Consider the following 70437-nt stretch of genomic DNA (forward strand, 5'->3'; position numbering starts at 1 on the left):
ACACGTTGGCCAACACCCAACAATGAGTGCCTGGGACCCAATGCATGGCCAACACCCAACACTGAGTGTCCAGATCCTGACACATGTCGGCCAACACCCAACAAAGGGTGTCTGCGACCCAAAACACCTTGACCAACACCCAGCAGAGAGTGCCTGGTGCCAACACAACTTGGCCAACACCCATCGGAGAGTGCCTGGGACCCAATGCATGGCCAACACCCATCAGAGAGTGTCCAGATCCTGACACACGTCGGCCAACACCCAACAAAGGGTGTCTGGGACCCAATGCATGGCCAACACCCAGCAGAGAGTGCCCAGATCCTGACACACGTTGGCCAACACCAAAATGGAGTGGCTGGTACCCAATAGACCTTGACAAACACCCAGTGGAGTGTCTGGTGTCAACACACATCGTCCAACACCCAACATTGAGTGCCTGGGACCAACACACCTTGACCAACACCCAGCAAAGGGTGTCTGGTGCCAAAAAACCTTGGCTAACACCCATCAGTGAGTGTCTGGGACCCAATGCATGGCCAACACCCAGCAGAGAGCGTTTGGTACCAACACACGTTGGCCAACACCCAGTGGAGAGTGTCCAGTTCCCAACACACCTCGTCCAACACCCAACAAAGGATGTCTGCGACCCAATACACTTTGGCCAACACCCAGTAGAGAGTGTTTTGTGCCAACAAACCTTGACCAACACCCAATGGAGAGGATCTGGTACCCAGCACACGGCCAACACCCAATGGAAAGTGTTTGGTACCAACACGCGTTGGCCAACAACCATCGGAGAGTGCCTGGGACCCAATGCATGGCCAACACCCAACAGTGAGTGTCCAGATCCTGACACACGTTGCCCAACACCCAACAAAGGGTGTCTGGGACCTAATACACCTTGACCAACACCCAGTAGAGAGTGTTTTGTGTCAACACACGTTGGCCAACACCCAATGGAGAGGATCTGGTACCCAGCACATGGCCAACACCCAACGGAGAGAGCTTGGTACCAACGCACGTTGGCCAACACCCATTAGAGAGTGCCTGGGATCCAAGGCATGGCCAACACCCAATGGAGAGTGCCTGGTGCCAACACACATTGTCCAACACCCAACAAAGGCTGTCTGGGACACAATACACTTTGGCCAACACCCAGTAGAGAGTGTCTGGTGCCAACAAACCTTGGCCAACACCCAATGGAGAGGATCTGGTACCCAGCACACGGCCAACACCCAATGGAAAGTGTTTGGTACCAACACGCGTTGGCCAACAACCATCGGAGAGTGCCTGGGACCCAATGCATGGCCAACACCCAACAGTGAGTGTCCAGATCCTGACACACGTTGCCCAACACCCAACAAAGGGTGTCTGGGACCCAATACACCTTGACCAACACCCAATGGAGAGTGCCTGGTGCCAACACACCTCGTCCAACACCCAACAAAGGGTGTCTGCGACCCAACACACTTTGGCCAACACCCAGTAGAGAGTGTTTTGTGTCAACACACGTTGGCCAACACCCAATGGAGAGGATCTGGTACCCAGCACATGGCCAACACCCAACGGAGAGAGCTTGGTACCAACGCACGTTGGCCAACACCCATCAGAGAGTGCCTGGGACCCAAGGCATGGCCAACACCCAATGGAGAGTGCCTGGTGCCAACACACATTGTCCAACACCCAACAAAGGGTGTCTGGGACACAATACACTTTCGCCAATACCCAGTAGAGAGTGTCTGGGGCCAACAAACCTTGGCCAACACCCAATGGAGAGGATCTGGTACCCAGCACACAGCCAACACCCAATGGAAAGTGTTTGGTACCAACACATGTTGGCCAACACCCATCAGAGAGTGTCCAGATCCTGACACATGTTGGCCAACACCCAGCAAAGGGTGTCTGGGACCCAATGCATGGCCAACATCCAATGGAGAGTGTCCAGTTCCCAACACACGTCGTCCAACACCCAACAATGAGTGCGTGGGACCCAATATATAGCCAACACCCAACAGAGAGTGTTTGGTACCAACACACGTTAGCCAACACCCAGCAAAGGGTGCCTGGTGCCAACACACACCATCCGACGCTCAGAACGAGCCCGGAACGCAACGGAGCGCCCAGCACCCAACCCGAGTTGGCTGAAACTCCCACGAGGTGCCCGATACCCGCAGCCAAGCGCCCTCGGAGGCGACGCCGAGCCACCCCTGCGTCACCAAAGGGTGCAGGGTCTGCGGCCTCGGCTCCTGCTCACCGGTCGAGTAGGGATCGGGCTTATGGTGCCGTGGTGAGGGGTGATGCTGGATGACTTGCTGAGGTTTCGCCGGCTGCGGAGGCTGCGGCGGCGGCGGCTGCGGGGGCTGATGCTGCTGCGGAGGTGGCTGCGGTTGGGGGATGTGGGAAGGGAAGGGCATGGGTTGCATGTGCATGGGCCTCTGCTGGGGTTGGTGCTGCAGCTGCTGCACCGCGGGGTGCGTCGGAGGCTGCAGGGGAGGCTGGGGCTGCGACTGGACCTTCACTGAAGGGAGAAGAGGAGTCTGCGGCTGCACTTTCTGCAGCTGTTGAAGGTAGAGCTGCATCTGGCTGGTGCTCAGAGGCAGGCTGTGGTGAGGCGGGGGAGGCTCCTCGTCCTCCAGCAGGACTTGGGGAGGCTGGGGCAGAGGCGGCTGAGGGAGCATGGGCTGCTGGCTGATGGCTGGCGAGACGGCCGGCGGGCGCGGAGGCTTCGGGGGCAGAGCGGCGGCGCGGTTGCTGGGTCTCGAGGGCTGCTGAGGCAGAGCGTTGTGCAAAGCTGGGGAGAGACGGACAGGGAAGCTCGTGAGAAAGGTGGAGGGCGACTTTCGGCGCGGTCGGATGAGGGGGATCAGTTTTGAAGTCCAATTTTTCCCTCAGAGGGCAATAAGGTCCCGGCGCTGCTGCCCAGAGCTGCGGTGCCCCATCCCTGCAGGCGCCCGTGGGGTCCTGAGCTGGAGGGGGGCACCCAGCCTTGGCAGGGGTCAGCCTGGGGGGGGGGGGGGCTTTGGGACCCTTCCAACCCAACCGTGCTGTGATCCCATCATTCTACCGTCTGCGAGGACCCTTCCAAAGGAAGTCATGCTACGATTCGATGGTTCTGTGACCTTCGAGGACTCTTTGCAACCCCAACCCAAGTCATTCTGCGGTTATCTGACCTTCAAGGACCCTTTGAACCCAACCCGATCCATTCCACGGCTCCGCGCTCACTGAAGACCCTTTTAACCCCGTTATTGTATGGTTTTAGGATCTTTAAGTTCCCCTCCAACCCAGACCGGTTTGGGATCTGCCATCCAAGATTCTACCTAACGCCTCTAGCAGGACTCCAACCCCACATCTGCCTCCGGCCTCCTCCTCCCACCCTGGATTCGTGGCTGTGGACGCCCCAGCACCCATCACAAGGTGCCAGCACACAGTGCAGGGCGCCCAGCACCAAATGCAGAGGGTCCAACATACAACCAAGCACCCAGCACCCAACACAGAGCACCCAGAAACAAGGCAGAGCACCCAGAACCATGGCAGAGCACCCAGAACCCAACGCAGAGCACCCAGAACCCAATGCAGAGCACCCAGAACCAACGCAGAGCACCCAGAACCCAACACAGAGCACCCAGAACCCAACACAGAGCACCCAGAACCCAACGCACAGCACCCAGAACCAACGCAGAGCACCCAGAACCATGGCAGAGCACCCAGAACCCAACGCAGAGCACCCAGAACCCAATGCAGAGCACCCAGAACCCAACACAGAGCACCCAGAACCCAACACAGAGCACCCAGAACCCAATGCAGAGCACCCAGAACCCAACACAGAGCACCCAGAACCAAGGCAGAGCACCCAGAACCCAACGCAGAGCACCCAGAACCCAACGCAGAGCACCCAGAACCAACGCAGAGCACCCAGCATCCAACAAAGCACTCGACATCGAGCATCCAGGACCCAACGTTGTATGTTCAGCTTCCAACACGGAGCGTGTAGCACCCAACAAGGCGTCCAACACCCAGTTAGAACACCCAGCACCCAGTGCAGAAGGTCCAGCACTCAACACAGAGTGTCCAGGACCCAAAATAGGTATCCAGAGCTCAACATGGCACCTCCAGCACCCAAAGTAGACCCCCAGAACCCTATGCAGGGTATCCAGCACCCAAGGCAGCGCCCCCAGCACCCAAAGCAGACCCCAGAACCCAATGTAGGGTATCTAGAACTCAACATGGCACCTCCAGCACCCAAGGCAGCACCCCCAGCACCCAAGGCAGACCCCCAGAACCCAATGTAGGGCATCCAAAACTCAATGTAGGGTATCTAGAACTCAATGTGGCACCTCCAGCACCCAAGGCAGCGCCCCCTGCACCCAAAGCAGAGCCCCAGAGCCCAATGTAGGGCATCCAGAACTCAATGTAGGGTACCCAGAACTCAACGTGGCACCTCCAGCACCCAAAGCAGAGCCCCAGAACCCAAAGCAGACCCCCAGGACCCAATGTAGGGTATCCAGAACTCAATGTAAGGTACCCAAAACTCTACATGACACCTCTGGCACCCAAAGTAGACCCTCAGAACCCAATGTAGGGTATCTAGAACTCAATGTGGCTCCTCCAGCACCCAAAGTAGACCCTCAGAACCCAATGCAGGGTATCCAAAACTCAACATGGCACCTCCAGCACCCAAGGCAGCGCCCCCAGCACCCAAGGCAGACCCCCAGAACCCAATGTAGGGTATCCAGAACTCAATGTAGGGTATCCAGAACTCAATGTAGGGTATCTAGAACTCAACGTGACACCTCCAGCACCCAAAGCAGAGCCCCAGAACCCAATGTAGGGCATCCAGAACTCAATGTAGGGTACCCAGAACTCAACGTGGCACCTCCAGCACCCAAGGCAGCACCCCCAGCACCCAAAGCAGCGCCCCCAGCCCCCCCTGCTGCGCTCACCTGGAGGCGAGACCACCGCGTGTTGGTTCAGGTGGGGAGGAGTGCTGTGCTCGGGCGGCTGGGGAAGATGAGGCGGCATCTCGGGCTGAGGGAGATGCATGATGGGCTGAGTGAAATGCGGCATAGTGTCGAACATGTTCCCCGGGAGAGGGTGCTCCATGACGGGGACCTGCGCAGGTACGAAGGGAGGCGGGGAGGACTTCATCGGCGGCGGGGCCTGTGGGGGGACGGGCGGCGGAGGTGGCGGCTGAGGCTGCAGCTGCTGCGGCTGCAGTTGCTGCGGCGGAGGCGGCGGGGGCTGCTGAGGGGGCTGAGGAGGAGGAGGCGGCTGTTGCTGCTGCTGCTGCACCGCTTGGTGGTGGTGGTGGTGATGCTGAAAGGGAGAAAGGCGGGGAGATTGTGTGGCTTGGGTTCGGTTGGAAGCAGGACGGCTTCCGAGCGGAGCAAGGGGCTCTGCTGGTGGAGCGGTGGAGGGAGGGAGAGTGGGACCCCCCCCCCCCGGGGCTTGGAGCACAGCCCTGCAGGCAGGGGGGCTGCTCCGTGTCCTACCTTCTTTTGCTCTCGCCCAGAGTGCCCTTTCTTCTTCAGTTTTGGTGCCATTTCTGCAAAGAGAAGGACGGCACAAGTTAACACCCGGATGCTGCTGCTCTCTGCACCCCTTCCCCCCCCCCAAAAAATAAAAGACAGCAGTGCTTTGCTATGACAGTTTAACGCTTGGAACAGATTATCTCAGGTCTTTTCCAACCTTAACGATTCCACGAGGAAGGCAAAGTCCAGCTAATGCCCTGCTTTTGCCCAGCTCCACACCGGAGGCCGGGGCCCCGCATGCTGGCACAGAGCCGCAGCCTCCTTCCAGCCGCATCCCTGCTGCTGCAGGGCTGGGAAAAAGCAGCAGAGCTGTGCCTGACCAAACGCAGCTATTCCAGGAATGCGGCCTCGCTGGGAGGCAGAGATAAGGGGGAGAAAGGCAGGAAGCACAGGAGAAAAAAAGGAGCTCAGCGGTGGAGCTCAGCACAGGCAGCGCTGCCTCCAGCTGTGCGAGCGGACGAAGGCTGACCTCTCACTCCTCCTCCTTTGCTCGGGGGTATTTTTAAAGCACAACGACTGTACCAAGTCTGCCTTCGCAGCTCGGCCTTTCCCAGGATTTTCTCTCCGCCAACCGGCGCCAAGAAAAGAGAGAAACTCAGAAATGCATTTCTCTGATGCTGGGTTATCGGGCCAAAAATTCCTCGGCAGCGAATTCCACGCCGACTGCGCTCGGCTCCTCGGCCTTATGCGGTGTTATTTCATCCATCCTTGGCACGGAGCGGGATTTCATCCCAAGCTCTGGCAAAAGTCAGCTTTTCCCATCTGCGAGCGGATGACGACAAGCTGGGAATGAGAGTTTTTTGGGCAAAAGTGAAGAGCTGGAGCTCAATGCTCGCCGGCCAAGCCGAGGTGCCGTCCTGCAGCATCCCCCAAACAGCAGTTTGGAACACAAGAACGCTTTGGTTGAGGTGCATTGGCGTGGCAAAGCCCCATGGTGTGAGATGAGCCTCGCAATGTGAGATGGGTTCAGCTCCTCCAGCTCGGCGCTGGGAGATTTCATCCTCCCAAAGCAAAACCACCGGGAAGAATTCGCACGTTGATGGCTGGGGAGGCAGAGAAAAGGAAGATGGGCCAAGAAACGGGATGCTCCTGGGGGTGCTCCACTTACCTACAGCTGCAAGGATGTGGATTGAAGACCTGGCGGGTTGTAATTCGAGGGGAGGGTTACAGGGAGCCCTCTTTCAGTCTCACTAGGGGTAAAAACCATCGCAGGAAGGGAAAGGAATCAAAACTGCAGACTGTGAGGATTGGGGAAGAGATGAGAAAAGCTTTGGGCTGAGTGGAATTAAGATGTGAGCTCGAATGAGATGGGGTAGGATTGGGAAAGGACGAGCGTCAGCGCCAGCGATGAGGCTGAAAAAGCCACGAGGGCGTTGTAACAGAGCAGTCTTCTCTGTGATTTGGGTTGGAGATGCCAACATGGGGTCGGTGATGCCAATGCTGGGTTGAAGATCCCCAGTGTTGGGTTGGAGATGCCCAAAGTTGGGTTGAAGATCCTCAATGTTGGGCCGGCAATGGCCAAAGCTGGGATGGAGACGCCAATGTTGGGTTGGAGATGCCCAAAGTTGGGTTGAAGATCCTCAATGTTGGGCCGGCAATAGCCAAAGCTGGGATGGAGATGCCAATGTTGGGTTGGAGATGCCAATGCTGGGTTGGAGATGCTCAAGGTTGGGTTGGAGATCCTCAATGTTGGGCTGGCAATGGTCAAAGTTGGGTTGAAGATCCTCAATGTTGGGTTGGAGATACCAATGTTGGGTTGGAGACACCCAAGGTTGGGATGGAGATCCTCAATGTTGGGCTGGCAATGGTTAAAGTTGGTCTGGAGATGCCAATGTTGGGTTGGAGACGCCAATGTTGGGTTGGAGACACCCAAATCTGGGTTGAAGATCCTCAATGTTGGGCTGGCAGTGGTCAAAGTTGGTTTGGAGATGCCAATGTTGGGTTGGAGATGCCAACGTTGGGTTGGAGACACCCAATGTTGGGTTGGAGACGCCCAAGGTTGGGTTGGAGACCCTCAATGTTGCGCTGGCAGTGGTCAAAGCTGGGAAGGAGATGACAACGTTGGGTTGGACGCCAATGCTGGGTTGGAGATGCCAATGTTGGGTTGGAGATGCCAATGCTGGGTTGGAGACGCCAATGTTGGGTTGGAGATGCCAATGTTGGGTTGGAGATGCCCGAAGTTGGGTTGGAGACGCCAATGTTGGGTTGGAGATGCCCGAAGTTGGGTTGGAGACGCCAATGTTGGGTTGGAGATGCCCGAAGTTGGGTTGGAGACGCCAATGTTGGGTTGGAGATGCCCGAAGTTGGGTTGGAGACGCCAATGTTGGGTTGGAGATGCCCGAAGTTGGGTTGGAGACGCCAATGTTGGGTTGGAGACGCCAATGTTGGGTTGGAGACGCCAATGTTGGGTTGGAGATGCCCGAAGTTGGGTTGGAGATGCCAATGTTGGGTTGGAGACGCCAATGTTGGGTTGGAGACGCCAATGTTGGGTTGGAGATGCCCGAAGTTGGGTTGGAGATGCCAATGTTGGGTTGGAGACGCCAATGTTGGGTTGGAGACGCCAATGTTGGGTTGGAGATGCCCGAAGTTGGGTTGGAGATGCCAATGTTGGGTTGGAGACGCCAATGTTGGGTTGGAGACGCCAATGTTGGGTTGGAGATGCCCGAAGTTGGGTTGGAGATGCCAATGTTGGGTTGGAGACGCCAACCAAGGAGCTTCAAGGCCCAAAGATGAGGAAGAGGAACCACGACAGCCACCCGTGGCTCAGAGCAAACAACTGCGCCAAGAAGGGGGTGGGATCAAGCGCTGCGAACCCGACGTCTTTCCTCACTGCCTCTTTGTCAGATGCCTGCATTCCTCCTTTGCCCACGGACATCTTGGAGGGGAGCTTTGGTTTCTGCTGCAGCCAAGCACTCCCTACCAGCCGGGTGCGATGTGTTGGAGGACGAAGAAATCGGGTTTTGGACCCCCAAAAAAACTCTATTGGAGCAGCTGGGAACCAGCAAACCAGAAATGAACGAACAAAGTAAGAAACGAAGCTTCTGTGGTGGCATCTCAACACATTGAGCCAAGAAGGACCAGGCTGGGGCACCAACGCCGTCCCCAGATGCTCTCCTCCCTAAATCCCCTTCTGCTCCCACCCACAGCACAGCTTCAAGCGGGGGTTAAAACTACGATGCCAGCATGATACAAAAGGTGCATTTTCCATAGCAAGCCAAACGCTTTATTGAGTTTATTATTTAAAAACAGAAAGAAAGATTGAGAAAACTACACGTATCCCCCCCCCCCCTCCCTGCTTGCTGTTGAAAGGAGCCTGCGGTTACACGACTGTTAAGAAGCATGCAGAGCAAATATTGGTCCAAAAAGGTTTGGACCGACCGCTGACTGGGAGAAATCTGAGTAAAAATGGATGGAAAAAAAGAAAAGAGTCCATTCTTGGTCAGATTTGTTCACACTGGTGCTGCTGGAGGAAGCTAGAAGGACAAGGCTGCCAGAGAAGCACGGAGCGACGCATCCTGCGCTCGCAGACCGGGGGAAGTCGTTAACAAACGGCTCCAGGAGAGCAGAACTGGGAGAAGAGCAGCAAAACAAGCAGCTTTCCTCCATGTCCTATCGCTAATGAAGATCATTTCTCCCTGGGTATGAAAGCAACGGGGTGGGAAGGGGGGGCTTTGGGTGGTGGGAGCACCCAAAGTGATGCGCATTGTTCACCTGTACCCCCATTTTTTGCCCCCAAAATGGGGCTCAGTTGGCGCTCAGCCCAACCCGCAGTGCTCCCCATGGCTGCTTGAATCCATTTCAACCCTTCAGAGCCTTCAGAGAAGCGTCTGCAACGGGCAGAACAGCCGTGGGGAGAAGCTGGAGGGATTTGGGGGCTTTTCTGAGGCGGGGGAAAAGCGGGATGTAAGCACTGAGAAACGGGGCTGAAACGTGCCAAAGCTTCAGCACAACAAACACAGCATGGAAACGGCTCAGGGTACAAAAAGGAGCGACCGGGGGGAGAAACTTCACCCATAAATGGGGGAAAGAAAAGCACCAATTCCTTCCTGACACAAAAAGGAAAGCTGAGCTGCGAGCGGAACGACCTGCCGACACCGAGCAGCACCAACAGCAAGCAGGGAGCACAGAGCAGCCCAGCATCGATGCAGGGCACCCAGCTGCTCCGAGCAGCACCAACAGCAAGCAGGGAGCACAGAGCAGCCCAGCATCGATGCAGGGCGCCCAGCTGCCCCTCCTATGGACACGGAGCCCAGCTCTGCCTTTACGACCCCGGTGCTGCAGCTCTGATCCAGCACAGCAGTTTTGTGTTGGGTTCCTCCCCAATGAAACCCAATGCAAACTCTCCAAGCTGAGCCGAGCAAAGCGCCTCTTCCCTCTGCTTTGGCTGGCATTCAGCGCACACAAACTTGTGGGGGATTCCAAAAGAAAAAAAAAACAAACCAAAGCCAGATTTGAAATGCTGGGCGTTCGCCAGCAGCTCGGGGCCGTTTGCATGCAGCCAGGTGTTAATTACAACCAGTTGGGGCCGTTTGCATGCAGCCAGGTGTTAATTACAACCAGTTGGACCGGAATAACCCTGCAGCGCTGGTTTGGTTTCGCAGAGCTGAAAGCAAAGCTGGGATTTGGGGTTGGGTTGTTTTGGGGTTTTTCTTTTTTGGGGGGGGGATTGCAGGGAAAGAAGGCAGCGCCAGAATCGACAGCGACGCTCCCGACTGCCAACGGGTTCTTTGCAAAGAAAGAAAAACGCGTGAGAAACGACCGGGGCTGCAAAATGCAACAGGAGAGCGCTGCCATCAGCAGCTCCCAAAGCACCGCAATGGCAATTAATTGCAATTAATTATAGTTTATGGTGTTTACGGATCCAGTGTTGCTTGCATGCTCTGGCATCTGCTCTGCTGCTTTTTAGCACAGCCGACGACGACGTCGCCGCGCAGAGCTGATGGCACAGCTGTGCAGCAATTAATCAGCGGGCAATTAATGAGCGAGCGGCTCTGTGAAAGGGGTTTTACTCCTAAATCCAAAGGTTGGGGCTTTTTATCTGCGAGTGAACGCTCCCTCTTTCTGTGCTGCTCTGTATTTAGGGCACCGTTTGGGTCAAGAAAGCGCATTTTTGGTACAATCTGCACCGGTTTGGTTACAGGGAAGAGGTGGGGCGGTGGGGTTCTATCTCAATTAGCCCGCTAATTAGGCTGAAGGGAGCAGCACAGCCACGGAACATAGGGATGAAGCCCCAGTTCCCACCAGGACGTTTTTGGGGCTCCGTGGGGCCCCACAGGCTGAAGGAATCAGAGCACGGGGCTCAGCAGGGTCAGCCCCACAACCTGAGCCCCGTTCACCCTGTGACCTGAAGCTTCTTGGAGCACAGAGCTGCGCTTTTCTGCTCCGTTTGGGTCAACTTTTATTCCCCATTTCGGACGGAAAGGGGACAAAAACACCTCGGGTCAGGCGGGGCCCCATTCAGGCCTGAACCTCTGCTGGAATTTCATGGAATTTCAACCAAATCAAAGAGTTTTTTGGTCGGTTTTTTGTCCTCTCTGTGACCTACGGTGGTTGTTCCACCGATGCATTTTAGCAAAACAAAGCCATTTTTTCACTTCTGTCCTCTCTGCCCCACGACGCCCCGACCGTCGCTGCCGCTCTGATCAGCGCTACGCGTCGCAAAGCCTTCACAGCTCCTTAAGAAAAAAAGCCAGATCCTATTAAAAATGCCTGAGAGCAAGGAAAAAGCAAGCAATCCACGCCACGTAAAGACAGCAGACGGCAGCGTCACCCCAGACACAAAGACCCCTAAAAATCGGAGCGCTGAAGGGAAGCGCTGCCAACTCGGGTTGGAGGCAAAGCAGAGGAGAGGAGCCCTGAGGCAGCCAAGTCATGGGGTTCCTATGAACAGAACTCAAGGGGAGAGGATTTCTGTTGGGTTTTGGGGCTCTTTAGAGGTTGCCTGTAGAGCTGAGCTGAGCCCAAGTTCACCTGCAGACCCACGGGGACCCATGGATCCAAGGAGCCCCACGCAAACTCAAGCAGACCTGCAAACATCCAACCAGCCTACAGAGGTCCAAGTAGACCCAAGCAGACCTACACAGATCCAAGTAGATCCAAGTAGACCAACGCAGATCCAAGTAGATCCAAGTAAACCTACACAGATCCAAGTAGACCTACACAGATCCAAGTAGATCCAGGTAGACCTACACAGATCCAAGTAGATCCAAGTAAACCTACGCAGATCCAAGTAGACCTACACAGATCCAAGTAGACCCAAGTAGACCTACACAGATCCAAGTAGATCCAAGTAAACCTACACAGATCCAAGTAGATCCAAGCAGACCTACACAGATCCAAGTAGATCCAAGTAGACCTACACAGATCCAAGTAGATCCAAGCAGACCTACACAGATCCAAGTAGACCCAAGTAGACCTACACAGATCCAAGTAGATCAAAGTAGACCTACACAGATCCAAGTAGACCTACACAGATCCAAGTAGATCCAAGCAGACCTACACAGATCCAAGTAAACCCAAGCAGACCTACACAGATCCAAGTAGATCCAAGTAGACCTACACAGATCCAAGTAAACCCAAGCAGACCTACAAAGATCCAAGTAGATCCAAGCAGACCTACACAGATCCAAGTAGACCCAAGAAGACCAATGCAGATCCAAGTAGATCCAAGAAGACCAACGCAGATCCAAGCAGACCTATGCGGGCCCAAGGAGACCTACATGGATCCAAGGAGATCTACGTAGATCCAAAAAGATCCAAGTGGACCTAAGCAGACCCAAACAGATCCAAGCAGATCTAAGCAGGACAAAGAGACCTACTAGATCCAAGGAAGTCAACCTAAGCAGACCCAAGGAGACCTACGTAGATCCAAACAGATCCAAGGAGACCTAAGCAGACCCAAGGAGATCCAAGTTGACCTAAGCAGACCTAAGGAGACCTACATCGACCCAAGGAGATCTACATAGACCCAAATAGATCCAAGCAGATCTAAGCAGGACAAGGAGACCTCTGCAGATCCAAGGAGACCTAAGCAGACCCAAACAGATCCAAGTAGATTTAAACAGGACAAGGAGATCTACGTAGACCCAAATAGATTCAAGCAGACCCTAAGGAGACCTAAGGAGACCTACATCGATCCAAGGAGACCTAAGCAGACCCAAACAGATCCAAGCAGACCTAAGCAAGCCCAAGCAGACCTACGCAGACCCAAGCACACGCAAGCAGCTCCAGGCTCGTCTCCTGCCCTGCACACCGACCCTGTTCCTCCTATTTCTGTGCTGGGAAGAGCCCGATACCACTTCCAAGCTGAGTTAGTTGCCACAGAAAACAGCTTTAGTCGACCACATGGAGCTTTGGCGATGCAAAACCCAGGAGGGAACGGCAGCAAGCAGTGCTACAGAGAAAGCACAGCGCTCCAGAAGGAGGTGAGCAGCCCGAGCTCAGCCCAGGAGGGCAGAAGGGAGGAGAGCAAAGCAGCGCTGCCCTGGAAGCAACCCCTCTGCTTTATAGAAAGGGCTCTGCTACACAAACACGAGGTTCCTCCTCCTGGCAAGAACAGATCGAGCCTCCAGCCAGGACAACACAGCAGCTCCCTAAAAACACACAGCTACGTCCTCAGACGGACAAACAGCCATCCTGGCACGCACTGCAGCTCAGCTCCTGCACCCACAGCCAACCTCAGCAAAGTCAACGCTCCTGACAATACCTTGCAATGCTTGAGAAGTGCCAGAGACAACATTGCTACTGCCAAGCTGGACACGGAGGGCAGCATGCAGCTCCTACGCTGTGTATAATATTGGTTTTAATTACAAAGACAAAAAATTAAAGACCAAGCCGGTAATGAAAACATATTTATTTATACAGAAAACAGGTATAGGACTGAGTCTTTAAATAAGCTGCATCTAACCTGTTTCTGAATCTTCACTGTCGGAGGAGCTGGACTCGCTGGTGCTCTCAGACTCTGAGGAGGAGAACCCCTTCATTTTAGAGGAACCAGCAATTACATCCACCTTCTCTGCTGCAAGAAGACAACAGTACAAAATGAATGGTCAAAGGGATGGGAAGGAACCCAGAGCCTCCAAACCGTGCTCCTCTCTGCCACCCCGAGCCCAGCTGGGGGCTCTCAATGCTGAAAATGTAATATTACTGCTGCTCTGGCTTCCTGGCCCAGGGAAGAAGGACAAGGGTGCCTTTTTTAAGAGCTTAAACTCCAATTAAAACTCCAATTAAAGGCCAGGAGGCGCTCAGGGCTCTGCTGTACCCCTAAGGATGCGCTGAGCTGCGGCCAAACAACCTCAGTGCTTTAAACAAGCCTCAAATCTGGGCAGCTTTCCTTTCTGCTCGGGTTTACACCATGATGGCCACAGGGAGAAAGAACCCCTCCGAATCCCACAGGGTTTCAGGGAGGATCAAGATGTGCTCCACCACACCGTGGCTGGAACAGAGCTCCTCCAGCCCCGCGGCTCGGCAGGGAGGAGGAGGAGCAGCAGTGGCTCTGCAGGACGCGGCGCCGAGCGAAACACTGCTCTTAACCTCTCCTCTTCACACAGACATCTTTTGGGAGAAAATATTTACGTTAGAGGGAGGCTGAGAAGCGAAGGCCTTGAGTCAGAGCCACCGGATCTACCGGACGGCCGCTGGGGCTTCATTCGTTTTGCTGGAGGAGCGGCAGCTGCTCTCCTTACCCCATCACACAGGAAAGGCCCTAAAGGTGGCAACGCAGCACTGGGCTGTGAGGGGAACTGCTGTGAGGATGAAAGGTACCTTGAGGTTTCCTCTTCTTCCTCAAACACGACGTTACGTATCTCTCCAGCTCCCGTAACGTGGAAGGTTTTAACGTCTCAAAGTCAATTTCAATCTCGTCGGGATTGGAGTTTTTAAGCGAGGGTTCTCTCGACTGGATGATGTGAACAACTCGGCCCAGCTTTTCACCGGGCAGTTTGTTAATGTCCAGGCTCAGCTGCCTCTTCTCCTCATAGGACATCGGCTTACACTTCTCCTCCTCCTCAGACTCGTAGGCTGGAGGGGGCTTGCTGTTCTTCACCGTCACCGGCTCCTTCTTACTACTTAGGAACAATTGTAACACGTCATTATGGCACACAACAAAACGAGGAGACGTTGCAAGAAGCAGCAGCTCGGTTCTGCTGCGTTACAGCAGCGCGGCTGCGCCTCCTGCTATCGCAAGGAACAGCAGCAGGGAGCTCTGCACGCACCAGCAGCTGCTTTCATCCTCTTATCTCACAGCGACGCCCGGGTGCGGGCTGCCACGAGCTCTCAGAAACGAGCGGCTGCAGGTAGAGCTCTGTACGTCTGCACTGGGATGGATGAAAGCCCAGAGCAGAGCAACGCTGCCCACCTCCCTGCAGGGGGTTGTGCTGCTTTGAGGCCTCGGGGCAGCACGGCCTCCCCTTAGGCAGAGCAAAACCCGACGCTTATAGGGAAACGTGCTGCCAAGCAGCAGGAGCAGAGGATGCTCTGTGATGTCTGCTGGGCCGGAGAGAAACAAGGAGGCAGATCTGCAGCCGTGCTTGCAGGTATTTACCCTGCAGCCTAAGCAGGAGCTCCTCTCAGCTCCTGACCCCTCGCTTCAGAACCCACAGCTCCAACTGAAGCAGGAGGGAGAGAACGGAGGGGATCAGGGTTCAACGGCCCGACTCCCAGAGCTCTTCTCTCCCATCCTTAATTAAAGCAGCCCCGGGTGAGGGGTGGCTGTGAGCCCTGCTGAAGCTGCGGGTGCTGCTCTGCAAGACCCCCATGCAAAGTTATCAGAGGGAGAAGCACAAACGGCACGCGCTGCAGCGCAGCAAAACACGACGACTGCAGCGCAAACAGGGCTGACCTGGAGGTGCTGCTGTTGCTGTTACTTTTCTTGGCCTTCTTGGACGGCGGTTCCTTGGCTTTACTCTTCTTGCTGTCTTCCAGCTCTTCCTTCTTTTTGTGCTTCTCCTTCTTCTTCTCCTTCTTGTCCTTCTCTTTTTTCTTTGGTTTGTTCTGCTGGGGCTGGGACAGGGCTGCAAGCTGTTCATGCACTGCTTTCAGCTGAGAGGCAGACACACAGAGATCAAGACACTTTGGCCCAGCACCTCCTTCTCTTCCGCGTTAATTACCCCTCTGATGCTTTCCTCCCTCTTTCCATCCCACCCATCCCAAACAGAATGGCTCCTCTGTACCTTTCAGCCTTTCTCTACTACGGGTTGGAGAGCACTTACAGCTGAGCCTCCTTTTAGACCACGAGGTGGCCTGCAGCTGTGAGCTGAATGACAGAACCAAGGGTCTGGGTTGGAAGGGTCCTAAAAGATCACAGAAGCACGGAATGGGGAAGGTTGGCCGGGTCCTTAAAGATCACAGAGCCACGGAGTCACAGCAAAGCTTGGGCTGGAAAAGACCTTGAAGATCACAGAAGCACGGAATGGTTTGGGCTGGATGCGACCTTCCAGATCACCAAAGTGTGGATTCACAGAATGATTTCTGTTTGTAGGACCCTTAAATGTCACGGAACCAAAAATGGGTTGAGTTGAAAAGGACCTTAAAGGTCAGCGAACTACAGAATTCTAGCATGGGTTGAATGGGTCCTTGAAGGTCAAAGAACCCCAGAATGTGTTGGACTGAATGGGTCCTTGAAGGCTAAAGAAACCCAGAATGTGTTGGGTTGAATGGGTCCTTGAATGGGTCCTTGAAGGTCACAGAACCACAGAATGTGTTGGGTTGAATGGGTCCTTGAAGGTCAAAGAACCCCAGAATGTGTTGGACTGAATGGGTCCTTGAAGGTCAAAGAACCCCAGAATGTGTTGGACTGAATGGGTCCTTGAAGGTCAAAGAACCCCAGAATGTGTTGGACTGAATGGGTCCTTGAAGGTAACATAACCATACAATTTGTAGGACTGAATGGGTCCTTGCAGGTCATAGAACCACAGAATGTATTTGGTTGAATGGGTCCTTAAAGGTCACAGAACCATAGAATATGTTGGACTGAATGGGTCCTTAAAGGTCACAGAACCATACAATTTGTAGGACTGAATGGGTCCTTAAAGGTCACAGAACCACAGAATGTATTTGGTTGAATGGCTCCTTAAAGGTCATGGAAGTCCACAACCACAGACAGTTTGGGTTAGATGGGTCCTTAAAGATCACAGAAGCACGGAATGGGTGAGGTTGGAAGGGTCCTTAAAGGCTACGGAACCCCCAAACCCCAGAAAGTTTGGGTCAGATGGCTCCTTCAAGATCATAAAACCAGGGGGTCACAGCACGGCTGGGTTGGAAGGACCCCAAAGCCCCCCAGGCCGACCCCTGCCATGTCTGGGTGCCCCCCACCCTGTGGGCACCTCCAGGATGGGGCACCACAGCTCTGAGCAGCAGCGCCAGGGCCTTATTGCCCTCTGAGGGAAGAATTTCCCCTTCACACCTGACCTCAATTTCCCCTCTGGGAGTTTTAAACCATTCCCTTCACTGGGGGCCTTCTGCCTCCACCTTCCAAAGCTCCCAGCGCGGGGTGCAGTGCACACGTCCTGCTCCAGCTGCTCTTTCTGCTCGCTGGGTTGAGCACAGCTTGGCTGCTTCTGCTCTTCCAGATGGGGCGAAGCTTTGCTGGGCAGCCTGGGTGCTCTGGGGCGAGGGCTGCAGCGTGGAGCGCGTGGGAGCTGGAGCACAAAAAGCTCCAGCTGTGGGTGTTTGCGCTCCGGTGCCACCTTTGGCCTTCAGGACTTATGGCAAGCTGAGCCTAGGAAGGAACGTCCTGCAGTTTCTTTAGGAGCAGCGGCACAGACTTGAGAAAAGGTGTTCTGTCTGTTTAACAACGAGGGGCAGCCCTCATCGCATGCAGCAGCAGAAGAAATGAAACTCTTCCAGCATTGCACCCTGCTCTGTTTAGTGCCGAATGATGGGGTCATAGCACGGCTGGATTGGAAGGACCCCAAAACCCCCCAGGCCGACCCCTGCTATGTCTGGGTGCCCCCCACCCTGTGGGCACCTCCAGGATGGGGCACCACAGCTCTAGGCAGCAGTGCCAGGGCCTTATTGCCCTCTGAGGGAAGAATTTCCCCTTCACACCTGACCTCAATTTCCCCTCTGGGAGTTTTAAACCGTTCCCCTCATCCTATCACTGTGGCCAAAGCGATTAGAAGCGTTTATGAGATCTCCTGAGGTCCTGGAAGGATGCAGTGAGGTCTCCCTGCAGTCTTCTCCTCTCCAGGCTGCACGCCCTGAGCTCAGCCTGTCGGCACAGCGCAGGAGCTCCAACCTGGGAGCATCCTCAGTCAGCTGTGCGTGGACCCACTGCTCCATCACAGCCACGTCCCTCCGCATCCCATCCCTTCCTACTGCCACAACTGGGGGCAGCAGCGCCGGGCCCTGACTGCCCTCCGAGCAAAGAAATCCCTCCTGCCATCCCACAGAAATGCAGCAGACGACGCGCCGTGCCCGAGGCAACGCAGGGCGGCCTACCTGCTCCTGGAGCTCCGCTAAGCGCTGAGCTCTCTCCTCTTCCGAGTCATCGGAGGAGCTGTCGCTGTCGGAGGAGCTGTCGCTGCTGCTGTCGCTGGACGAAGGGGGAACCACTTTGGTCGGAGGTGGAACCACCACGGGAGAGGAGGCCGGGATCACCGGTTCCTCCGGTTCATCCGGCATCTTGGCGAAGCGCATCTCAAACACGTCCTGCAAAAAAAGAGATGGAAACGGGGTCGGCGGGGCTCCAAGGAGCGCCCGACGCCTGCCTGCACGACGCTGCCAGCTGCAGAGTGCCTCCTTTCACGCCTTGAATCCATCCGGGACTTGGGTTTGATCAAGGGGGGGGAAATTTAGAGGTAAGGAAGGCCAAGAGCCATTGGAAAGCTGCAGTGCTGGCGGGGAGGCGAGGGCAGCGCTTGGCAGGCTGCGCTTTTCCTTCCCTGCGCAACAAAAGCTCTTCCCAGCAGCCAGGGGCACCAAACCACCTCCTGCTCACCCCTCTGCACGGAAGTTGCTGCTCTGCTGATCAACCCCTGTTTCTGTTCAAACCTCGGGGGAATAAGCAGCAAAAGGACGACTGCGGCCTTTATCAGCATGGTGGGGATGAAGGCTGCGCTGAACTCACAGCTTGTGCTGTTTCGGGTGAAGCAACGCTCTCAGGTCCAGCACTCTGGGTCCCACACATTTTGGGGCACCCCCACATTTTGCTTTCCTCTCATTCCTCAGGACAGAACAAAGCAGCACCCCCACATTTTGCTTTCCTTCTGTTCCTCAGGACAGAACAAGCGCTGCTTGCAGGAAAAAACACCACTTTGGGCAGCTCCAAGAGACCTGAAGGCGTTCTCAACGCCATGGTTCAAAGCTGTGCACTGTCACCAAGCTCCTTCAGGGGCTTTGGAGGTCACAGAACCATAGAATGTGTTGGGTTGAATGGGTCCTTGAAGGTCACGGAACCATAGAATGTGTTGGACTGAATGGGTCCTTGAAGGTCACAGAACCCCAGAATGTGTTGGGTTGAATGGGTCCTTAAAGGTCACGGAACCATAGAATGTGTTGGGTTGAATGGGTCCTTGAAGGTCACGGAACCATAGAATGTGTTGGGTTGAATGGGTCCTTGAAGGCCAAAGAACCCCAGAATGTGTTGGGTTGAATGGGTCCTTGAAGGTCACAGAACCATAGAATGTGTTGGGTTGAATGGGTCCTTGAAGGTCACAGAACCATAGAATGTGTTGGGTTGAATGGGTCCTTGAAGGTCACAGAACCATAGAATGTGTTGGGTTGAATGGGTCCTTGAAGGTCACACAACCATACAATTTGTAGGCCTGAATGGGTCCTTGCAGGTCATAGAACCACAGAGATCCGGAGGGGATGCAGCTGAACTCTGCTGCTCAGCAGAGGGTGACCTTCAGGCCATGGTCACCATCCACTCGTTTGTGCAGCTCTGGTGCAGAACCCAGAGCACGACGCGTGTGCCTTGCTGCTGCCAGCCTACTGTGAACCTCAGCTCCAAAGTCCCTGCACAACAACCCAGAGAGAGAAATTCTTCCACCAGGCGCCGAGCAGCGCCCCCCTCCACGCATATCCGACCTTCAGCACCCCAAAAGCCCCCGAAATGATGGGGTCAGGCCCGTCCTCGAGGTCACCGTGGGGTCCTGTGGGGCTCCAGCACTTTGCTGAGCCACCTCTGAGCTTCTTCCATGCCCGAGCCGGGCTGCATTTCTCCACCTCTGCTCCGGAGCTGCAATGCTGCTTCGCTGCTTCCATCTGCTGGCAGCAAGGCCGCTTTCTCTTCCAGGCTCCTGGCACGGGGACTGAAGGCTGGGAAGGGAAGGAGCCTGGATTGCTGGCTTTGCTCCTTCTGCCATGCGCTGACTCACCGCCCTTAATGAGTGTTGAGGAGCTAATTACTGTTTCCCACGAACCAGAAAATCCAGTGCTTGATTACCGCCAGCAGCCAACGCTGCGCAGGCACCACCTTTACATCCCCTGGGTCAGAAATCAAACCTCCCCACATTTCTGGACCCGTGCAGCTTTTAGGTCAGCCCTTACGAAAGCAGAGCGGGATCCGTTTGAGCCAAGTCCACCGCAACCAATTCAGCAGTTAAAACAAAACCCCAACACTGCAAAAACCCTCAGCTCTGCAAGTGCCTTCACAGGGAACAGATGAAAGAGAAACCCTAACGAAGAAGCAGATAATGAGCTAATTAAGGGATTCTTCCTGCCCCTGCTTGCACCAACACCAACCAGGTTCAGGCTGTGAGCTGCTGAGAGCACACCAAAACTCCTTCCAAATTCACCTTCCAACAGCAAAGCAGCACCAGGTGGCACCTGGGTGTTCTTTTGGGGGCTGATGCTCAGCCACTTTTTGGGACAGGTGAAAAACGGGGCTGTGCGTAAAGCAATGCGTGGTGATGGAACTCAGCCACGTCCAGAGCTGAGATCCCAGCCTGGCTGCAAACCTCAGCAGCGGCCCTCTGTAAAGCCGCTCACCTCCGTATCTCACTTCAGATCAGAGTTTTTACACTTGGTTTCAGCAGGAATCAGTTTTACGCACAGCCTCACGTTGCCAAGCGCTGCTGGAGCAGCTTCACAAACGAGCAAAGTTTTTCCCCTGCGGATGGGGGCGAGAGAAAAGACATCAGAACGCCCCACAGGAGCCCTGGAAGCGGCTGTGAAGTTCTGCTCTGGACCAAGAGCACCCAGAGGGTGAGCAGCGTGGTTTTTTGGATGTCCACCTGCCTACAGTGCAGCAGAGCAACAGGTAAGGCGCAGAACGCTGCCAGTTCCACACCAAAAAGCTCTGGGATCACACGCAGCGAGCGTTGATCTCCAATGAAACTGGCTCAAACCTGAGCGCAGCTTTACAGAAGCATCAAAGTGATTTCAGGGCCCTGAACTCGGGGGCTCAGAGGCAGGAGAGGCACGGAGCTCAGCGCTGCTTCCCAGAAGAGCCCTGCTAAGAGCTGCGCTCAACACCTGCAGTTTCTTTGCAGCTGCACCGTGAATAACAGACAGCTTTCGTGCTGCAGAAACCAGGAGAGAGCAGAAACGGGGCTCAGAATTAACAGGAATGGCAGCGCTGAGAGGCTGGCACGGCCCCTGCGCTCTCCCCAGGTGCTGTGGGGAGGAAGGGGACCCTTCAGAGCGCTGCGTTTCCTCCCACTCCTTCACAACCAACACGAATCAGTGAGAAAAATGCAAAAAGATGCTATGAAACCAAACCCGGCCGTTGTTTTCTTACCCCTCTCCCCCAATTTTGTGTCGTTTCCAGACAACCTTCATTACAGCAGGGGGAAGATAATGGAGCTCCCTACCTGCAGCTTCCGTGCCATGGCCACCACCTCGTGGTCAGCAGGGTTGTATTTGTAGCAGTTGGAAAACATCAGTCGCACGTCGGCGGCGAATTCCTGAGCATCTCTGTACTCCCGGTTCTCCAGTTTGGACTGGAAAGGAGAGGAGGGAAAAAAAAAGCTTTGTGCCATGAAGAGCGTGAGGGTAAGGATGCATTCAGCACATAAATGCAGGAGTGCAATGAAGGGCTGGGACCAACGCGGCGTGGTACTGCGTACGAGTGCTGTGTCCAGTTTTGGGCCCCTCACTGCAAGAAAGATATTGAGGCCCTGGAACGTGTTCAAAGGAGGGCAATGAAATGGTGAGGGGTCTGGAGCACAGGGCTGAGGAGGAGAGGCTGAAGGAGCTGGGAATGTTCAGCCTGGAGAAGAGGAGGCTCAGGGAAGACCTCACTGCTCTCTATGACTGCATGAAGGGAGGCTGCAGTGAGCTGGGGGCCGGCCTCTGCTCTCGTGTCATCAGGGATAGGAGCAGAGGGAATGGCTTCAAGCTACGACAGGGGAGATTCAGGCTGGACATGAGGAAGAATTGCTTCTCAGAAAGGGTGGTCAGGCACTGCAATGGATGCACAGGGAGGTGGTGGAGGCACCGAGCCTGGGGGTGTTGAAGGAAAGGCTGGATGTTGTGTTGAGGGACGTGGTTCAGTGGGAGCTGTTGGGAACAGGTGAACGGTTGGACTGGATGAGCTTTGAGATCTGTTCCAACCTTGGGGATTCTATGATTCTATGTGGTGGCACCTGATGGGGATTGGGAAGCCTGTAAGCACCACTGAGTTTCCGCCTGGAAGGAATTGCAGCAGGTTTGCAATAAATGGAGCAGACTGAGGGCATCTCTGCTGGTGATTTGGGGTGTGGAGGACAGGGCGACTCTCAGGGCACTTCTGGGACGAGCTGGGATTGCTCACTGAAGCCCTGGTGGGACTCGAGCCCTGCAGACCCCATGTAGTTCTCAGCAAAACCCATCGGGGTCAGCTCAGTGCAGCACGTTCCCTTTGAGGAAGACTTCTTTGTGCCCACGGGCCATTAAAAGAAAGAGTTTTAAGATGGGGGAACGGCCCTTCGCTTTGCAAAGAAGCCTTTTCTGCCTCTGCAGCCCCACCAACAAAACAAAGGGGGCAGAGAAATGGGTGGTGGGAGGGAGGATTGGCTCCTCTCCTTATAAACCCAACCCCAAACTGCACCAAAGGGGGCTCAGCCTCCAGCCAAACTGCTCACAGAGCGCAGAGCTGAGAAGGGAGAGACTTCCAGACAGCTTTGGGATGGGGGGAAATGTGGATTGATTTGCAGGTGTGGGTTTAGAATTGGTGGCTGCAGGCCTTGGGCAGAGCAAAGCACCTCTGCTTAACAGCAGATGGACGGGGACAGGGAACAGCAGAAGCACAGGGGCTCGTTTTAAGGGAAGGGGGAATGTTTTAAGGGGGGGGGAATGTTTTAAAGGGGGGGGGAATGTTTTTAGGGGGGGGAATGTTTTAAGGGGAGGGGGAATGTTTTAAGGGGGGGGGAATGTTTTAAAGGGGGGGGGAATGTCTTAAGGGGGGTGAATGTTTTAAAGGGGGGGGAATGTTTTTAGGGGGGGGAATGTTTTAAGGGGAGGGGGAATGTTTCCTAAGGGCCCTTCTGGATGGATGAGGAGTTGTGGGTTTGTTTCGTCTCTTCTCTTTTGCTTCCCAGTGTCAGCACAGCAACAACTGGCAACTGGCTGTATGGGAAGCCTGAGGCCAAACCCTCCTGGCAGGCAGCAAAACTGCTGGGAAAACGTCTCATTTTCTGTGCAATCCACACCTCTGCCCCCCAAACCCTAACCCAAACCCTAACCCAAACCCTAACAATAACCCTAACCCTACCCTAACACCCTAACCCTACCCTCTAACCCTAACCCTAACCTTAATCCTAACCCTAACCTTAACCCTAATCCCCTAACCCTACCCTAACCTTCTAACCCTAACCCTACCCTAACCCTCTAACCCTAACCCTAACCCTCTAACCCTAACCCTAACCTTAATCCTAACCCTAACCCTCACCCTCACCCTAACCCTACCCTAACCCTCTAATACCCTAACCCTAACCCTCTAACCCTACCCTAACCCTAACCCTTACCCTTACCCTAACCCTCTAACCCTAACCTTAACCTTACCCTAACCCTCTAACCCTAACCTAACCCTCTAACCCTAACCCTAACCCTACCCTAACCCTCACCCTCACCCTAACCCTACCCTAACCCTCTAACCCTACCCTAACCCTAACCCTTACCCTTACCCTCTAACCCTAACCCTTACCCTTACCCTAACCCTCTACCCCTACCCCTAACCATACCACCCAGCTTACTTTGATCGTGCTCAGATCCATGGGATGCTTAATGATATCGCAGTAATCGTGCAGCCCCAGTGCTTCTACATCCACGGGTTTGTAGAAGGGCCAGGCGTAGGCCGCGTGTTTCTTGGCAAACATCTCCTTGATGATGCCACTGCAGTATTTCAGCTGCTCCGACACTTTGCTGCTCTTTTCTACCGTGTGCTGTTGGGAATCTGGGACGTCCTTCTTTGGGGGCTTCACCGGGCGGCTGCTTTCCCTCCGCGGGCCCAGTTTGGTGGATTTGGGTTCGGTGGGCAGCGAGGACGATTCGTGGATCGGGTCGATGGTGGTCGGCGTGGTGGTGTCTGCTTTCCTCTTCACTCCTTTTTTCGTCTGCAATAGAGGGAAGAAATTCACCGTTAGCGAAACCTGCAGGGCTCCCCGTGGCGCGACTTCGCTTTGCCACCGCGGGTAACTCAAACTAAGGGCTGGGAGCTGCAGATTTCCACGTTTACTTCAGGAGCTCTGCAGAAAACCACGTGGATTCGCTCTGTTGTACGAGGAAGGTCAGCAGCGCGGCTCGCTTTGGCAAGGTTTGCTCCTGAGTTACAGAGGACTGAAAAATCAGGTTTCGAGGGGATGAGCTCCATGCAAAGCTGGGCAGAATCCATCATGTCTGAGTGAACTGTGCCTGAGAGGGGTCACCAGGATCCCCCTCTACTCAACTGAGAGGAGGGAGCGATTTCCAATTTGGAACTGTAGAGTGGCTTGGGTTGGAAGGGATCTTAAAGACCACAGAAGCGTGGAAAAACCACGTTGAGTGGGACCTCAAAGGTCAATGGAACCATGGCATGGGTTGGGATGGGTTGGAAGGGTCTTTGAAGATCACAGAATGGTTGGGTTGGAAGGGAGCTTAACGACCATAGGACCATAAAATTGTTGGGTTGGAAAGGTAAAGATCATAGAAGCATGGAATGAGTTGGTTGTGACCTTAAAGATCATATAATCCTAGAATTGTTGGCTTGGAAGGGACCTTAAACACCACACAACCACGGAGAGACAGGGCTGGAAGGGACCTTAAGGACCATGGAACCATGGGATGGGCTGGGTTGGGTCCTTGAAGATCACAGAAGGATGGAATGGGTTGGGTTGGATGGGTCCTTGAAGATCATAGAAGGATGGAATGGTTGGGTTGGATGGGACCTTAGGGATCATGGAACCATGGGATGGGGTGGATGGGTCCTTGAAGATCACAGAATGATGGAATGGGTTGGGTTGGGAGGGACCTCAGGGATCATGGAACCATGGGATAGGTTGGGTTGGGTCCCTGAAGATCACAGAATGATGGAATGGTTGGGTTGGAAGGGACCTTAGGGATCATGGAACCATGGAATGGAATGGGTTGGGTCCTTGAAGATCACAGAAGGATGGAATGGGTTGGGTTGGGAGGGACCTCAGGGATCATGGAACCATGGGATGGGTTGGATGGGTCCTTGAAGATCACAGAAGGATGGAATGGGTTGGGTTGGATGGGTCCTTGAAGATCATAGAAGGACGGAATGGTTGGGTTGGAAGGGACCTTAGGGATCATAGAACCATGGGATGGGTTGGATGGGTCCTTGAAGATCATAGAATGATGGAATGGTTGGATGGGACCTTAGGGATCACAGAACCGTGGGATCACAGTATGGTTTTGCTGGAAGGGTCCCTCAGCCTTTCCTCGCAGCAGAGCTGCTCCAGCCCTCTGAGTAGGAAGGAAAATAGGAATCTTTTGAGCAAACTGAGGCCGTCTGCCCTAAACCAAAAACGGATGGCACTGCAGATGTCTCCACCCCAAGCACTCACCTTGACGGGCTGAGCAGGCGTGGGGATGACAGGGGGGTGAGGCTGGATGGGCTGGGGGGTCGGGGCCGGCGGGGCGGGGGTCTGGGGGGCCGGCGGAGGCGGCACCGGGGGCTGCGGAGGCACCATCGTCATCACGGGCGTCGGGACGATGAGGTCAGGGGTGACAGCAGGGAAGGAATGGGTGGTCTGTGCGGCCTGGAGGTTCTGCTGTGGGGCCTGAGTCTGGGCTGGGGACGAGGCCTGGGTTGTGTTCTGTACCGTGGATGATCCTGGCTTGGATGTCACTGCGGAAGGAAAAGGAAGAAAGTGTCGATTCTCTCCCTCTTCTCTCCAGGCTTAACGGGAAAACAATGTTTCGTAACGAGTGAAAGAGCGTTGCTCATTAGATAATGAATGCTTTGCAGAGCCTGTTCTTGAGCAACCTGTCAGGGACAAAAACACTCCTCACGTTTTCCTCTACAGCTTGTTGGGTGAGATGGTGACGAAGCCCAGGACCTCGCTCACCGAAACCACACCAGGAAAGGAGCGAGGAGCAGCCCCGAGGCGTCCTCCTCTCTTCTCCTTTTCCTTCCAGGAGTTGTCCTAGGGGCCAATGGTTGCCCACGAGCCAGCAGTGCGCCCTCGTGGCCAGGAAGGCCAATTGTGGCCGAGTGATCAGTGGTTGACCAACAGCTGACCACGAGCCGGCAGCGCGCCCTGAAGGCCAAGGAGGCCAATGGCAGCCAACAGATTGACCTGTGGTTGACCAACAGTTGACCAGTGGTTGAGTGGTAGTTGACCACGAGCCAGCAGGGCGTCCTGGTGGCCAAGAAGGACAACAGAACCCTGGGATGCTTTGCCCAAAGCGTGGCCAGCTGGGTGCTCTGCACTGGGGAGGCCCCGTCTGGAGCACTGGGCCCAGTGCTGGGCTCCCCAGGTCAGGGCTGATGGGGAACTGAGCCCAGCGGAGGCTGCGGAGATGCTGGGGGCCTGGAGCACCTCCTGGTGGGGACAGGCTGAGAGGCCTGGGGCTGTGCAGCTGGGGAGGAGAAGGCTGAGAGGGATCTGAGAGGATGGGGGGCAGCAGGATGGGGCTGGGCTGCGTTTGGTGGGCCCTAGTGACAAGACAGGGGCACTGGGCACACACTGCTGCCTCGTGGTCAACTGCTGGTCAACCTGTTGGCCACCACTGAGGTCAACCTGTTGGCCACCGCTGGCCTTCTTGGCTACCAGGGCACAGTGCTGGTTCACGGTCAACTGTTGGTCGACCACTGGTCAACCTGTTGACCATTACCGGCCCCTATTGGCTACCAGAACCCACTTGGGCTCACAGTCAACTGCTGGTCACCACTGGTCAACCTGTTCACCATTACTGGCCCCTATTGGCTACCAGGACCCACTTGGGCTCACTGTCAACTGTTGGTCAACCGTTGGCCACCAGGACCCTCAGGTCCTTCCCCACAGCGCTCCTTTCCACAGCTCAGCCCCAACCCAGACGGATGCTGCGTCGTTCCTCCAGAGGTGTAGAAGCCTCCTGTGATGGCAGCCACCCCTCCCAGCTCTGCTCCACCACCAAACACGTTCCAACCCCGCGCCCTGCTCACTGCTGGAGACGTGGAACACGCCTGGCCCCAATACCAGCCCCCAGCTGTGGCCGAGTGCCATACCTGCTTCCTTCCGTGCGCGTCCTCTCCCTTTTGTCTGGGCTATAACGATTTCAGTTTCTTCCTGCGTCATTTCGGAGATTTTCTGCAGGAAGAGCTTTTCTAGAGCTTCTGCCATTAAGACTATGTCATCTCCTGGCTGGAGGAATGAGAGAGAGCAAATCAGGCAAGGCACATCTCTACCAGAAGGACTGCCATACTCTAAACAAACCAAGATTGCCACAAAGATTTTGCCTGCGCTTTTTTCTCCGTTTCACACCAAACTTAATCATAAAGACCAATTAAAAACGAAACAGGAACAATTCGGGGCGGTTTTTTTGTGAGGCACGGGTGGGATGTGGAATTGGGACTGCAAACTGTAATCCTTATCATCTCCCAGCTCTGCAAGTCCTGTAGCTTTTGTACACCGCGATCTTTCTTGGCCCTGTTTCCATTGCCACACCGCCGTCCTGAGCACACAGCGAGGAACAAGAAGAGTCCTTGTCCTGCAGTGCTGTAAAGGCACGGAGAGACGAGGGGCAGGGAGCTGTGCAGGGCACATAAGGGGTGATGGCAGGATAGACTGAGCTGTGCTGATCAGTGCAGGCAGTGCTGCTGTTTTCTGGATGGAGGGAGGAGAAAGAGGGGAAGAGGGGCACATAAGGGGTGATGGCAGGATAAACTGAGCCGTGCTGATCAGTGCAGGCAGTGCTGCTGTTTTCTGGATGGAGGGAGGAGGAGAAAGAGGGGAAAAGTGGGAAATGAGGTGGAAACTCTTTGCTGTGAGGGCGGTGCAGCGCTGGCACTGCTGCCCAGAGCTGTGGGTGCTCCATCCCTGGAGGTGCCTGAGGCCATCCATCATCCTGTGCTTCTGCCACCTTTCTGCACTGTCAATGCAGCCCGCTGCATCATTCTGTGGTCTTTAGGTCCTTTCCAAACCAACAGATTCCATCTTTCCACGGTTCTGTGATCTCCAAGGCTCCTTATAACCCAAAGCCGTGCTGTCATACTACAAAAAGAAGACTCAGGGTCCCTACAGGCTGTCATTGCCCCCTGACTTTGCATCCCTCAGCAAAGCCCCCGTGTGGGAGGAAGATGGAAGACGACAGCATCAGCTCTGAAGGAAATGCATCCCATGCACTGGGGAAGGAGAAGAAGTGAAGGAGGAAGACGGCTGGTGGGGATGGGGGAGGTCAACACCTTCACAAGTCCTTGCAGGCTGGGAGCAGGAAGCTCCATTTGCAAAGGCCAAGGGAGGTGTGAAGGATGGTGGTGAGAGGACGCATCCTTTGGAAGTGCTCTGCAGCGGCGCAGCTGCAAACTGCAAAGCTGGGCATCAACATTTCATTGACGAGCTCTGAATTAATTGGCATGAGTGCACGGCACAGGGCTGGATGTTTGCTCTGAAACACGATGGGAAATGATGAGAACGGGAAGAACCGGCCAGGAATCCAATGCAAAAGGCACCAACAAGGCCTGGCAGCTGCTCTAAAGGCTTGTTTCGCAGCGAAGGAGGGCATCCAAGAGCCCAACGAGAGCCAGGCCTGATGGAAGATGAGAAATGGTGACAGTCTGCAGGCTCTGCGTGGTCCAAAAGCCATTTCTTAAGTACAAGCAGAGAATGGAGAACTGGGAAGGGTGAGGGAGAAAGGAATGGGAGGGCGCTGCAGTGGGAAAATGGGGGAGATGGGGGAATGTGGCAGCAAATAATGCAGACACGGACGGTCTGAAGCCTTCAGAGCTTCATTCCAGCTGCACTGTGTTGGCTCAAAGCAGAGAAGGCAAAGGCCACAGGCATTACTTGGAAGGACCAGAACAGGACAAGAATGTAAAACCCAAATAAAACTGAAATATCTGCAGTAACAAGCAGTGCCTGCCGGGGCCTGAAGTTGTTGTGGGTTAAAGAGGGAGTGCAAACCTTGGGAAGTCACCCACAGCTGTCAGCGTGGGTACAAAGGAGGAGCTTTGAGGACGAGAAAAGACTTTGGGGAGTGAGGAGTGGAGGAAAGGAACCACGGAGCTGCCTGCCAACACTCCAGCGAGCGGCCATGGAGCTGGAACAACACATCTGGAACCAACTGGGTCTTGTGCAACGTTTCTGAGAGGAGGAAGAGGAGGAGAACGCAGTCGAATGGAGGGTGAAGCACCAGGGAGAAGAGCTGGGAGGAACGGGGAGGGCAGGAGCTGAGACGGGGCTGAACCGGGGCAGGGCTGCAGGAACGCTGCGCTGGCTGCTGCTCTGAGGACAGCAGCAAACTCCCCATTGGGGGCCGTTGCTCCCTGGTCCCTTGGCAGACGAGGCTCTGCAGCACCTCCAGCTCCGAGCAGCATCTTCCTGGCACAGCCTCTGCCAATGTGCTGCTTTCCCATCTTCGCACAGCACCCAAAGGCTGCGCTGATGCTCAGCTCCTTTCCCCAGCCCATCGGCGGTGAACGCGGCGCTCCCTCACATTCCACATCCCCTCCCTGCACCCCCGGTGGTTCCGTAACTGTTTACACAGTGCTTTCCAGGATCTTTCTGCTGTCTGGAGGGGAATCTTCTGCAGTGCAATGGAAGCAGAGCCGGGCAGGACACCGCTCCAGGCACTGCTCTCTGCAGCGCTGTTCTTTCCCCCACGTCAAAGTTATGAGCTCCAAAGCAGGCAGCCACAATTTGGCTTTTCACTGAGCTACAAACAACACAACGGACCTACGGAGCCTGCAGAGACCAGCAGATCCCCTCTGAAAACGCAGAGGAGCTCATCGTACCTTGTTGTAGATGTAACAGTTTGTAAACATCGTGTTAAAATCCTGGATACATTCTTGAGCATTCCAGTAGTAGTTATTCTCCAAGCGTTTCTTTATTGTTCCCATGTCCATCGGCGTTTTAATTATCTTATAATAATCCTGCAGAGGGCAGAGAGGCACAGAGATAAGGATGGGATCCTTATTATCCCCAAACTCAGCTCCAAGAGGATCCAACCCCCCTCCCCAGGCCGCTGTCTGAGTCATTTATTGGGCAAACCCCACAGAACGCAGCAGGGAAAGGTGAGTGGGGAAAGGTGAGGGGTGATGCTGTGCTTTCCTCGGGGCTTCTGTGTGATTCCCCTCTCAGGGCCACAGCCACAGACCCAGCGTTGGCTGGGTGGGATCATCGTGGGGCTGAAAACCCAACTTGGAACTACTGACCCTGAGGTCGCGCAGCCACACGTGGAGAAGGGAGGAAATAAGATTCGCTTTCAGCCTCTTAAAGGCATCCAGATAACATGAAGGAAGGTGCTGCTATTTTTAGGGAGGACTGGAAACGCCGTTGCTATAGAAGCAAAGCTGTCTGTGGGGTTCTGCTGCCAAGAAATCCGACAGCTCAGGTGTTGGATCGTGGAGAAACGCTCATCTCCTCTCTGCTCTGCGCTGGGGAGGCCCCACCTGGAGACCTGGGCTCAGTGCTGAGCTCCCCAGCTCAGGGCAGATGGGGAACTGGCTGGAAAGGGCTCACTCTGTTCCACCTCCACTCCCACAGGAAGAACCAGAGCCCCATCGGCGTGGAAAAGCCAAAGAAACAGAGCCCCCAAAGCCCTCAATGCTTTGAGAGCATTCTAAAAGATCCCAAAATGTGAACTGGAACCCAAAGCATCAGCTGTGCCGGACCACAGCCAGGCTGGAGCTCCTGTCCCCATTCCTGGGTGTCTGAGGACATCAGTGCTTTGCTGCTTTTCCTAAGAGGAAAGCTGACATGTGCCACAGTTTGTTCAGGGGCATTTTTAATGGGATTTCAATGGACAGAGCCCTGGAACAGAGAAGTGGTTGCGTCTCCTTCTCTGCAGAGCTCCAACCCCCCGTGCACTGCAGGGAGTCGCTTTGGGGAGCTTGGAATGGGGAAACTCCAGACTCCAACCCCAAAGGCTCTGGGTTCCCGTCACCCTTCAAGCCAAACCATCAGCTGAACCGCACAGCAAAGCCTCAGCACCTCCTTCCTAAAGGCTCCCTTTGGCACAAAGGTGAACGCCCGCCCTTCTCCTTCCTCCCACTGGGGAAAAAAAAGCCCCATGTCTACTCACGGGGAGGTTCAGCTTGACAGCATCCACGGGCTGCTGGAAAGGCCACGCAAACTGGTGCTTCCATAGCGTTTTGAGCACCACTTTGAGCAGGTACTGCAGCTGGTTGGTCTGCCGCTTGGGTTTGTTGGGGTTGGAGGTCTCTGGGGGAGGAGGGTTGACGCCGACGGTGCTGCCTTGCTGCGGTTGCGCCTGCGCCTGCGCTGTCGACATCTGGGTGGCTTCGAGGCCGTCGCCCATCACTGGCAGATTTCTCAGTCTCGTCCCGGGGCCGCTCTCTGCAGACATGCTATTGATCCCATTGCATTCCTCACCAGACACCCTGCAAGAGAGAAAAGGGAAGGGTCAACTCCCGGCTTCGCTTGAAGGGCTGCGGCGCTGCTTACAAAGAAGCAGGGTGGGTTTGGTGAGGTTGGCTCTGTGCTTTGCAGCCTGTGTGAGGGAGCACAGCGACCAAACCGTGCCAGGATTCTGCACCCCGGGGCAACAAAGGGTGTTGTGAGGCCTTGTTTGCTGCCTCACCCAGCAATCAGCCCCATAGGGAGCGCTGGTTCCAGCCTTGTTCTCACCTCATCTGCTCAATGTGCTCCAGTAGGAACTTTGCTAGGGGGTAAAGGAGGCTCAAAGGAGCAAAGCTGTGGGCGCAGAGCTTCAGCTCCGGCCAAAACCTAAAGCTTTGGTTCAGCTGGAAGAGCACAAGAGGTGTTCATTCAGTTCAGTCCATTGCAGCGCTGCAGCTGCCCCCCACCACGCCAGCTCCCCCCAACTGCGATGCTCAATTCCTTTCGTTAGGCCAGCGTTGAGCTCCTGCAGCGCATCACAGGAGCCACGCAGCACAACTGTGCAACCCCACAACCACGCAGACCCCCCTCTGCTTTTGCCACGTCACTCCAACATCATCCTGAAGGCCAAGAAATTGATAACAACGCGTTTCTGTCGGCTCGGAGGCGTTGTTGCAGGGCTTCACTCAGCCTGTCCGCCTTTAGAAGCAATGGGAACCAAGTCCTGACCATGAACTCGCACCCTGACCGACTGAGCACACCCCGAAGCTGCGCTGTTGGTCCCTCACTATTTTCAGGGTGTTTGTTTTTCACCCTGGGCAAACGGAGCAGCTGAAGCTTAGCATTAAAGACAACAGTGCAAAGTTTGGTGCAAAGATTGAGTTCAGCGGGAGCTCTGCCGTTCCAATGATACCTGGGGAAAGTGAGGGAGGCACCAGCAGCCCTTTGGTCACTGGGTGCTTTTTCAGCTGTCTGACAGCTGCTGTTCTCAGCTCTGTGCCACCTGGATGCCCCCATCTGTGCCGAGGTGCTGGCAAGCATCTGAGCTCTGTCGCGTGCTGCTTTTCTGCCCCGTTAACACAGTGACCTGCCTGCACACACAGCGGGATTTGGGACGCAACGCGGATTTGCGCTCGTGGCCAAATCCCTCCGATTTTGCCTCTGAGCTGCGCTGAGCCGAGGCTGGGATGCGTGGCATGAGGGCCCTTCCCTGCGTGACAGCTGGTGGCCAAGCAAAAGGAATCCTCTGTACTCACTGCAGGGGCTACGTTACCTTGTAGGATACATTGCCATATAATTTTGCCCCAGAAAATGATGCAGGGTCAGAAGTTGCTTGGCTTGTCCATCTATCTTCCGTGGCTTCAGGCACAAATGCCTTTAGATAGAGTATCTGATGAAACAAACAAAGCAATTAATCGGAGGCGTCGGTGGGAGGCATCAGAAACGAAGGCACCTCCGCAGGTCCTGCCTTTGGCACGCAGCACAAGTCCAGCCCCGGCTCCGAGCAAAGCAAAAGGGGTCAGCAGACACCTTTGGGTCTCTGCCGGCAGAAGTGAGGGGTGGGAGCTGCTGCTGGGGGTTCCTCCTCCGATCCCTCACCTCCAGACCCACCATCGGCTCTGCTCCCTCTCCCAGCAGCCCTCCGAGAGCCGAAGGTCAGAGGGAGCCGAGGGTTTTTGCTAAGCCAACAGGTCCTGAATGCTTTCATTGCCTCCTGTCGCACTCAGCGTCGCTTCCAGTCCCACCTTCCGCCCTCCTTCTGCCTTTCTGTCCTCTCGAGGGATCCCAGCAGCTCTTCCTGAGATCCGTTCCAAGCGGATGAGCTGCACATAAACCACCCTCCCTCCTTCCTCAGCTCTCCCACCCATAAGGGAGACCCAGAGCTGCAGGAAACACCATAAGTGAGGTGTAAACTGCACAGCGTGGATATCTGCTATCAGATGCAGCGCACTGCAATGCATGGGATGGCAGTAAGGTGCAATATGGCTGCACAGCACGTTGCTGCAGCACAAAAGCTATAGGATAAGGCACCATTTATGCCTACACAACCTGTAATATGGCACTGCAAGACAGAAACTAAGATAGAATAGAGATTAAGATACTTCATGCCTACGTGATCGGTATAAAGAGGCAACGCAGCACTATAATGCATGAACTATGGTATAAAGTACAAGCTGTCCCTGTATCGTATGGAATACAGCGCTGTAAGACGTGGAGCAATGGGCTTTATCCCTATATAATGAGTGATACAGCACTGTAATAAATAAACTGTGGATTGAATGATAATCTATGCCTGTATAACGAGTAATATGGCACTGCAGTCAAGAACTACGGATTAAGTAATAATCTATGCCTGTATAATGAGTAATATAGCACTGTAATAAATAAACTGTGGATTGAGAGATAATCTATGCCTGTATAATGAGTAATACGGCACTGTAACAAATAAACTGTGCACTGAGTGATAATCTATGCCCGTATAATGAGAAATATAGCATTGCAATGCATGAACTGTGGATTGAATGATAATCTATGCCTGTATAACGAGTAATATGGCACTGCAGTCAAGAACTATGGATTAAGTGATAATCTATGCCTGTATAACGAGTAATATAGCACTGTAATAAATAAACTGTGGATTGAGAGATAATCTATGCCTATATAAGGAGTAATATAGCACTAATAAATAAACTATGGATTGAATGATAATCTATGCCTGTATAATGAGAAATATAGCACTGTAATAAATGAACTATGGATTGAGTGATAATCTATGCCTATATAACGAGTAATATGGCACTGCAGTGCATGAACCGTGGATTGAGTGATAATCTATGCCTGCATAATGAGTAATATGGCACTGTAATAAATGAACTATGGATTGAGTGATGATCTATGCCTATATAACGAGTAATATGGCACTGCAGTCAAGAACTGTGGATTGAGTGGTAATCTATGCCTGTGTAACAAGTAATACAGCACTGTAATAAATAAACTGTGGATTGAGTGATAATCTATGCCTATATAATGAGTAATATAGCACTGTAATAAATAAACTATGGATTGAGTGATAATCTATGCCTATATAACGAGCAATATAGCACTGCAATGCATGAACTGTGGATTGAATGATAATCTATGCCTGTATAATGAGTAATACAGCACTGCAGTGCATGAACTGGAGAGCAATGCATTATTTATTCCCATGTAATAAGTAATAGAGGGCTGTAACACATAAACTATGGGGCAAGGCGCTACCTATGCCTACGTAACACGCAGCACAGCGCTGTAACAGAAAACATGGCTTAAGGGATGATCCAAACCCACAGAGCGTGCAGTACAGCACAGAAATTGAAGATAAATGCCCCATATAGCATGTCTATAGCACAGAAATACAAGATAAATGCCCCATATAGCATGTAGATAGCACAGAAATACAAGATAAATGCCCCATATAGCATGTAGATAGCACAGAAATTCAAGGTTAAGGGACAATCTATGCCTATATAACATGCACTGTAACACATAAAGGGCCAATCTAACCCCATACATCATGTACTATAGTACTATAGCACATACATTAAGGATTAAGGGCCAATCTAAACCCATATAACACGTACTGTAGTGCTACAGCACATAGATTAAAGGTTAAGGGCCAATCTGACCCCATACAACATGTACTACAGTACTGTAACACATACATTAAGGATAAAGGGACAATCTAATCCCATATAACACGCATATAACACATAAATTAAAGATCAAGGGACAATCTAAGCCCATACAACATTAACTATAACACATAAATTAAGGATTAAGGGCCAATCCAAGCCCATATAACATGTATACAACACATAGATTAAAAATTAAGGGCCAACCTAACCCCATATAACCTGTATTATAGTAATATAACACATAAATTAAAGATCAAGGGACAATCTAAACCTATATAACATGCACTACAGTACTGTAGCACATAAATTAAGGATTAAGGGCCAATCTAAACCCATATAACATGCACTGTAACACATAAATTAAAGATCAAGGGACAATCTAAACCCATATAACCTCTACTATAACACATAAATTAAGGATTAAGGGCCAGTCTAAGCCCTGACAACATGTATATAACACACAGATTAAAGATTAAGGGCCAACCTAACCCCATATAACCTGTATTATAGTAATATAACACATAATTTACAGATCAAGGGACAATCTAAACCTATTTAACATGCACTACAGTACTGTAACACATAAATTAAGGATTAAGGGATAATCTAATCCCATATACCACGTACTATAGCACATCAATTAAGGATTAAGGGCCAATCTAACCCATACAACATGTACTACAGTACTGTAACACATAAATTAAGGATTAAGGTACAATCTACCCCGTACAACATGTACTATAGTACTGTAACACATAAATTAAAGATGAAGGGCCAATCTGAGCCCATACAACACGTACTATAGCACATAAATTAAGGATTAAGGGCCAATCTAACCCATACAACACGTACTACAGTACTGTAACACATAGATTAAGGATTAAGGGCCAATCTAAGCTCATACAACATGTACTATAACACATAAATTAAGGATTAAGGGCCAATCTAACCCCATACAACATGTACTACAGTACTGTAACACATAGATTAAGGATTAAGGGCCAATCTAAGCTCATACAACATGTACTATAACACATAAATTAAGGATTAAGGGCCAATCTAAGCCCATACAACATGTACTATAACACATAAATTAAGGAGTAAGGGCCAATCTAAGCCCATACAACATGTACTATAACACATAAATTAAGGAGTAAGGGCCAATCTAAGCCCATACAACATGTACTATAACACATAAATTAAGGATTAAGGGCCAATCTAACCCATACAACATGTACTATAGTACTGTAACACATAAATTAAGGATTAAGGGCCCATCTAAACCCATACAACACGTACTATAGCACATAAATTAAGGATTAAGGGCCAATCTAAACCCATACAACATGTACTATAGTACTGTAACACATAGATTAAGGATTAAGGGCCAATCTAAACCCATACAACATGTACTATAACACATAAATTAAGGATTAAGGGCCAATCTGAGCCCACGCAATGCCCAGCACGGTGCTACAACGCAGAGTGAGGTGTGTCTACCAACGCAACGCGAATGGGGGATTACAAACACAGCCTTACACAGCACCACGGATTGGACACCTCGCCTATCACCACCTCAACGCTTCGTTATCAATTAGCTTGGCTAATTAAAGACAGGTTGACTTAATCCACGCGTGCATTCCAACTCATGGAAAAGCCAGGAGGGCTGGGATCAGGAGGAAGACTTGGAAGTGGTGTTTCCAGGCTTGGTTTCGTGTCAGTGATGTCTGTTAGGAAAATCTCCTGCTTACTATGGGGGAAAGAACCACAGAATCCTAGAATGGGTTGGGTTGGAAGGGTCCTTAAAGATCATAAAAATATAGGAAGGGTTGGAAGGGTCCTTAAAGGTCACGGAACCATGGAATGGGTTGGAAGAGTCTTTAAAGATCCAAGAACTATGGAATGGTTTGGGTTGGAAGGGTCCTTAAAGGTCACAGAACCATGAAATCAAACAATGGGTTGGGTTGGAAGGGTCCTTAAAGGTCAGAGAGCCATGGAATCACACAATGGTTTGGGTTGGAAGGGTCCTTAAAGGTCAGAGAGCCATGGAATCACAGAATGGTTTGGGTTGGAAGGGTCCTTAAAGGTCAGAGAGCCATGGAATCACACAATGGTTTGGGTTGGAAGGGTCCCTAAAGGTCACAGAACCATGGAATCACACAGTGGGTCAGGATGGAAGGGACCTTAAAGGTCACAGAACCATGGAATGGGTTGGAAGGGTCCTTAAAGGTCAGAGAGCCATGGAATCACACAATGGGTTGGGTTGGAAGGGTCCTTAAAGGTCAGAGAACCACAAAACCATACAAAGGTTGGGATAGATGATCCTTGAAGATCACAGAACCACGGGATGACAGCCCAGTTGGGTTGGAAGAACCCCAAAACCCCCCAGCCCCACCTCTGCCACGGGCCGGGTGCCCCCCACCAGCTCAGGCTGCCCAGGACCCCCACGCACGGCCTCAGGCACCTCCAATCAAACGTGTTTAATGTGTTTATATGTTCTCCTCTCACCACGTTATGAGCTCTCAAACACCCACAGCTGGAGCTTTTTGTGCTCCAGCTCCCACGCGCTCCACGCTGCAGCCCTCGCCCCAGAGCACCCAGGCTGCCCAGCAAAGCTTCGCCCCATCTGGAAGAGCAGAAGCAGCCAAGCTGTGCTCAACCCAGCGAGCAGAAAGAGCAGCTGGAGCAGGACGTGTGCACTGCACCCTGCGCTGGGAGCTTTGGAAGGTGGAGGCAGAAGGCCCCCAGTGAGACCTTCCTCCCCAGAGCTCACCTGTCCATCACCATCCTCCTCACTGTTGCTCTCTGCTGCCAGGCACTGCTCCTCCTGCTTGTGATTTGCAGGTAGCTTTTAGGCCACACCACAAAATTCTCAGTATTTTATCTGCTTTTCTCCCTTCCTCCCCCTCAGCACGGTTACAAATTTTACAGTTTACAACTAAAACAAACCCTCTTTGTGCCCACGTTTGGTTACCAAGGCAGTTCTTTGGACAGGAACCATTCCTGCTCAAGATAATCCCCCCCCCTCCCTAAACCCCCCCCCAAAACCCCAAACATTTGTGACAAACCATCACCACTGGTACTGCATACCAGAAGAATTCACCCCAAAAGCAACACAGGACTTGGAGGGCGAAGACAAAGCACACAGAACAGCTCTGCTGAGAGCCAGGGATGGATTGAGACATGGGAATGCTGTGCACTGCCTGGCCTGGGCAGGATGCTGAGCCCCACTGCTGGATGCTGAGCCCCCACTGCTGGATGCTGAGCCCCACTGCTGGATGCTGAGCCCCCACTGCTGGATGCTGAGCCCCACTGCTGGATGCTGGGCCCCCAATACTGGATGCTGAGCCCCATTGCTGGATGCTGGACCCCCACTGCTGGACGCTGAGCCCCACTGCTGGACGCTGAGCCCCACTGCTGGACGCTGAGCCCCATTGCTGGATCCTGGGCCCCACTGCTGGATGCTGGGCCCCCACTGCTGGATGCTGGGCCCCCACTGCTGGATGCTGGGCCCCCACTGCTGGACGATGAGCCCCCACTGCTGGATCCTGGGCCCCACTGCTGGATCCTGGGCCCCCACTGCTGTCTCAGGCCTCCAGCTCCTCCTGCAGGCAGCTCTCATGGTGACTTAACACAGCTCTGTGCAGCCTCCAGAGCGCATCTCAACACTTTGGCACCTATTCCACATGCATCACCTCCAGCCATAGCAGAACCACAGGGCTTGAAGGGATCTCCACGGACCCGAATCACCCCCCGGCAGAAGACCCCCCTCCCCCAAATCTCTGTGCCAGGGCTCTGCCACTCGCACAGCACAGAACTTCTCTTTCCTGCTCTGATGGAAATCCCTGAGCTCCGCTTTGTGCCCCCTGTCACTGAGCGCCACCAAACGCAGCCCAGCCCCATCCTGCTGCCCCCCATCCTCTCAGATCCCTCTCAGCCTTCTCCTCCCCAGCTGCACAGCCCCAGGCCTCTCAGCCTGTCCCCACCAGGAGGTGCTCCAGGCCCCCAGCATCTCTGCAGCCTCCGCTGGGCTCAGTTCCCCATCAGCCCTGACCTGGGGAGCCCAGCACTGGGCCCAGTGCTCCAGACGGGGCCTCCCCAGTGCAGAGCACCCAGCTGGCCACGCTTTGGGCAAAGCATCCCAGGGTTCTGTTGTCCTTCTTGGCCACCAGGACGCCCTGCTGGCTCGTGATCAACTGCCACTCAACCACAGGTCAACCTGTTGGTCAACTACTGGTCAACTATTGGTCTACTGTTGGTCAACCTGTTGGCCACCATTGGCCTCCTTGGCCTTCAGGGCGCACTGCCGGCTCGTGGTCAGCTGCTGTTCAACTGTCCATCAACCTGTTGGCCACCACTGGCATTGCTGGCCCCCAGGGCACACAGTGAGAGCAGCAGAGCAAAGCACGGAGCAGATGGAGGGAGAAGGCAGCAGGACGTGGTGCTGACGGGGCTGCATGACTCAAAACCAACAGCTTTCCCCATCCTACTCTCATCTTTTACCCACTGTGACGCATTCGTACGGCGTCCTGTGGACATGACTCAAACTTCAGATTATTTCCACCCTCCAGAAGAGCAAAGCTTGCAGCGAGCGGAGGAGATGCGATGCTTGCTCTGTCCTCCAGCCCAGTATTGACAGCAGCTGCTCTTTTCCTGGAAAGAGCGCTTCCCCCCTCTCTCCTGTTTTATTTCTTGCTGCTCGTTAGCAAAAAAAAAGGCTCCAAGGTCAGCGTGCGTGGTTAAAGCAAGGGCTTTCCCACAGGAGACTGCAGGAAGCCAATCACCACCCGTGCCTGCGTTACGTCCTGCAGGGAACATTCCTCCCACTGCGAGCCTGCCAAAGAATTCAGGTGCCAATGCCAACCAGGGACCTTTAAAGCTGAAGTCACGCAATAACAATAGTTGGTATCTGGGGGAGTTTTCCAGTTGTTCCCAAGCGCTTTGTGGCAGCCTTAGCAGATACGGAACGCATTGGGAGGAGCGAATTATCTGTGAAAAGGCACTGAAAAGACCTACAGCAGAACGCAGGCGTGATGGGAAGCGAGTGGCTCCCAGGTCAGCCTGGGTTGGATGTTCTAAAATGCCAGAAAAGCGGCCCAAGATGCAGCCAGTCCCAAATTACAGCCGCACCGCGTGGAGCTTCGCACCCCACCACCATCAGCTCCTGCAGCACGGGGGGCTGAAGCTGGGTGTGAAGTTATGAGGACAATAAACCGGACCCAAGGGCAGCGTGGCTCCCATCAGAGGGCGAGCAGCACAGCTTAGAGAGCAGCGACCCCCGAGCTCCCACTGCCCTCCGTGCCACCTTTTCTCCTCTCCATCCCCCAGCAGAGGCATTTCTGACCCCAAAGCAGGGAACAGGCCGCCCCCTGCCCCGCAGGCAGCACGCACCGTGTTGCACAGAGGAGAACTCGCGGGCTTTACCTTAAATCCTTCGACCCTTCGAGGTGTCGGGTGCTGCTCCTTCACCAGCCAAGCCCTCCCACCTCCATTTTTGAGGCTACCGCTGGAAGAAAGATCTGCAAGGAAAAGAAACGGGGTCTCACTTCAGGATGACGCCCAGTGAATGACTCTTGTTTCGTAGCATCTTTGACTTCTCCTCGTTTTTGAAGAAAAAGAAGGAGAGTCGGATGAGCCGCAGCAACCCATCTGCAGCTCGCCCTGAAGACGTGCACAGCTCAGTTCCTGCAGCGCAGAGGGAAGGCCTTCATCTCCATAAAGGAGTGATGCACCCCTAAGTGAGCTCAGCACAGCCCCAGGGCGAGGGGAAGAGCCCGGCTCAGCACCGCTCTGTAGAACCGGTTGCTTGGCAATTACCAGCAGGCACTAATTGCTGTTTTAGTGCTGGGTTTTAAGGTTATGCGTTCACCCGAGAGCAGGGTGTGAGGGCTGTCACAGGACAACCGCTCCAAGAGAGGAAAATCCATTGCAACACCAGAAACCGCTCACGGACTGCCTGAACAGAGCTGTGTTGTGACAAGGTTTGCAGGAAAGCCACAGCAGACGCCGTGTCAGGGTTTAAATCCATCCTCCAAGGCTGCACACAGCCCGGCACTGCACTGAGCAGCTCCTTTCCTTACGTGACCCCAGCACCAGCAGCACAGGCTTCTGGCTCACCCATAGGGATGAATGGAGGCATAGGGATGAATGGAGCCATGGGGACGCATGGAGCCATAGGAAGGAATGGAGCCATGGGAAGGAACGGAGCCATAGGGATGATGGAGCCATTAGGGATGATGGAGCCATAGGGACGCATGGAGCCATAGGGACGCATGGAGCCATAGGGACGCATGGAGCCATAGGGATGAATGGAGCCATAGGGATGAATGGAGCCATAGGGACGCATGCAGCCATAGGGACGCATGCAGCCATAGGGACGCATGCAGCCATAGGGACAAACAGAGCCATAGGGACAAACAGAGCCATAGGGACGCATGGAGCCATAGGGATGAATGGAGCCATAGGGATGAATGGAGCCATAGGGACGCATGCAGCCATAGGGACGCATGCAGCCATAGGGACGCATGCAGCCATAGGGACAAACAGAGCCATAGGGACAAACAGAGCCATAGGGACGCATGGAGCCACGGGGACGCATGGAGCCACGGGGACGCATGGAGCCAATGGAAGGAATGGCAGAACTCAAACTGCCCCAGCTGAGGGCTGAGAATCATTTTCCTGCAATGTATGAGACAGATTTAGGGCTAAGGGGCACTAGGATGCAAGGCAGCCGTTCCTAATTCATGGCTCCATGATCGCAACCCTATCAGCAAAACGCCGGCAGGGAGCATCCATCCCATGCCAGCAGATGGGATCCACGCAACACAACCCATCTTAGAGCCCCGCAGCCCTGCTCAACGAGATGCTTTTTGATGGACGCTTCAGGTTTTGCTTTAAACTGCAAGAAAACACACCCAGGAAAGCACAAAGCCCTCATCGGATGCAAAGCAGGGAATGCTTAGCTCCATCTCGAGGTTCATCGCATAAAGAAGCACAGGGCTGTGCCCTCAGGCTTTGCCTGGCTCCAGCACAGCAAGAGAATCCAGACAGTCACCAGAGCTGCTGTTTCCCACACTGCTGCGCTTGGGTTTCACCAACACGAGCGGCCACTGACACCAGAAGCTTTGCTTTACCACGAGGATTTCAAAGCAGGGAAAGCGCTGCGCCTGAATTCACAGCCACAGCCTGGGTTTCTCAGCGCTGTGGGGAAATCCCAACTCTCCAAAGGACTCCGGGGTGAAAGGGAGAAGCGTTGACACGTGTTGCAAAGAGAAACGTGCGTGTCACTGCGACTGGTGTCACGAGACAAAGTCCAAGGCTGCGCTCGGCCCTGCCATCTCCTGCGGCCACGAGCTTCGCTTTCCCACCTGCACAGCGCCCAGAGGGGAATGAATCCCACCCAGGGACCTCAACACCCAAAGGGGGATGAAGATCGTGGAAGCACACAGGGTTCGAAAGGTCCTCAAAGATGACAGAAGTATAGAACGGGTTGGAAGGGTCCTCAAAGGTTATAAAAATTACAGAATGGGTTGGAAGGGTCCTCAAAGGTCACAGAATGGATTGGTTGGATAGCTTGGAAAGGTCCTCAAAGATCACAGAATTACAGAATGGTTTGGAAGGGTCCTCAAAGATCACAAAATTACAGAATGGGTTGGAAAGGTCCTCAAAGATCACAACATTACAGAATGGGTTGGATGGGTCCTCAAAGATCACAACATTACAGAATGGGTTGGAAAGGTCCTCAAAGATCACAACATTACAGAATGGGTTGGATGGGTCCTCAAAGATCACAGAATAGCTCAGGTTGGAAGGGTCCTCAAAGATCACAAAATTACAGAATGGGTTGGAAAGGTCCTCAAAGATCACAAAATTACAGAATGGGTTGGAAAGGTTCTCAAAGATCACAAAATTACAGAATGGGCTGGAAGGGTCCTCAAAGATCACAGAATGGACTGGGTTGGAAGGGTCCTTAAAGATCACAACATTACAAATGGGTTGGATGGGTCCTCAAAGTTGATCACAGAATAGCTCAGGTTGGAAGGGTCCTGAAAGATCACAGAATGGATTGGGTTGGATGGGTTGGAAAGGTCCTCAAAGATCACAAAATTACAGAATGGGTTGGAAGGGTCCTCAAAAATTACAGAATGGATTGGGTTGGAAAGGTCCTCAAAGATCACAGAATCACAAAACGGGTTAAAAGGTTCCTCAAAGGTCACAGACCAGGTTGGGTTGGAAAGGTCCTCAAAGGTCACAGAATGGGCTGGAAGGGTCCTCAAAGGTCACAGAATCACAGAATGGGTTGGAAGGGTCCTCAAAGGTCACAGAATGAGTTGGGTCAGAAGGGTCCTCCAAGATCACAGTATCACGGAAGGGGTTAAAAGGGTCCTCAAAGATCACAGCACCACGGGATCACAGCGCAGTTGGAAGAGACCTCAGAGCACAGGGAGACGAATGCTTTGGCCCAGCAGCGCCTGCTGGCACCGCACAGGGGACGCGGGCTGCCCGTGCTCACTGAGCTGCCTCACACTCCCCTTTTAGCCACAGCAGGGCTGAGCCGTGCTCGGAGAGCTGCACACACAACATCCCACCATGCACACAGCTTAAAAACAAGTGGAAAGGCGAGGCAGCCTGCACAGAAACCCACAGACGCCCAACAGTAAATAAAGAACAGCAGGATCAGACTTTAAATGTGGTTGCTGCCATCCAGCACAACCATTCGTCACCTTCTTGGGCCTCTCAAGCAGTGGGATCTGATTCACAGCTTGCCCACTGCCATCCAGCACAACCACGCTCCCCTTTTTGGGGTCCCAAGCACAGAACTTTGGCTGCAATTGACCTGGATCTCCCCTTTTCCAGGTGAGCCCCCAGCACAAAGGCTTCCCAAGCCCAAAGGAACGTCCAAGCCAACACCACAAGCCTGGTTCCCAAGGGGCCATGCAGACAATCCAGGCCGGACGCCTCCCCAAAAGGGCCAACAAGGCAACACAGGGTAACACGGGAACCAGCAAGCTCCACCTGAGAGCTGGGAATTGCTGCTGAGCTGCTCACACACAGCCAACGAGTGCTTTTGAAGCATTTAAATGAATCAGCACAAGGCCACTCCACTCACTCAAACTCACTCCTGCCTTGCAGGCACGTTCTCTGATGCTCAGCATGCATAATGCCACAGATCTGCCCTAAACCAGCTGCAGTCAGTCCCAAACCCTGCACAGCACTGTGCTTGGAGGGTAAACAGCAATTTTCTGCAGCAGGAACACCTAACAATGCCTCTGAGAGTGAGTTTGTTCCCATTTGAAAGCAAGACAATACCTGGGTACGGCAGCTGTGCAGCTGATGGAAACCTGAAGGTGACAGGAGGGCAAAGCCGGGTGCTGCGACAGCTTCTGTGAGGGGAGAAGTCCTGGTGTTAAGGGACGGGCCTTAAAGATCACAGAACCATGGGATGGTTGGGTTGGAAAGGACCTGAAAGATCACAGAACCATGGGATGGTTGGGTTGGAAAGGACCTGAAAGATCACAGAACCATGGGATGGTTGGGTTGGTTGGGTTGGAAAGGACCTGAAAGATCACAGAATCATGGGATGGTTGGGTTGGAAAGGACCTGAAAGATCACAGAACCATGGGATGGTTGGGTTGGAAAGGACCTGAAAGATCACAGAACCATGGGATGGTTGGGTTGGAAAGGACCTTAAAGATCACAGAACCACGGGATGGGTTTGGAAGGGTCATTAAGACTACAGCCACAGAATTACAGCCACGGTTGGGTTGAAAGGGAGCCCAAAGCCCCTCAGACCCGGTCCTGCAATGGGCTGAGTGCCCCCCAGCAGCTCAGGCTGCCCCAGGCCCAAGGCACGGCTCCAACCAGCACAGCAGGAGGTCGTTCCACGCAGAGATGCTCTGCTGCTGGCACAGCCACGGCCCAGCTGAAGGAAGGAAGGAACACGGAGCGCATTTCTGTTCCTGCTGCCAAAGGGAGCGAAGCGAGCTCAGCGCCGGGCGCAGGTCAGCACGGCCCAGGAACGCCACAACCATCAATTAAGGGGGTTTGGAAAGATGTCAGGTTAATGAGTAACCCAACCTCAGCTGTCAGCCAGCACGGCCTTCCTGGCTCCCTCAGCAGCAAGGTGTGGGGGGAAGCGTCCTCACGGGCATGCAGGCATCAGGATTACTCAACGCCGAAGTGTTCCAGCTCCTCCGTACCACGGAGAGAACGGCTCTGTTGGTAATAAAACAACTCATGTGCCAGCTCTGAGCACCCCAGACGATTCAGAGCTCATGGAATTGCACAGCAAAAGCCACAAGCCAGCGCTAACGGCGCTGAAAGAGGTCCAAGTCATCCCCAGGAATCCAGCTGAGGTTCTGAAGGAGTCAGGAATTCCCTGCTTGGGCTTCCAGCCGCCCAAATAAGCAAGGCAGGCTGCTGGGAACGGAATGCTGATGTGGTTTGGGGTCGATAAAGCCATTTGTTAATCGGGGCTGAGCAGAGCCACCTCCAGATGGGTAGAGATGGGGAGGAACGGAGCTGCCGCGCCGTGAAACACGTGTTCAGTACAAGCAGGGCGCACGCACGGCCACAAAACACAGCCAGGGACACCGAGCTGAACCCCTGCACCCATTCTGCAGCAGAAATGCACTTCTCTACGATGGGGCAGCGCTCAGAGCAAGCTGCTATTCACCTACAGCAGGGCTGCACCCCAGCGAGCCACCGCCTGCTCACCCCCAAACTGTCCTTGCTCACGGCTGCAACCCCCCAGCATCGCTCCGTTCCCCAGCTCTGATCCATCTGGAATCACCAGTTTCACTCCTGTCCACGCCAAAGCAGCACGGGTTGCAGAACCACCGCCTTCCCCACCAGCAGCTGCTGGTGCATTCGTTCCTACCTGGAGCTGCCAGTTGCCTTCAGCTGGGATCTCTGAGGAAAACCCAGCCTGAGCTCCTGCAGCTGCTGCTGCTCCTCCTGCACGCGGCTGCAGTCAGAGCACGGGGCTCCAGGAGCTGAGGTGGGAAGGGCGAGCCAAGGTCAGAGCCCAACCAGCAGATAAAAAAGAGCCAGGGCGTAAAGAAAACATGTGAAAAATGTGAAAAATGCCGCGTGCTTCGCTGGTTCAGTCTGTTCTGAGCAGGAAAACCACGTTCTGTTCAGCAGAGCTGTCACACTGAGAGCCGCTGCTCCCCACGGGCTCAGGGGAGGACGTTCCCTTCACATCAGAGGGCTGGAAGCCATCCTGTGCCCCAGCAGCGCCATGCTGGGATCACTGCAGGGACAACGCGCCGTCCCAGCTGTGGGTGCAGCTCCCCCCTCCTGCACAGCACACAGATTGAGATATTCCTAACGAAGCGACCCACGAGAGCAGCGCTGCGCCGCATGAAGGCTGCTGGAGAGCAGCAACGCTCTGCAAATTCACCTTCTGCTCTCCTCGGGCTCCGCAAATAGTTGGAATTTCCCTCTTGGAGCACAGCAGCGATCCTCTGCAGCTCCACCAACAGCCAGCTGGCAACGCGGGCCGTGTTTGTAAACCCACACATCTCCGAGCAGCCATCAGCAGCCGCGGCTTTGGTGGAACGTGAGATGGGCTGCAGGGAGTTCTGCCTTCCAGGACAGCGCTGGATGCACGCAGGGAGAAGCAGGACGAGGCACAGGAGCTCCTGAGTCCCAAACAAAGCCCACACTGCAGCCCTCCCCACTCACCCTTATTTGCCTGGGCTCCCATCGACCTTCTGCCCACGGGGGGCTGCAGGGCACAGCCTGGGGGAGGCGCTCTGGAGGGATGCATGGCTCTGTGGGGTGAGGAGCTGCAGCATGAAGGCCTGGGGTTGCCCTCTTCAATGCACAGGACAATATAAACACGCAGCCACGCTTCCGGAGGTCTCAGCACGTTGGTGCTCCCATTTTTGGGGTGCTGTTCGATAAAGCTGCCCACGAAACCCCAGACGTCTTGATGACACCAAGCAGAGCCTTCCTCCTGCTTCTCCCAACTCAGGGAACGTCGGTGAGCTGCACAGCACCGGCACCAGGCACAGGGTCGGGTCATCGGAGCACCAGGCAGGCGATCTCAGCCCATCGCTGCTCCTTTTATTGTTGCTTTGTTCTCTTGAAGCAGAAAACCAACCCCAAAAAACCACTCGTGCTTCTCCTCCGCATCGATTTCTTCCAGCTCCCTCCTCCCGATAAGCAAACAGGCAGCCCCAGCCCCGCGCATTCGGGATGCCAGCAGCAGGATGAATCCCTCCACGTCTCCTCTGCTACGCAGCAAAGCGAGGCCGTTCCAAACTGCAGCGAGCAAAGATTCCACCAGCAGCCCAGGGCTTGGGGAAGAGCGCAGGGGAGATTTAAGAGCCGCTTCCATCAGCGAGCGGGACCCGATCCCATCCGCGCACCTCTATCTCTGTTATTAAACATTAAAGCTGGCAGACAACAATTAAATTAAGCTGACACGACGCTGTAAAAGACAGTTTAATTGCAGAAGCGCCCAAGTTCGTTTAAACATGTAATTAGTTAATTATGTGCGTACGGGTTTAACGTTATTCAGATTTTTCAATCGCGCCGTTCACCATGTGGGTGTTTTTATCCAGCACGGCTCCCTGAAACTGGCTGCAGTGATAGGATGGGTTGGAAAGGTCCTTAAAGAGCGTAAATGCGTGGAGAGATAGAATGGGTTGGGTTGGAAAGGTCCTCAAAGATCACAGAACCACAGAATGGGTTGGAAAGGTCCTCAAAGATCATAGAATAGTAGAATGGGTTGGGTTGGAAGGGTCCTTAAAGATCACAGAACAGGTTGGAAAAGACCTTAAAGACCAAAAATGCATGGAGTGATAAAACGGGTTGGGTTGGAAGGGTCCTCAAAGATCACAGAACCACAGAATGGGTTGGGTTGGAAGGATCCTCAAAAGATCACAGAATCATAGAATGGGTTGGAAAGGTCCTCAAAGATCACAGAACAGGTTGGAAAAGACCTTAAAGACCAAAAATGCATGGAGTTATAGAATGGGTTGGGTTGGAAGGGCCCTCTGAAGACCAGAAAGCCAAGGAGCGATTGAATGGATTGGGTTGGAAGGGTCCTTGAAGGTCACAGAACCATGGAATGGGTTGGAAGGGTCCTCAAAGGTCACAGAACCATGGAATGGGTTGGAAGGGTCCTCAAAGGTCACAGAACCATGGAATGGGTTGGAAGGGTCCTCAAAGGTCACAGAACCATGCAATGGGTTGGAAAGGTCCTCAAAGGTCACAAAACCATGAAATGGGTTGGAAGGGTCCTCAAAGGTCACAGAACCATGGAATGGGTTGGAAGGGTCCTCAAAGGTCACAGAACCATGGAATGGGTTGGAAAGGTCCTCAAAGGTCACAGAACTATGGAATGGGTTGGAAAGGTCCTCAAAGGTCACAGAACCATGGAATGGGTTGGAAAGGTCCTCAAAGGTCACAGAACCATGGAATGGGTTGGAAAGGTCCTCAAAGGTCACAGAACCATGGAATGGGTTGGAAGGGTCCTCAAAGGTCACAGAACCATGGAATGGGTTGGAAGGGTCCTCAAAGGTCACAGAACCATGGAATGGGTTGGAAGGGTCCTCAAAGGTCACAGAACCATGCAATGGGTTGGAAAGGTCCTCAAAGGTCACAGAACCATGCAATGGGTTGGTTTGAATGGATCCTTAAAGGTCAAAGAACCACGGGATCAGAGCACGATCAGATTGCTAGGACCCCAACGTCCCCTCAGCCCCACCTCTGCCATGGGCTGCGTGCCCCCCACCAGCTCAGCCTGGCTCCCATCTCTGCAAGGACGGAGCTCTGGTCCTCATCACCCTGGATAAAGAATTCCCTCCTCACACCCAACCTCAATCTCCTCTCTTTGAGCTTCAAACCATCCCCCCTTGTCCCGTTAGGAGCCCCGCCGTTCCAGGGGCAGACAGGGATGGGAAAAGGGCGGATTGTTTTCCACCACCGCCCGCGAGCACAGAACGCTGCCACCAAACGCCTGCTTGTTTTTCTCTTTGGTGGCTCCACACGCAAAGCAAACCACAACGGAACCAAACATTCCACCAGTGCAAAGGAGGAACCACGTGAGCTCCGAGCCAACCCCCAACAGATCGAGGAGGAAGAAAGAAAAGTGAGAATCGCAGCTCAGAGCGAATTGCCGAGGGAAATCCAGAGATGGGAAGAAGAAGCAGCAAGAACTGGGAGCAGAGTGCTAAAGGAAAGCCAGGATTCTCTCACAGCACACCAACTTTCCTGCTGGGCACGTCCTGAATTGAGGAAAAGCAGCCACGAGGAACGCAGCCGTCGGGGTTTGCCGTGCTCACCGTGCTTATTTACCTGCGCTGGGACAGCAATAAGGAAAAGCAAAGAGCTCCAACGGCAGCGGCTCCTCCTGCCAAAGGTTCCATTTCTTTCTGCACCCACAGGAGAGGTTTGGGAGCAGGAAGAGCTCGAGGAGATTCCCAACAGGAAGGCAGACACAAAAGTCCCCGATCCCAAACACAGCTTCCCATTTCCGGGAACGAACGCGCGGGGTTTCGGGTTTCAGGATATTCAACGCTGTTCTCATCGCTGCCCAAAGTTCCTGTTTGGGTTTTTTTTTCGGAGCTGCTCTGCGTCTCCCTGGATCCGTGTCACCCGTTCTGGTGGAGCCTGAGCTCGTTAAGGGAGGGGGTTAATTAGCAGCGGAGCGCATCCCGAAGCAACAGACCCTTCCATAGGCAGGAGCGGAGCGCAGGGATTGAACACGGAGCTGAAAGGTGGGAAATCAGCCCACGGTTTCTGGATCTGCTGGCTTTGTGATGGGAGCTGACAGCAGCACTTCGCCTGCTGAGCCCACACAACCGGCGTCAGGTCCTTCCAGCGGCACCAAACTCCTTTTGTCACCGCAAATCCCAGCGGCGTTGCGTCCTCCATCACCGCCGTGCGGGGCCTCCTCCAGCCCAGGCAGGAAAGTCGTGGCCACGAAAAAGTCATTTGTTGATGAATAAGAACAAAAATCATCTCCGTCATTCCGAGATAAACCTCCTGCAATGACTCCAGACCATGCAGAGTGCAGAGCTCGTCCTCCACACAGCAGAGATGACCGCCGTCCTTACAGCCAGCCCTGCAGAAATGCTCCCAAACAGCCCCGAACCGGGTGGAAATTAAAGCACCAAGGAGTTAACGAAGCAGCAACACACGGAGCGGGTCTGCAGCCCTGCAAACACAGCCTCCTGTGCGATGCATGCATGGGATTCGTGCTAATGAGGGCTCCGCTTCGTTAGCTAACGGCGGGTCCCCTCCCTTAAAGCCACTCTTATCATCAGATAACACAGCAGCAACAGTTACTCAGCCCCACGGTAATTACAGTAATTAGCACAGCTGGGGTGCAAAACAAACCAGGAAAGCCCCGTTTGGGTGCTGAGTGCTGCGTTTGCAGCAGGACGGGGCAGGGGCCCATTGCTGTCGTCTCACGGGGTTGTTTTACATCACGACAGCCCAACAGGAGCACAGCTCCCTCCAGATCAGCGCCACGGGGTGGGAAATGCCAGCAGACGGAGGGCTGAGCACAGAGCTTCAGCCTTCGGGATCACAGCAATCATTCGAGGTAACGAAACCCCATTTCCAGAACCACAACAAACAGCCAAAGTCGTCGCATCCGCCCCCAAAGCTGAAAGGAGGCATGCAGGGCTGGGTGGAACAGCTCCAGCTGAGCCGGCACGCAGCACAGGGCCACAGCATCTACCAGCGTCGCCCCTTCCATCCCAGCGACGACGTGCTGCACACAAAACCCTGCCAGCATCCCCCCCCCTCCCCCCCTCAGGCTGCCTTAAACCGATGGCAAAAGGTTTTATGGAGAGCTGAGGACAAATCCCAACAGTGGGATGGCATTAAGGAGCTCTCAGAGGGGAAAAAACCCCGCGGAAAAGGGATACCTGCAGGTTTCTGGGGTTGGTTTGAAGCTTATAAAAGGTGAAAATAAAGAACGGTGAAATATTCAGGGAGAACACAGAGGGCAGAAGGATGTGATGGGGGTAAAGGGGGGCCTGCAACAAAACGGGGTTGTGGGGAGCCAAGAGGGGCAGCCCCACTGCTATAGGGCACAAAGCAATGGATGGAGGTGGATCCTTCAGGGAGGAGAATTAAGGGGTATTTGATGGATCCGTGCTGAAGAATTGGGATGTCAGCTGCTGGGATGGAATCGTTTGGGGGATGTGAGCTCCGGGTGCTGGCTGAGGAAATGGGGGACGTTTGGGGTGAAGGGAATGCGGGGGATAAACAGATGGGGGCTGAAGAAATGGGGGATGTCTGCATAGAGGGGATTGGGGGATGTAGGGTGAGGAGTAGGGGGAAGGGGGTGGAAGTCTGGAGCTGCCAGCCGGGGAGGGTTTGGTTTAGAATGGGGTCTGGGGGGGATATGGGCTGAACTGGGGGGGATCAGGGGGAGGAATGAATATGAGAGGGGGGAATTATGGGGAGGGGATCAGAGGGGGGATTTGGGGGGATGTCAGAGGGCGAACTGGGGGGATCTGGTGGGAATCTGCTGAAGAAATGGCATGTACTGGGGCTGTTAATGGGGCTGGCTGTTACTGGGGTTGTGACTGGGGCTGTTCCTTACTGGGGCCGTTCTTGGGGTTGTTACTGGCACTGTTAGTTCTTGGGGCTGTTCGTTACTGGGGCTGGCTGTTCTTGGGGCCGTTCTTGGGGTTGTTAGTGGGGCTGTTAGTTATTAGCACTGTTCTTGGGGCTGACTGTTAACTGGGGTTGTTCTTGGGGCTGTTAGTTCTTGGGGCCATTATCAGGGTTGTTACTGGGGTTGTTCTTGGGGCTGTTAGTTACTGGGGCTGTTAGGTCTTAGCACTGTTTTTGGGGCTGTTATTAGCGCTGTTATTGGGGTTTTTCCTGAGGCTGTTAGTTATTGAGGCTTGCTGTTATTGGGGTTGTTAGTTGTTAGGGCTGTTATTGGGGCTGTTTGTTATTGGGGTTGGCCATTATTGGGGCTGTCTGTTACCGGGGCCGTTTGTTATTGGGGTTGTTACTGGGCCCGTTAGTTCCTAGGGCTGTCCTTAGCGCTGTTATTGGAGCCGTTTCTCAGGGTTCCGTGCTGTTAAGCGCAGGGCGGGGATTCGTGCTGACGAACGCGGGGATTTGCGAGAAATCAACGGCAAGAACTCGGGGATTCCCCCCCCCTCCCCCCGTTCGGGATCCCTTCGATCCCGGCCGAAACCTTCGGAGCAACGGATGGCGGCGCCGCCGGCCGGACCCGGTGCCGCTCGGTTCTCCTCGCTCCGCCGCCTCCAGGCCCCGCCCCGCCGCCCCGATCCACCCCCGCTTCTTCCGCACGGCGCGGCCTCACGGCGGAGAACCCAACGGAGAACCGAAGGCACCGGGATCGCCCCGAACGCCTCCCCCCGGCCGCGGATCCCCCGAAGAACGGCCGGGTCCGGCGGGAGCCACTCACCGGCACCGCGGAGGCGGACGGAGGGAGAGGGCCGCGAGACGACGGCGGCTGTGAAGGCCTCGCCCGCCGCCGCTTCCTCCCGAGGGCCGCGGACAAAATGGCGGCGGCCGGAAGTGCCCCGCGCTCCGCCCCGCCCCGCGCCCCGCACTCTGCGCACCGCCCCGCGCCGACGGCGCAGCCCCGAGGGCCGCCGTACGCCAACGGCGTAGCGATAGGCCGCGCCGCGCGCCCCCCGCGCCCGCTCACCCCGCTTCGGCGCTACACAAACGGCGCGGAGGGGGGGTTACGCAGTTAGCGGAGCGCTCAAGGGGAGGGGCGGGAGGGACGGGCGCGGCACCGGAGCCCCGTTCGGCGCTCATTTCGGCGCTCGGGGAGCCGCGGGTCCCGCCCCGAAACCGCCTTCTCCCATAAACAGCGAAGTGCGCACTTTGCGTGGAGGCGTGAAGAATACGGCCTACGCAGCGGCGCGTGACCCTCGCTACGCCGTTGGCGCAGCGCGTCCGCGCCTCGCGCCCCTCGCTACGCCGTTGGCGCAACGCGCCCCGACCTCCGCCCGCACTTTGCGTAGCGCTCCCTGACGCAGCGGCCGCGTTACGCAATGCGGGCTACGCCAGCGGGGCGACGTAAGCGCGGATGTGAATAGCGTAACCCCCCCCCCTACGCCCAACCCCAGGCCGCCGCCGCCGCGCCCCTCGCGTTAGGCCCGAGCTCACCTCAGGCGGCGAAGGCGCCGCTCCGGGCCCGGCCGAGCCGCCCTCCCGCCGCCGGGACCCGGGAGGCGTCGCGGAGCGGTCGGGGAGGAGGAGGAGGGGGGCGGGGGGAGCGGCTCCGAGGGGCAGCGGTCCGGCAGCGGCGCCGCACTGACCTCACCGCGCTGCAGCGACGTCACGGCGCCGCCGCGCCACGCCCACACGGGGAGCAAGCCACGCCCACACGGCAGGCGAGCCACGCCCACAGTCGATAAGTCACGCCCCTTCGCGTGACGTCACGGGGCGGGGGAAAAGTGGGGCGGGGCGAAGCGGGAAAGGGCGGGAAATGCGGTGCGGTGGAGGGAAAAGTGGGGCTCGGGGAACGGGGGGAGGAAACGCAGTGCAAAGGGGGGCAGGGTGCGATAAATGGGGGGAGGCAGTGCATGGGGAGAGCTGCAGCGCAATGCACGGGGGAGAATGAGGTGCAACGCATGGGGGGGATGGGATGCAATGCACTGGGAGTGAATGGGGTGCAATGCATGGGGAAAATGGGGTGCAATGCATGGGGGGTGAATGCGATGCAGTGCATGGGGGGAACCGCAGTGGAATGCATGGGGGAAGTGGGTTGCAATGCATGGAGGGGAACGGAGTTCTAGTGCATGGGGAGAAGGGGGTGTAGGGCATGGAGGGGAGGGGGAATCCCCCTCCAGAGGGCGGAGGAAGGGCAGCAGCAGCTCAGGTCCTGCGGGAATGGGGGATTTTCACGATACGGGGCGATTTTCAGAGGGAAAAACCGCCGCCAGCAGACGGTGCCACAGAGGGGCCGCGCTGAGGCGGGAAGTTGACAGGGCGCCGCCATTAGGCCGAGTTCTCGCGAGAGCTCCCGAGAAGACGCGCGCGGGAGCGGCACTGGTGGCCGCCATTTCCTGCAATGACAGGAGGCGCCGTTCTCGCGAGAGCTCCCCAAGTGCGCGGCGATCACTTTCTCGCGAGAGTTCACGAAGTGAAGAGTGAGGGTGGGGCGGCGCTCTCGCGAGATTTTTTGAGGGGGGGAGGGGGGGAGTGGGTGACGGGCGCGGGCGCCATTTTCTCCGCCGTCAGGAGGAGGCGCTGAGGAGCGGGCGGGACTGAAGGCGGCAAAGAAAAACCGAGGGGTGCGACGAAAGGAAGCCGACTGAGACAGGGGAGCGGAGGAAGGACGGGAGAGAACCGCAGCCTGGCGGCCATCGGGCTGATTCAGCGCCTCCAGGCGGGAGGAGGCGCTGGGAGGGGAATAAAGCAGCGCTGTGTGGGGCGTTAAAACCGGCTGTCAGCCTTGAGGAAGAGCCCCAGGTGCAACGCAGGAAACCTGGGGGGGCGTTCGCCTCAAAGAAGCAAAAATAAAGCGCCCTTCCTGCTGGGAAGCCACAACCCGAGGAGTTTTCCAGGTCTTGCTGCTGATGGAACCCCGAGGGGGGCAGGAGGTGGTTTTCATCCATCAATGCAGGAATACGGTGCAGGAATTGCTGTTGTGATGGGAGCTCTGCGTCCCCCCAACGCACAGACACGGATCTTCACGGATCTCCGTAGAACAGATCCCTGCATGGCGACCATCGCTTCCTGCTGCCCAATCTCTCCTCGTTACCGGCGTCCAGCAGGAGATTGCGGAGCTCTGCAGGCAGGGCTGCACCCTGGACGTCATCTGAAGCTTCTCCCACCAGAATTGTACGATTCTATGAGGATTGGAAAGGATCAGACCTCTGGTGCTGTGCATCAGCTCTCCCACAAACCAGCCATCCTCATCCGTGTCTCCAAGGAGACAAATGCTTTCTTCAGCCCAGCCCAGCAGCCCGGCTCGTTGTCTGAGTTCTCATTAGGGCCTGAAAAGGATTGTTGCTACGACAAGATAAGAACCTTGGAACTATTGGAGATTGCAGGTTGCTGATGACCATCTCTTGCATAGGGTGTAAAGGAAGGGCTCTCAGGCAGCGTGAACACCGCAGACCTTTTGGGAAGTGTCCCTGCGGTGCTTCCACACTGACGGACACCTCAAGTCCACCCTGCAAGCTGCAGCTCCTGGCTCTTGAAAGGAAGAGATGCATGCGCACCTCCGTTTCTCTTAACCAGCTCTTATATCCTTGCTGCAGGATACCTGGAGGGCATTCACCGTAATGGAACAAAAACAGAGTCCTTCCTCACAGGCGCCTGCAGACCTTGTGTATCAAAACTGCGTGTAGGGTGGAGAGTGGGGGTTCTCAGGCAGCATGAACTCCACAAACCTTTTGGGAAGCATTGGGGGGACACCAGGAAGGCGGTACGGGAGGGAGCTCTCGTGAAGAATCTTCCTGAGCAGAAAGAAATTAACGCCCGAGCTGCAGTGCAGGATGAATGTATGATCTGGGTGAGTGGGAACAATTTATAACTGTGATGAGGTCAGTGCTGTGGTCACATCTTCATTATTTTTTTTTTTTTCTCCAAGCTTTCATTTCAAGACCACGTGAACAACATCAAGCTCAGAATTATGGCGGTAACAGCAGCTTGTGAAGAGCTGAAGGAGACTGAAGGGTTTGGGAAGCTTTTAGAGAGTTGTTCCTTGGAAACGATGCGACTGCTGGCAGCAGAAATGAGCAGCCTTGTGGTTTTAACAAGAACCTCGTGGTTCTTTGCAAGGTTACAGACATGAAATCAGCAGATCAGAAGAGAACCTCACTGCGTCTGCAGGCTGAAGTCTGCGAGGAGAATTCCAGAGGCATCTTAACCTTCACAGATGATCTGCAGCACGTTGAGGGCGCGGGTGAAGCTTCAGACAAAGCTCTGAAGAGCGATAAACGAGCAAACAGGGAGTGACAATTTCCCTGAAACAGAAGATGAGCGTGGTAAGTCTGTAGAGATGAGCGTCTCTGCTGAGGGTGCGCGTGAGCAGTATGAGAAAAGGTCCAAAATGCACAACAGCACCATGAAATTGTATGGGAGTCACGTTTGGTGCCATAGGGTGCGCTGGGAGGCCCTGTGGGGAGCGCTGGGGAGGCACCAGAGCTCTGGGAGGAGGATTGTGGGACGGTGCCAGCTGCTCTCTGCCTCTGAATAATCCTTGTGGGTTCTTCACTGGGGAGTGCTGCTGCTTTCCTGCTGTTGGGCATCGCGTGGTTTCGATCCATTCCCTATCACTGCTGGGAAAGCGACAGCAGCAAAAGCGTCAAACAACAGCAAAGAAAGCGCTGGGACTGAAAAGGAGGAAACAAAACCTGCGCCACCGCGCAGACGTAAATGAAACGGGACAGGGAGGAGATGTGGCTTTGCACTGGAGATAAATAAATCACTGGGGACGGATCCAATAAACCACAGGGGAAAAATAAAGGAGAACTTGGAGCAGCTGGGTGTCCCCGTGCCACCCCACCCCCTGTACCAGCCGAGGCTCTGCTCCTCGCTGTGCTGCATGAAAGGCTGCAACCGAGTGAAAGTTGCTGGATGTTGTGTTGAGGGACATGGTTTAGTGGGAGCTATTGGGAGTAGGTGAACGGTTGGACTGGATGATCTTTTAGGTCTTTTCCAACCTTGGTGATTCTATGATTCTATGAAGAGCAAACGCCCTCAGAGCTGAGATCTGTACGTTTAATACCGCGCGCTCCTCGAAACATCACAGCCACCGTTCACAAAACATGAGAACCACCACCTCGCATCGCTCCCGGCTTCGCAGCCCGGCACCGAACCGAAGCAACGACCTCGTCTGTGCTCCACAAAAACACGACGCCGTTCCTCAACGCGCCGCCGCTGCTCCGCGTGGGTTCCTCAAACCGCAGCGCCGCGTGGTTGACCGATCCCCAATAAATCGGCCGAGGGTTTGGTCCTACAGGATGGAATGTTTCTCAAAGGGCACCGTCAGCTCTTTGGCTGCTGCCTCATCCAGGAACCACAGCAGCTGCCCCGTGTGCGGCCGGACGCAGGCGGCGGGGAGGAGGTTTTCCTCGTTGCCTTCTAAAATGCGCTGTTGGATGAAACAGAGGAGTTGTCACAAAAGAGAAGCGCAAAGCTCCGTCCCAGCCCCATCCCAAAACGATTCTATTTCACCACAGAGGAGTTAGAAGGAAACAGAACCGCAAAGCTTCACTCCAACCCCATCTCAAAACAACTCCATTTCACCACAGAGGAGTTACAATGAAAGAGAAGTGCAAAGCTCCATCCTAGCCCCATCCCAAAACACCTCCATTGCACCACAGAGGAGTTACTAAGAAAGGAGTTAAAATGAAAGGAGTTATTCCATCCCAAAATGACTCCATTTCACCACAGAGGAGTTACAACAAAAGAGAACCACAAAGCTCCATCCCAAAACACCTCAGTTTCACACAAGGAATTGTCACAAAAGAGAACCGCAAAGCTCTGTCCCAGCCCCATCACAGAACACCTCCATTGCACCACAGAGGAGTTACAAGGAAACAGAACCACAAAGCTCCGTCCCAACCCCATCCCAAAACAACTCCATTTCACCACAGAGGAGTTACTAAGAAAGAGAACCGCAAAGCTCCATCCCAAAATGACTCCATTTCACCACAGAAGGAGTTACAAGGAAACAGAACCGCACAGCTCCACCCCAACCCCATCCCAAAACAGCTCCATTTCACCATAGAGGAGTTACTAAGAAAGGAGTTACTACAAAAGGAGTTATTCCATCCCAAAATGACTCCATTTCACCACAGAGGAGTTACAATGAAAGAGAACCGCGAAGCTCCATCCCAAAACACCTCCATTTCACCACAGAGGAGTTGCTAAGAAAGGAGTTCCTATGAAAGGAGTTATTCCATCCCAAAACGACTCTGTTTCACCACAGAGGAGTTGTCACAAAAGAGAAGCGCAAAGCTCCATCCCAAAACACCTCCGTTTCACCACAGAAGGAGTTACAAGGAAACAGAACCGCACAGCTCCACCCCAACCCCATCCTAAAACACCTCCATTGCACCACAGAGGAGTTACAAGGAAACAGAACCGCAAAGCTCCGTCCCAACCCCATCCCAAAACACCTCCGTGCCACCACAACGCAATCAGATCCTTGCAGGGGGCAGCAAAGCTTTTCCCCACAGAGTCCCCAACCTTTAGGACGGCGGCTTTGCCCTCCCCCGTGGCCACGAACACCACGGCGCGTGCGGCGTTCAGCACTGGGAGGGTCAACGTCACGCGCTCCGGCGGCGGCTTCGGGGAATCGGTGATAGCAGCCACGATTTTCTCTTTCTCCTATCAAAAATAATTAAAACTGACGGATTAAAAACTAAATTGAGGCCCTGGAACGTGTTCAAAGGAGGGCAACAAAGCTGGTGAGGGGTCTGGAACACAGGCCATATGAGGAGAGGCTGAAGAAGCTGGGAATGTTCAGCCTGGAGAAGAGGAGGCTCAGGGGAGACCTCACTGCTCTCTATAACTGCCTGAAGGGAGGCTGTAGTGAGCTGGGGGTCGGCCTCTGCTCTCGTGTCATCAGTGATAGGAGCAGAGGGAATGGCTTCAAGCTACGGCAGGGGAGATTCAGGCTGGACATGAGGAAGTATTACTGTTCAGAAAGGGTGGTCAGGCACTGGAATGGATGCACAGGGAGGTGGTGGAGTCACCGACCCTGGGGGTGTTGAAGGAAAGGCTGGATGTTGTGCTGAGGGACGTGGTTTAGTGGGAGCTGTTGGGAACAGGTGAACGGTTGGACTGGATGAGCTTTGAGGTCTGTTCCAACCTTGGTGATTCTATGATTCTATGAAAGTAAAGGGAGAAGGCAGAGCTGCTTAACCCCAACTTCCTCGCCCCCACCCCAACACACACTCACCTGCAGCAGGGGGTGGTTGGGGAACAGGGAGCAGGTGTGGCCATCCGGCCCCAGGCCCAGGAGCAGCAGGTCAAAGACGGGCACAGCATCGCCATGGAAGGCCTGGGGGGAACAGGGGGGGAGGGTTGTGGGGGGAGCTCCCCAAATCCTGGGGGAAGGAGTCCCTCAAATCCTGGGGGGAGGAGAGGGGTTCACCAAATCCTGAGGGAAAGCAGGGGGAGTGGGAGCTCCCCAGGTCCTGGGGGGGGAGGGAAATGGGGAGGGGACAGTCTTCCAAATCCCAGGGGGGGAAGATGGGGGAGTCCCCCAAATAAATCCTCAAGGGTGGAAGGGTCCCCCAAATCCTGGGGGAAGGAGTCCCTCAAATCTTGGGGGGAGGAGAGGGGTTCACCAAATCCTGAGGGAAAAGGGGGGGGTGGGAGCTCCCCAGGTTCTGGGGGGGGAGGGAAATGGGGAGGGGAGAGTCTTCCAAATCCTGGGGGAGGGGGAGAGTCCCCCAAATAAATTCTGGAGGATGGAAGGGTCCCCCAAATCCTGGGGGGGGATGGAGGCGTCCCCCAAAATAAATCCTGGGGGGTAGAAGGGAGGGAAAAAGTCCCCCAAATCCTGGGGGGAGGAGAGGGGTTCACCAAATCCTGAGGGAAAGGGGGGGAGTGGGAGCTCCCCAGGTCCTGGGGGGGAGGGAAATGGGGAGGGGACAGTCTTCCAAATCCTGGAAGGGGGAAGATGGGGGAGTCCCCCAAATAAATCCTGGAAAATGGAAGGGTCCCCCAAATCCTGGGGGGGATGGAGGCGTCCCCCAAAATAAATCCTGGGGAAAAAGTCCCCCAAATCCTGGGGGAAACAGGGGGGTTGCGGTGGGGGGTGTCCTCCAGATCTTGGAGGAAGGGGGAGAGGAGATTCTCCCAAATCCTGGGGAAGGATGTCCTTGTGTTGGGGACCCCCAGCTCCTGGCAGAGGGAAAGGTATGGGGGGGGGGGGATCCCAGCTCCTCATATAGGGGAGGAAAAAGATGGGGGAAGCCGCTCCTCATATAGGGAAGGGGGGATCCCAGCTCCTCACACGGGGAAGGAAGAAGAAGGAGGGGGGGGGTCCTGCCTCCTCGTGAAGCCCCCCCGCCTTCCCTCCCCCTCTGCCCCCCCTTCACCACCCCTCTCCCCCTTCTGTCCTCGCCCCCCTCCCCCCCTTCACCTCCCCTCGCCCCCTTTCCTCCCTCTCCCTTCCCCTCCCCTCCCCGGTACCTCTCGCAGCCTCTCGGCATAATCCGCCGCCGCGGCGTTCGGAGAGAGCCCATGAGCGACAGCGAGGACCGTTGGGGCTGGCGCCGGGAGCCGCGGCAGCAGCTGAGCCCGGTACGCCCCGAAGGTGCTCTCCGGGTGCTCGGGGGGCACCAGGCGCTCGTCGCAGAAGGCCAAGAGCCACGGGCCCGACCCGTTGGCGGCTCCGGTGGAGGCGGCTGAGGGCAGCTCCCGGGCCAGGAGCCCCACCAGGCTGCCTCCGGACAGACCCAGAGAGAAGCGGCCGCCGCTCCCGGCCGCCCGCTGCACGACGAGCTGCGCCAGGGCCGAGCCCAGCTCCTGCGGGGACGGGAACACCGAGATGCGGCCCGGCATGGCGGCGGCCGGAAGCGGAGAGCGGCGGCGGCCGGAAGTGGGGAGCGGAGACCGGATGTGACGTCACAGCGGGAGGCGGAAGTGGGGGGAGCGCGCCGAAGGCGGCTTCGGAAAGAAAGGCGGAAGTGCTGCGCGTTGCCTAGCAACCTGCGGCCTAGTCGAGGGCTGAGGCCTGGGCCTTGCGTGAGGGCTTCAGCCCCGCGTCCGCAGCCTCAGCCCGGCTCACCTTCGGCGAGAAGCAGTGGAAGGAGACGCTGCGCGCAGCCATCCCTCTGTGTTAACTCTTGCCTGGCTCCCGTGCCCCCCCAAGCAATGAAAACACATCACAGCTTGCTCAGCAGCACTCATTAACATTTCCTCACTCACAGCACGGCTGCCCTCCATCCACCTCCCTGCACCCCAAAGCCTGCTCTGAGCTCAGAGGCCTCAACCCCTCATGTCCGTAACTCCCAGCCCCGAGGGCTCGGCACGTGTGAGATTTCCAGGCGTCGTTAAGGTAAAAACTGTGACCTAACGCAATTAAAGACTGCTCTGTTAAAAGCCTAACTCGTTAAGTACAGCCTGCAGCCGGAGCACAAACAAACCCGCCGCAAAAGTCACCACAGAACCTCTGCCACGACAGCAGAGCAGCGGGGAGCAGTCACAAAAAGCCCTCTATCAGCGCGGCAGCGGGTTAATGGGTCAGTGCTGGCTGGTTAATGTGCTTTAGGTGAGGGCGACACCCCGAGGGGGGTTTCCCTGCTGGTGCTTTCACTGTCGGAGGGTCTCACGTTGCGTATCAGCTTCCCACAAGCCTCATCTTTCCAGTGAATCATCATTTTCCTCGCCGCCTTCTTCAAGGTTTGATCCAGGCTCGATCATAAGGCGACTTTCCCGGAGCAAATCCTGGCGTAAAGGCATTCATCCAACGGAACGTATTTGCCCAGCTTTACATCCAGGAAATACAGCCGGTCCGATGTCTGGTGGGGGTCAAAGCCTTCCCTCTGCAGCCGGGTCTTCTGGATCTTAAAAGTGCCTTCAGAGAAAGGAGAAAGGAGAAAATATTTTGAAGGAGACGCTTCGTATCCGAAACGCCGTGAGAGAGAAATGTCGCATTTCATTTCCAGTCAGATTTTTGCTTAAGAATTTGCAAATATTCTGTTTGCCACCGTGTTCCCATGTGAAGCTCGTGCAGTTTTTACTTCTCTGAAGTCACGGAGTGGCTCTCGGGATTCCCAGGAAATGGAAAAAACTCTGCGGATTCCCAGAAAACTGGAAGGGCTCCGTGGATTCCCAGAAAATGGGAAGAGTTCTCTGCAACCCCAGGACATTTAAAGCACCAAAGCAAGCAGCCAAAGCATCTCCTGTTGCCGTGGCTGCTGGTTGTGCTACAAGCAAAATTAAGGGCATGCAGACACGGTGTGACCAGAACAGGACCACGCAATGGCCCACGAAAGGCAGCAGACGGTGCAGCACAGAGTGAGGGGTGCTCAGAGCCTCCTCCCCTCTTTTCTCAGCAGCGCTCTGTGCACGCAGAGCTCCTGCGCAGCCACATGGATACCATTTCAGAGAGCTTTGTTCCCGCTGTGCTTCAGTTTTAAAGCCTGTAACAAGCTTGTTTGCTGGCTTAAGACTGAGCTCTGGCTTTTATTCATGGCATTTGTTGACTACAAGAGAGGATTTCATTACGCAACCTCTGGCAGAAGATGGATGGCAGCCAACCAAGCGGCTCCAGTTACAGCGCATTGCCTGAGGGCTGCTTTCTCAGCTCCCTGCCTAATAAAAGTTCCCCCTTCGAGCTAAAAGTTGGCCGAGGGCAGCAGATGGGGATTGCACCTACCTGTGGTGTCAACCTGGGGTGAAAGACGGAGGAAAATGGGCCGGGCGTAGGAAGGCAGAACTTTCTGGAGCTCCTGGTAAAGAATGTTGGGGTTCACTTTCGTTTTAGGATCTGCGATTGCTGCCATTCCAGCTTTTCCTTCCACCCCTGAAATAAAAGAGGTGGAGACACAAAAAGGTAGCATGAGTTAAGCATGAAATATTGAAGAGATTCAAGTGTAGATATGGGCTGGAGAGTTTGGCAGAGAGGAACCTGATGAGGCTCAATGCGAGCGAGTGTAGAGTTCTACACCTGGGGGGAAAAAACAGCATGCATCAGTCCGGGTTGGGGCTGAGCAGTGGAAAGGAGCTCTGCAGAGAAGGACCTGGGGGTCCTGGTGGCCAATGGTTGACCACGAGCCAGCAGCGTGCCCTGAAGGCCAAGGAGGCCAATGGTGGCCAACAGGTTGACCAGTGGTTGACCAACAGTTGACCTGTGGTTGAGTGGCAGTTGATCATGAGCCAGCGGGGCGTCCTGGTGGCCAAGAAGGCCAACAGAACCCTGGGATGCTTTGCCCAAAGCGTGGCCAGCTGGGTGCTCTGCACTGGGGAGGCCCCGTCTGGAGCACTGGGCCCAGTGCTGGGCTCCCCAGGTCAGGGCTGATGGGGAACTGAGCCCAGCGGAGGCTGCGGAGATGCTGGGGGCCTGGAGAATTTCCCTTATGCCCACATCTCACGTGATTTCCTACCGCTCAGTACGAATACAACAGCATCAAACTCCCTTCCAGCCTCTATTCCATCCTCTCCTTTTCAGGTGCCTGGTTTCAGTAGAGGTGACCAAGTTCTACCCGTCCCGCAGCGTGATGCACATTTGGTGAGTTTTCTTATTTCTGTTCTCCCATAAGCTTGAGAATTCTGACTTGAGATGTTACCTGGCACTTCCACTCCGTACACCGCGACGTCTGTCTGGTTGAGGATGTGACTCAACATCCCTTCCACTTCTGTGGTGGAGACGTTTTCTCCTCGCCATCGGAAAGTGTCTCCGCTGCGATCCCTGAAGTACATGTAGCCGAGCTCATCCATCACCAACACATCTCCTGGAGGGAGAGAAGACACTGAATCACCTTGGGTCTCAGCTCAGCTGTGCTTCAGCTGTTGTTCCCCCCCCAGATGCTGCACTGTCTTCTTCCCATGGAACTGCAGAACCAGCTGAGTGACTTTCCACCACCATTACGGGAGAGAATGAAGCTGCAGCTACAGAAAAAGGGCAGAGGAAAACTTCCCCTTCCTTGAAACGTAAACACTGCTGCCAGGGCAGCTCAGCAGCTGGCAACTTGCAAGCACTAACACAAACTGCTCCTCTCAGAAGAAGACATCGGGGTTAGGTGTCACCGAACCAACCTGGTCTGGTGGGTGGCAACCAGCCCACAGCAGGGCTTGGAACCGGATGGGCTTCAAGGTCTCTTCCAACCCATCCCGTGGGATTCCACGGATCTCTGATCTTTAAGGTCCCTTCCAACCCAATCCTTCTGTGATTCTATAATCTTTAAGGTCCCTTCCAACCCAACCCATGGGATTCCACGGATCTCTGACCTTTCAGGTCCCTTCCAACCCAACCCATGTGACTCCATGGATCTCTGACCTTTCAGGTCCCTTCCAACCCATCCCATGGGATTCCATGGATCTCTGACCTTTCAGGTCCCTTCCAACCCAATCTTTCCACGGTTCCACGATCAGTGCTGAGGATCTGCATTACCAGTGAGCCCAGTACCTGACAGGTAGGCCTGGTCCCCCTTCTGGAGCACGTTGTAAGCAATCTTCTTGTGGGTGGCACTCTCATTGACGTAGCCGTCGAAGCGACGCAGGGGATCCTGTTGATTTATCTGACCTACGAGTAATCCTGGCTCTCCTGCAGGAAAGAGGGCCGAACGGCACAAGACAACACCGAGTTACGATGTTTTCCATCACATCATTGCTTGTCCCAAAGATCTTCATTAAAGCAACTGATCAGAGATCTAGAAGGGAAAACCTGTATGCGACACCGCGAACCCCTTAAACCCATCAGAGCTCGTGAAGTATTTGTTCTTAGAACGAAGAACTGCAGGAAATGGCTTCAAGTCAAGGCTCACCTGGGCGGCACGGGACGCACAGCCCCCTGGAATCACGGATCAGCTCCATCGTGTCCTCATTCACCTTCACCAAACGAATGGGATAAACGTTGGGCAAGATCCGACTGTTGAAGCCGCAGGCACCGACCTTCCAAAAGACAGGAAAAAAAACCAACCCATAAGGCTGAACAAAATGCCTTGGGTTTTGTATGCTGGGAATTCTCTGCTCTTTATTCCCTCTCCGTTTGAGAGGGAAATTTGCCCTGAGTTTTTCCTTTTTTTGTGTGTGCGCGCTGCTCTTATTTACCAATTCAGCTCTTTATCATCTCTAGAATGCAATGTGCAGAGAACCGGGGCTGCAAGCAGAGCTTTTTCCCTTCCTCTCGTTCCTCTCCACCTTTCCTCTTCCCTCACCTTCCCATCCAAGTTGGCAATGCTGCAGTTGCACTCCGTGGCTCCGTAGAACTCTCCGATCTGCTTGATGCGGAAGCGCTTGGTGAAGTCCTCCCAGATGGTGGGTCTCAAGCCGTTGCCCACCGCCAGCCGCACGCAGTGCTGCGTCTCCGACTCTCGGACCGGCTGGTTCAGGAGGTACCTGCAGATTTCCCCGATATACTGAATAATCTGAAGCAGCAAACACAAAGACATCGCTCAGGATTGGGTTCTGGGCCGCGCTCCAGGAAGGTTGGGGGAACAAGCGGTCGGCTGTAAGCAAAGAGCTTGATGTCACAAGGTGAATGCTGGCTGGGGATCCGATTACCACCTATAAATACTCCTACTGGGAGGAGGGACAGATCAACACCGGGAAGGAGAAAGAGCTGCTTAAATTAGTAGGTGACGTTGGCACCGACACAAGCGAGCATTCAGCGACGACGAGCTGCCAAGAGAACTCAAGTCCTCAAAGACCTTTCCCCCCAAATTGCAACAGATGTTTGTGTTTGGAGATTCAGCCTTGATGGCTTTACGGAGCGAGCAGGTGAGGGTGGGTGAAGGACATCCCCGAGTCTCCATCCCACATCCCTACCATGGCGCTGGCAATTCCATTGCGCCGCAGCACATCTTACAGAGAAACGATGAAGGTTTGGATGCTGGCTGTTGTTTTTTTCCTGAGGCTGAAGTTACCAAAGCTCTGGATTTAAAACCTGTTGTGTTTGTACTCCATTCCAACATATCCTGAAAACACTGAATTTCCACCACTGCCTTCACTGGGGACGGAAACTCTCCCTTTACCAGAGCCTCATTATTTTCTATGAGGCACCAAGAACATTGGGATGGGGAATATTTCTACAAAACCCACTGAAAGGTTCAGGAAAGGGAATAAAACAGATTGTTTGGAGATACGTGAGGATTTCAGTTGTCCAAACTATAACTCAGGAGGCAGCGCTTGGGATCCCCCTTCAAAATCCCACCTGCTGAGGTCACACTTGTAATTCCGCTCGTTATGTCAACCGCTATCAAACTGTACTGATTCCTCCCATGGCTCTGGGACAAGGGGACCAAGTGGAGATGGGCAGTGAAGCAGCGAGCCAGCAGAGCCCTCACCGTGCATCTGTACTTGGCACAGTCATCCCAGAAGCGGCTGGCGGAGAACTTCTTCCTGATGACCACGGTGAGGCCGTGGATGAGGCACTGGCCGACCCCCATGATGTTACCTGGAAAAGAAAGAGCCCGAGGTTGGCTTGGGGTCTCCCGTGGGGACACGTGGAGGATCCCAAGGTGGATTTGGGGTAGGGGATGCTCGCCTGCGGAGTGGTAGAGCGGAAGGCAGTTGTAGAGGATGTCCTTTGGGTGCATCCTGTAGGCGTAGTACCCAAAGGCAGCGATGCGGTAATACCTGCAAGGACACGGCCCAGGATGAGGACGTGGGGGTGAACCGAGCTTCAGCTTCGAAAAAGCATCGGAAGAAAGAAATCGCCTCCTCGGGTCCTCACCTGCTGTGCACCACAATGGCAGCTTTGGGCATTCCCGTGGTGCCTGAAGTGTAGATGTAAAAGAGCCGATCTGGAAGAGCAGAAAACAGGCATCAGGCCAAGCGACCTCTGGGAAAACCCTTGGTAAAAAGGTGTTTTTAGGCTTTTTGTTCCTATCAGGGCACTTGAGGACGGGCTTTGACCACGGCTCAAATCCTGACATGGGCGTTGAAGCGTACCCTAGGAGAAGGTCTGGATGTTGTCCATAGAGGTAAATAAATAAATGCACACAAAGAGTTTGCAGAGCTCTGAGGATGGGACCCACACATCTCTGCACCGATGGTCCCGGGATTTGATGAGCTCTCCAGCTCAGACCCTGATTCTGAAGCAATCTAGAGGAAAAGCTGAGGGTAGGGCAGGATACCCCAAGGCCCTGCAGTGAAAACTCTGAAGGAGTTTCTGCAGCACTGAGAATCTCACTCCTGATTGATCTCAGATGGGCACGGAAACCTCAGCTGCGGAGAATATTCATCCAGAATGCCTTCAAACCTGGATCTTTCATTATTTTTCCTTGCAAATCTCAGCTACTGAGAAACTTAATCCAGAATATCCTGGAACCACAATCTTACAATTTGTTCTTTTTTTCCCCATATATATATATATTTTTTTTTCTATCTGTGACCCCAAACAGGGTTGATTTAACCCCTCCTTTGCTGTCTCCTAGCCCAGCTCTGAGTGCTGTGGTTTAGTGGGCATGGTGTGATAGGCTGACGGTTGGACTCAATGATCTTTGAGGTCTCTTCCAATTTGATGATTCTACAGCTCTGGGATTCTTATGGACACCCCACTAAGAAATGAGGACTGCTGATAAACACAACCATCCAAGCCTTTGGCTGGAATCTGAGTTGGTGGTGACTTCGATGCAGTGCTCAGAAGAGGATCCAGGTGCCTGGTCTCTGCAGGAACAACTTCTGGCTTGTAGTCACCGGAGCAGAACTTGGCCATGTTCTTTCCCAGCATCCCGTTCACTTCGGTTATTGCTGCAACACAAAGCCAGAAACGCTTTGCAAGAAACGGAACACGGCAGGAACAGTGGCAGAAATAATCTGTGTGATATCCTGTTGTGCCCCGAAGCGTCGCTGCAATGAGAGGACCCGAAGATCGAGGTCCAGATGCCAACCATTCTACTGTTCCATGGCTCTGTGCTCTTCAAGGTCCCTTCCAACCCAGATATTCTATAGTGCTATGATCTTCAAGGACCCCTCGACCTCATTACATGACTCTGTGATCTTCAAGGACCCTTTCACCCCAACCATTCCATGGTTCTATGATATTTAAGGACCCCTCCAACCCTTCCCATGGCTCTATGATTTTCAAGGACCCTTCCACCCCAACCATTCTACAGTTCTATGATCTTTAAGGACCCCTCCAAGCCATTCCATGGCTCTATGATCTTCAAGGTCCCTTCCAACCCAGATATTCTATAGTGCTATGATCTTCAAGGACCCCTCGACCTCATTCCATGACTCTGTGATCTTCAAGGACCCTTTCACCCCAACCATTCCATGGTTCTATGATCTTCAAGGACCCCTCCAACTCATTCCATGACTCTATGATCTTCAAGGACCCTTCCACCCAACCATTCTACAGTTCTATGATCTTTAAGGACCCCTCCAAGCCATTCCATGGCTCTATGATCTTCAAGGTCCCTTCCAACCCAGATATTCTATAGTGCTATGATCTTCAAGGACCCCTCGACCTCATTCCATGACTCTATGATCTTCAAGGACCCTTTCACCCCAACCATTCCATGGTTCTATGATCTTCAAGGACCTCTCCAACCCATTCCATGACTCTATGATCTTCAAGGACCCTTCCACCCCAACCATTCCATGGTTCTATGATCTTCAGGAGCCTTCCAACCCAACCATTCTACAGTTCTATGATCTTTAAGGACCCCTCCAACCCATTCCATGGCTCTATCATCTTCAAGGACCCTTCCCACCCAACCACTCCATGGTTCTACAATATGAAGGTCCCCACCCCCTCCATCCCCACCCCCTCCACAACTCTACGATCACCCAGGCGCCCCACCTGAGGACAGCTCCCCTCCAAAAATCACCGCTTTGGCTCCTGACGTCGTTATGCAGTAAACCAGCGAATCCAAGCGCAGGTTGAAATTAATGAGGGCCGCTTCGATGCCGACTTTCGCCATCCCCAACCAGAGGCCGACGAACTCGGGGCGGCTCTCCATGAAGATGGCAATGACGTCCCCAAGGCGGAAGCCTTGCTGGTAGAAGAAATTGGCCACGGCGTTGGAATACTCGTCCAGCCACCGGAAGGTCCACTTCTCACCCGTGGCCTCGTAAATCAGGGCCACTTTGTCGGGGTGCCGGCGGACGACGTCCTGGAACATCTTGGGAATGGTGGTGTTGTTTTTTTGGTGCCGTCGTAACTTGTACTTGACTCGTAACAGCACCGAGAGGCCGCTGAAGCAAAGAAAGAGAAGAAATAAGAAATCCAGCAGGATTTGCAGCATTCTCCACAAGGAATTGCAACGTTCTCCGGAAGGAAACACGATGTTGGTACCGACATCAATGATTCTCTCTGTTGGGACACCCTTGGCGTTATCTGGAAGGCCACCAAGTTTCGTGGATGGCTTTCGGTCTACTTTACAATCTTTGGTTTATATTGAAATTAATTCATTTGTTATTGTTTTTTTTTTTTTTTAATATTGATGCTTCTGAGTCAAACATAGCACCGATTTCCATATGGGAACACGGACACGGTGTGTGTACCCCCTATGGGAGTCCCATTGGAATCCAACCCCTTGGACACCTCAACCACGCTGACACTGAACTTCGGATCGCTGCCGCTCTACGGAAAACGATGGCTTTTAGCATTATGGTAACAAAAACTCACAAAAACACCATCGATTCTGGCACTTTCCATGCCTCAAACCAGGGGTGATCCACAAATCTGAACGTTGGTGTCAAATCAAAGCGGTGATGCTAAGCCACGGGTTGTTTTTTTTTAAGGATATGAGTGGGGAAAAAAAGCTTTGCAATGATTGCTTTCACCTGGAACGGAAATGTGATCTTACATAGGCAGCACCTCTCTTGCCAGGATGATTTTCAGCATTTTTGTGCTATTTATCCAGTTTTACACCTTGGGATCTGTCATTATTTAAGTGACAGAGCCAGCATCACCACTCATAAAGCAAAGCAAGGAAGGAAACAAAGCCAACGGTTCCCCTTTCGGCCCTGGGATGGCCGGAGGGGATGAAGAAAACACAGATTTCAATGACCACGTAAGGAATGATGGATAATATATCAGAACAGCAGCACAGATTCGGCTCCCTTCTGGAGATGGGACCGAATGCAGGCAGCGCGGCGCGTTTCTCTTCCGCCGACATCAAAGAGGGAATTACTGCACCACGAGACTTCGGAAGAACCCCCAGAAAACCCCAAACGTCGTTTAATGTCAGCCCTGAAAGAAACCCCCGCAGCTCTGAGTGTCAATGAGCACAGAGGGGAGGGGGAAGGGATCCCTCAAACGGAGCTGTTGGCCACGGTCGGGCTGCGCGGTGACCTTCCGCGGAGCGGTGCCAAGCGCGGAACAGAGGAGCCTTTTGTCTCGTGAGCCACACTTTTCCAGATACTTAAAGGGTTTTATTCCGCCCGGTTTATTTTCTGCCATTCTTCCCAGCTCGCCGGGCAATCGGGAGGAAGCAGCTCTTCAAGGCTCAGTGACAGCCGTGGCAAAGCCAGGCAGCGCTGGCCAGAGCAACGGCCTTAAATCCTTACAAATTCAAAGCACATCCCCCCCAAAAATGGGCTAAAAACTGCGGAAATCAGTGAGACACCCTCGACAGCTCCCAGGAGTAACAGTGGCCTTTCCTCATGCTGCTCCCATCCCCGAATTTCACTCCTCAAAGGCAGAGTGGAGAGTAAGAAACATCCTCACGTCACTGAGGCTCAGCGGCTGAACTGGACCGGCAGCAGTGCTGGCACTGGGGTGGAACTGGAAGCGTGGGGACGGCAGCGGGGTGGGTGTGG

General features: G+C 54.3%; 3 protein-coding genes across 3 annotated transcripts in view; all 3 read right to left on the bottom strand.

Annotated features, from left to right (window-relative positions):
- Nucleotides 1-13429: 13429 nt before the first annotated feature.
- BRD4 (bromodomain containing 4) lies at nt 13430-31400 on the bottom strand (the record flags this gene model as incomplete). The annotated part of the gene is made up of 10 exons (XM_079547947.1): nt 13430-13545; nt 14292-14590; nt 15367-15566; nt 17967-18176; nt 21284-21412; nt 23645-24004; nt 25457-25740; nt 27103-27238; nt 29827-29964; nt 31116-31400. 10 exons carry the CDS (start codon nt 31398-31400, stop codon nt 13430-13432), a joined length of 2157 nt encoding a protein of 718 aa, XP_079404073.1.
- A 25598-nt stretch (nt 31401-56998) lies between these two features.
- PGLS (6-phosphogluconolactonase) lies at nt 56999-60564 on the bottom strand (the record flags this gene model as incomplete). The annotated part of the gene is made up of 4 exons (XM_079547959.1): nt 56999-57136; nt 58237-58377; nt 58952-59053; nt 60193-60564. The coding sequence occupies 4 exons, from the start codon at nt 60562-60564 to the stop codon at nt 56999-57001; spliced, it is 753 nt and encodes a 250-aa protein (XP_079404085.1).
- Nucleotides 60565-61421: 857 nt separating this feature from the next.
- SLC27A1 (solute carrier family 27 member 1) overlaps nt 61422-70437 on the bottom strand; it is a gene marked incomplete at both ends in the record, with an annotated part of 10703 nt that continues 1687 nt past the window's right edge. The window contains 11 exons of the mRNA XM_079547970.1: nt 61422-61579; nt 62384-62530; nt 63294-63458; nt 64133-64270; nt 64491-64617; nt 64884-65093; nt 66012-66121; nt 66212-66303; nt 66401-66470; nt 67258-67419; nt 68474-68868. Coding sequence (XP_079404096.1) covers nt 61422-61579; nt 62384-62530; nt 63294-63458; nt 64133-64270; nt 64491-64617; nt 64884-65093; nt 66012-66121; nt 66212-66303; nt 66401-66470; nt 67258-67419; nt 68474-68868 — 1774 coding nt within the window. The remainder of the gene's footprint in view (nt 61580-62383; nt 62531-63293; nt 63459-64132; nt 64271-64490; nt 64618-64883; nt 65094-66011; nt 66122-66211; nt 66304-66400; nt 66471-67257; nt 67420-68473; nt 68869-70437) is intronic.

This window comes from Tetrao urogallus (genome assembly GCF_951394365.1).
Source record: "Tetrao urogallus genome assembly, chromosome: 36".
Classification (NCBI taxonomy): Eukaryota; Metazoa; Chordata; class Aves; order Galliformes; family Phasianidae; genus Tetrao; species Tetrao urogallus.